Source organism: Quercus suber, unplaced genomic scaffold (genome assembly GCF_002906115.3).
Source record: "Quercus suber isolate HL8 unplaced genomic scaffold, Cork oak 2.0 scaffold_1143, whole genome shotgun sequence".
In the NCBI taxonomy this organism is placed as follows: domain Eukaryota; kingdom Viridiplantae; phylum Streptophyta; class Magnoliopsida; order Fagales; family Fagaceae; genus Quercus; species Quercus suber.
In genome coordinates, this window is record NW_027070545.1 from 1 (window position 1) to 67,425 (window position 67,425).

General features: G+C 36.0%; 2 protein-coding genes across 4 annotated transcripts; one reads left to right on the forward strand and one right to left on the reverse strand.

Annotated features, from left to right (window-relative positions):
- The first annotated feature begins 27,295 nt into the window (after positions 1-27,295).
- LOC112034880 (patatin-like protein 1) lies at positions 27,296-36,235 on the forward strand. The gene is given in 9 exon segments (XM_065769402.1): positions 27,296-27,492; positions 27,615-27,682; positions 31,552-31,665; positions 31,795-31,981; positions 32,720-32,777; positions 32,780-32,880; positions 32,972-33,274; positions 35,581-35,756; positions 36,005-36,235. Coding segments are annotated over 9 exon segments (1,263 nt in total). The 5' UTR covers positions 27,296-27,309; the 3' UTR covers positions 36,078-36,235.
- Positions 36,236-36,648: 413 nt separating this feature from the next.
- On the reverse strand, positions 36,649-50,602 carry LOC112034879 (uncharacterized). Of its 3 annotated transcripts, none has more exons than XR_010627374.1 (13): positions 50,169-50,602; positions 49,879-49,980; positions 43,575-43,655; positions 42,338-42,447; positions 42,059-42,194; positions 41,757-41,855; positions 40,762-40,867; positions 40,222-40,673; positions 39,978-40,154; positions 38,378-38,575; positions 37,923-38,249; positions 37,199-37,431; positions 36,649-36,990 (listed from the first exon to the last, which is right to left on the reverse strand). XR_010627374.1 is itself a non-coding variant. In XM_024067692.2 (13 exons), exons 1-12 carry the CDS (start codon positions 50,439-50,441, stop codon positions 37,339-37,341), a joined length of 2,154 nt encoding a protein of 717 aa, XP_023923460.1. In that variant the 5' UTR covers positions 50,442-50,602; the 3' UTR covers positions 36,649-36,990; positions 37,323-37,338. The 3 variants fall into 3 exon arrangements, 2 of the variants coding, with proteins under 2 accessions (XP_023923460.1, XP_023923458.1); XM_024067692.2 differs by having other exon boundaries at positions 37,323-37,431; XM_024067690.2 differs by lacking the exon at positions 36,649-36,990 and having other exon boundaries at positions 37,072-37,431.
- Between the last annotated feature and the right edge of the window lie 16,823 nt (positions 50,603-67,425).

The following is a 67,425-nucleotide window of genomic DNA, read 5'->3' on the forward strand; positions in this document are numbered from 1 at the left end:
TTACCCTAACTTCCTATCTCTGGTGCGCACACACAGAAGAAGTTATTTTGCTATCTCCCTAGCTCACCCTTGCATGCTTTCATTTGCTCCACACATATTGTATTTATAGCCAAGGTTCAGCCGAAATCTCCACCTTTAGAGCACACTAGAAACTTCTTTTTAATAAGGAATTCAACAATAGTGGCTAAGCATTTATTGCCAAGAATTTTGAGATTTCGGCTATGCATGAATGTAGTTCAAGTTGGTTTTGGTCTTGCCGTTTCTTGATGATTCATGAATGCAAGAAGTCAAATGTTTTGGCCAAAAAGTTGAAGTTTGTATGCATGTCAATAATGCAAGACTTTATCAACAAAGAAGTCAATAATATCGGCCATGAGTCCATGCAACACTTCTTGAAACTTCTTTGCATTTCTTTATGTACAACAATCATGCAATTTTTTGCAACTTCCAGATGGTTTGTTGTTTAATTGTCAAGCCACCAATTTTGACAATTCAAGCCATTCTAACATATATGCCTCTCCCATGCCTCCTCACAGGGTGCCTCCAAAGAGAGCCACAAGTACAAACATTGGGAGTCAACAACCTCTTAGTGAAATCAGTTAGCCATTCTATTGAGGGTAATATAGATAATGTCAAATTGAATGACCCTCTCCCCCAAAGTGTATATATATAATAATATAATGTCAGAGTTTTGTAGACTTCAAGCACATGTTGCTTTCACTATCTCTCTCTCTCACTCTAACACAACTTTAAAAAAAAAATATATATATATATATATATTCTTAATCAGAATCCAGACCCTCACTGATGTCAAAGTTAAAAGACGCAACACAATTGCTCCAGTTTGATCTGAAAATGGCAGAATTACTGGGGATCAAATACTATTTATAGTTAGCATATAAATATTATATACAAATAATTCAACCACCCAAGGGTAGCTAAATTTCCAGCCTCTGAAATAGTACCAAGGTAAAGAACTGGCCTCCCAAAGACATTATTAAGCCTCAGGATTAGGGTAGTAAAAGATAGATGAAATTCAGGATATTATGAAATAAAGTCTAGATAGACCAATATTAGATAACCTGAAATGCAAAAACTCAATACTGTTCTCAATGTGTTAGCCCATTAAGACGCTAACATTTACCTCCGTCTAACATCTATGGACAAATAGCTGTGATTTGGAACCAAGGACAATTAGCTGTAATTTCGAAACCTCACCTCATCAAAAGGAGGTGCTTCATACAGACTCTCATGTGGGGTTGCAGGGGGGTCACGTTCTTCAAGGAGCAACCTCTGAGTAAGATCTGAAATGGGTGATACAATTCCTTGACGAAAGCAATAAACTTTGTATATGCTGCATAACACACAGAAAATTGAAAAATAGAGAGTCAATCTACCACATGCATCACAAGAACACATGCATCTGAAGAAATAATAGTAATAAAGTGAAAGTGAAAGTGAAAGTGATTTAAGAATAAAAGCTCAATGATAACCTTATCAAATATCTCAATGTCATGGAAAAGTCTGGATCATATGCATGTAAATCATGAGCTCCTAAGACAGATGACATCAATCCCGCAATGTCAAATCTCTTCCTCTCTGACCACTGAAAAAATAAAGGATGAAAGTTTATACATCTAACACATATACTGTCTATTAAAAGCTTAATATATGAATATAATGTACATTTTTAATGGCAATACCAAACTTCATCTCTCAACTAAAACATCATATGATTATAAACGTCGTCTAGAAATTAATTGGAAGAGAAAGAACAGTATTGAGTATTTAGTAATGTTGAAGCAAAAGCAATCATGCCTAAAATTAAATAACTTACGGGACATGTACACAAAGATACAAATACAAGCCACAAATTGACACAGCAAATGTATGGAAAAAAGTTGTGCCTTCCACATCGCACGTAAGTTTGGTTATAAAGTATTTGCTTCAGAACGTCATAAAGAACCACATTAACCAAATTCAAGGAATCCAAGGAGTTGCTAAGGAAAAAGAACATCATATGCTCACTTAACATTCATTATTATTATCTAAGATCCCTATCATTTTTGCGGAAGAGAAAAGACCAGCAAACACAGAATCACTTTAACAACCACCTACACTAAATTGTGGAACCATAAAGCAAAAAATATATTTCCAAAGGAAACAAAAAGGGAAATATCACTTTGGATCCTATTTTAAAATATTTTAATTTTTTAAAATGAAAAACTCACTTTAATAGACTCAGTTGAGTGGAATTCCATTGCTCTGCCCAAATAATAAAAATCTACAATTCAAAAATTAAATTCTTCTGCAAGCCTAGGTAGACTTAGCAGCAAAAATAAAGAACAATTGAAACCAAAGAACCAACTGCACAAAAGTACCTTTTTCTTCACTTATTACCATGATATTCTAAACAATCTCTCATCTTGGTACTTGAAAAGTTGGTGAGAAAAACAAATATGCAATCACTATTTATAACCATTTTACATGCAACAAATTCTAGAACACCATTATTATTGCATCACAAGTCACACTGTATCCACATTTTCGGTGGATATTTATATTTGGAAGAGGGAAGAAAAAACAAAATTGATATGAATTACAATATCGTGTGATTAATAGGTGACTCAACCAATTGATCTTTGATAAATAAGAGCTAACACAAATATAAACTGAACAGTTTTAGACCCCTTAACCCAACCAGATTAACTTAGTTAATTAGCCAAGTGATTAACTTAGTCAAATTATGTAGTTCTAGGTTATCACAAACATACAATCATATCCAGAATATAAAACAGCGGAAATATAAAAGACACAATGATATGATCACCCAGAAAACCACACGGTAAAAACCTGTGGAGGATTTGACCTAGCTATCCTCAAGGTAAACCTAAATCCACTATGCGAAAGAATCGAAGTTCATACAAAAGGACTTACAAGCTCCTCGCTTGACTTCCTAATGCTACCCACCAATAGAACTTACTGACACGACTACGTGCAAGTTCCGAATCCACGGACTCCTTCTTTCTTGGATTCTTTAATTAGCTACAAACATCCACGATTGTTATTCTTTAAGCTCCAATGGCAGCAATCGAGTTGATCATCAAGATATTAATATTATCTCTACCTTGAAAACCCTAAACTTTGTGTAAAGAAAAGTTCTTCTAGATCTCACAAGAGATTTACACAAAACAGAAAAGTATGAGCAACAATACAATAGGAGCAACTCTAAAAACGTGACTAGGGTTTTGCCTTTTATACCTAGGGTAAAAACAGAAAACCCAAAACGTTTAATGAGTTAGGGCTGAGTTGAAAAATTCTGCAGAAAAACATTCTGCCCGAGATTCGATCGATAGAGTCTAACTTTCGATCGATCGAGCCAGGCCAAAATGCACCAATGCATCTGCAGCCTCTCGATTCCAACTTTACATAAAAAATATAACTTTGAGCAAGCCTAAACAAGACTTACCATATTGTTTTGATCATGGTTTGCCAACATTAAACATTAGAGTTCTAAATACATAAATTCTTAAATCTTTAAAACCTAACATAAACAAATAACAGATAAATCAAAGAGTTACAACTATCTACAAAAACAACAAAAAGTAAAAGAAATCCATAAAAATATCAAATACATCGCACGTCATTTGCGACTGGAGAAGTTTGATCAGCTTTGTCATATATAAAGGCCAGAAGACCATGTTTGAACTCCTCATATGCTTCCTTAAATACAAATACAGACCTATCAGAATTCACTACTAAACAAGAGAACAATTAAATTCAACTTGATAGGTTCCAAAAAATTTGTTATAAAAAAATAAATCCAAACCACAGCAAACAACAACCCAGGCTTAGTCTCAAAATATTTGGTCAGCTTTAGATCCTCAATAGATTAATCTATTCTATGGAAAGTCAAAATCTTTGTTACCTCCTAAATTGACAAGTCCTTTTTTCTTACTACTCCTAATGTTATTGTAGGCCTTCCTTTACCGTTTTTCATTCCCTCAACTTGATTCAACTCACTCTTCCTCACTAGCGCATTAATTTCTCACTTTCACATGAAACAAACCATCTTAAGCAACTCTCCCTTATCCATTCATAAATAGGGGACATTCCCAACTTTAAGCAAATTTCATCATTTCAAACCTTATATTTCCTTGTATTTCCACTTATTTATATTAGCATTCTGATTTCAGCTACACTTAATTTATATAAATGTTTCTCCTTAACAGCCCAACATTAAATACGATACAGAATAGCTGATCTTTACAGATGTTTTATCAATAAAAAATATTTTAAAAAAAATTGATAGGTGACCCGAGTACATTGGGGAAGATGTTTTATAAAATTTTCCCTTTAACTAAATAGATATTCTACTATCACGCAATTCTTGTAATGCACTTCTCTACACCATCCACCTGATTTTAACCTATGATTCATATCCTCATCAGTCTCTCCATCTTTATGAATTATTGATCCAAGATATTGAGAACTCTTGCTTTTTGGTATCTTTTCCAAAAAACAACAAACAAGGCTAAAAAATTATTCAACTCCAAAAGGGTGCTTCAATGTAGGCATATTGGCTAAAGAAGTTGTATATTTTTAGACCCCTTAAAAGACAACCGAATTAACCTAGTAAATTAGCCAAGTAATTACTTAGTCCAAATTTCAAATTTAGGTTATCACAATCAAACAATCATATCATGTATAGCAACGGAAAAATAAATAACACAAAGATATGATCACCTAGGAAAACCAAACCGGTAAAAAACCTGGGGAGGATTTAACCTAGCTATCCTCAAGGTAAACTTGAATCTACTATAGAAAGAATTGAAGTTTTACAATAAGACTTAGACCACTAACATCTTATTGCTACCCACCAGTAGAAACTGAACAGTTTTATACCTTTTAACCCAACCAGATTAACCTAGTTAATTAGCCAAGTGATTAACTTAGTCAAATTATGCAGTTCTAGGTTATCACAAATATACAATCATATCAAGAATGTAAAGCAGCGGAAAATAAAAAACATAATGATATGATCACCCAGGAAACCACACAGTAAAAACCTGGGGAGGATTTGACCTAGCTATCCTCAAGGTAAACCTGAATCTACTATGCGAAAGAATCAAAGTTCATACAAAAGGACTTACAAACTCTCCGCTTGACTTCATAATGCTACCCACTAGTAGAACTTACTGACATGATCACGTGCAAGCTCCGAATCTACGGACTCCTTCTTTCTTGGATTCTCCAATTAGCTACAAGCACCCACGCTTGTTATTCTTTAAGCTCTAATGGCATCAACCGAGTTGATCATCAAGATGTTGATACTATCTCTACCTTGAAAACCCTAAGTTTTGTGTAAAGGAAAGCTCATCTAGATCTCACAAGAGATTTACACAAAACAGAAAAGTATGAGCAATAATACAACTGGAGCAACTCTAAAAACGTGGTTAGGGTTTTGCCTTTTATACCTAGGGTAAAAACAGAAAACCCAAAATGTTTAATGAGTTAGGGCTGAGTTGAAAAATTCTACAGAAAAACATTTTGCCCGAGATTCGATTGATCGAGTCTAACTTTCGATCGATCGAGCCAGGCCGAAATGCACCAATGCATCTGCAGCCTCTCGATTCCAACTTTACATAAAAAATATAATTTTGAGCAAGCCTAAACAAGACTTAACCATATTGTTTTGATCATGGATTGCTAATATTACACATTAGAGTTCTAAATACATAAATTCCTAAATTTGTAGAACCTAACAGAAACTTACTAACATGACCACATGCAAGCTCCGAGACCACAGACTCCTTCTTTCTTGGATTGTCCAGCAAATACAAGCACCCTCGCTTATGTATCTTTAAGCTCCTTAGTGCAGCAACTGAATGATCATCAAGTTCTTGAAGAAATCTTCTCTTAATAATCCTAAGCTTGTGTGAAGGAAAGCTCCTCTTTGATCTCACAAGAGATTCACACAAACAACAATATGAGCAACCTCTAAAACGTGGCTAGAGTTTGCCTTATATACCTAGGGCAAAAACATAAAACTCTAAACGTTTTAGGAGTTAAGGCTGAGTTGGAATTTTGTAGCAAAAACACATTATGTCCAAGATTCGATTGATTGAGCCTAAGCTTTGATCAACCGAGCCAGGCCGAGATGCACAATAACTACTGCATCAGCTCGATTCCAACTTTACATAAAAGAACCAACTTTGAGCAAGTCTATACAAGACTAACCAACTTGTTTTGATCATGGTTTGCCAACAATACACATTAGAGTTCTAAATATATGAAATCCTAAGTCTTTAGAACCTAACAGAAGCAAAGTTGGAAACAAGGGGCAAAGCCAATATAAAAACCGGGTAAAGTTCTAAAATAGCTCCTCAACCTATGAGGTTAAATAATTATTCTAATTTGGTAGATTAGTGTACACTAAAAACATGAGCCAACTTCTTAGTCATAATAACATACTTATAACACATAATAAACTACAATCCAATTTCATATGTTAGAGCTACTAACAACACGAAGTTCATAAAGTTTTTGTGGTCAAAACAACATTTTAAAATCAATCTTCAACAAGAAGGAAAATCCTAAAACCAAATAGTTTGAGCTTTTAGGATTTTTCAAGGAAAGAGTTAGGCGCTAGTCATATATACGCTTATACCCAAAAAGATTAGTCAATTTACAATTAGAACACCTAATAATAATCATTTATATGGGACTTAGACCTAGAAATGAAGTGACTATTCTTTTATAATTATTATTCAATCGTGTTTTCATTGTAGAGTTATTATTTGAGGAATAACTATTCTTTACTAATTTCATAATAGATATTTCTTAAATCATGTAATAGCTATAAATAATTCTCAAAAACCATCATTGACCCTCTCTCTCTCTCTCTCTCTCTCTCTCTCTCTCATTTCATAATATATTTAAAAATTATTTTTTTCAATAAAAGGTAACATTTATAATTATTGATTGTGACCTTTTTTTTTTTTTTAGAATCTCTTGATTGTAATAATCATCAATCAGTCAATATTAATTAATCAATATATATATATATATATATAAGTAGAGACCTCATGCAGAAAAGTATGAGGTTCTGCCATGTGACACACTCTATGAAGATAATTGAAATACTCTTAAATCATATCAAAGATAGGAACAAATTTAAAATAGAGACTCTTTATTTCCTTTGGTTCAATGTTTCAAGACTACTTTTTGTTACATTTTTTATTCAATGTTTTAAGACTACTATTTGTTTCATTTAGTTCAATATTTCAAGACTTTTTTCTTTCTCACACACAAAACTCTTTGCATTTCCACTCACCATTTCCACTTCTACTCATTTATATACATATGTCTATAACCCCTTCATACTATCTCATCTCAAATACACTTAGACAAAAAACGATGCCATTTACTTTCAACATTTCAATGACACCTACGTAACTTCGACATTGTGGTACCATATAATTCTAACCCGTATGAGCAAGCTATGACAAAGGAAGGGAGCTTGTGTTTTTTATTCAGTGATTGTAGCTTACGATTTCATATTGAAGTCAGACATTTTGGATTTTGTTAAGGTTGTAATTCGTTTTGAGTCTTTTGGTGTTTGGGATTTTGATTTGGGAAAGTCATAAATGTATTTTGTTTTAGAACTAAAGAAAAAGAAATATTCTAATTGATTATTTAAAAGTTAGTTTTTTTTTTTTTTTTTTTTGTGTTAGAACTCATAATTTGTAGGTTTCTTTGTAGGTTTTTTTTACTACCATTTTATGCAGTAAGAGCCATAGTGATAAAAAATAAAAAAATGATGATGATTTCAAATTATTTTCAGATTTTTTTTAAAGGGTACGAAAGCTCAAATAAAAACTATTAAATTTTGATAAATGGATGTATTTTTAGCTAATTTCACTTTGTTTAATCTCGTTCTCTTTATGTTAATACTTATAAATAATTTCCTTAATTTCATTGAGACAATGAGTTGGGTGTTTGTGATTGACGTCTCCATATTTGGTTGTGAGAATAGAGTGGGTGAGAAAATATTTGGGAGGTTGTTTAAATTTATGCAATTTTAGAATTTAAAAGTCTTTTATGCTTTAAATTATTATTTATAGATTTCAAAATCATTTAATCAGTTTAAAAAAATAAAATATACTTTTAACAATAAATATTATAATATGTTATAGTCTTATATAATTTTTTAAAATAAAATATGAATTAAGAAAATAAATTTTCAAAGTATTCAAAAATATTAGGGGCAAATGTAAATATTATACAACAAAATAAGTATTATATGATGGTTTTAATATACATAAAAATGATTTCAAGTGAAATTGTAAAGTAATCCGCGCATCATGCGGAACATCATCTAGTTTAATTAAAAACCTGTTGATAGGTATAAGCCTAGTTAAATTATATATGGTTTGAACTTTAATATATAAAAAACTAACAAATTACAAACTTATTTTAATGAAAAATATATATATTTTTAAACAAACAAATATGGATTATTTTTTAATAAAAAAATATTTAAAAAAAATTCAAACCTATTTTATTTATCATTTATTAGAATTTAATATTTAAGAGACATATATGGAGATATAGCAATTTTGAACAAAAGACTATGACATTGCATTATGCATGCATGATAGAATGTTATACGAGACCTACAAAAAGTATGAATATAATTATATATATTTTAGGAAATTAGATTGCTATTTGACTCTTATTCAATCATAAAAATAATACTCTACCAAACTAGCTAATGAGATTCATTCAGAATTTTATTTCATTGTTACACTAAACAAATGTTTAGGAATATTTATTTCATTACAAAATCTAATATTCTTTATATTACTTATTTTTATTCTCAAACAATCATCATTTCAATATAAAAACTTGTAAGGGCAAGTTTTGGTTCCTAAGCCCAAAAGATGAATGGATTAAGGCTCAAAGAGCCAAATACAATAAATTTGTAGAGAGTCGGCTTAAAAGCTAGGCTTTAATGGATCAAACAATATGCACAGTGAATCAAAGATAGTAAGAAAGTAAAGAAAAACAAGCTTTGTACAAAGAAAACCTTCCTCGGCAAAATCCGAGGAGAGTGGTCCTTATGTATATTTCTTTTAAATTGGGATGCAATTTCAGTTCTTGTTGCTACAGTGTTTTCTTTACAAATTTTTCGATCCCACTCCCTGAAGGGTCTCTTACATTATATAGCTCCCTTTAGATGATCTTGGCCCTCCATTTATTAATCGTCCAGGTCACTACTTGAGTGCTTGTCTCATCAGACACCTTTCCAAACCCCTTGTGAGTTGCGGCAGCTAAGACATCATTGTTCAGAAGTTTTTTTCACATAAATACAGTCAAGAGGTTTGGTGGGATGCATTAACTGTGGTGGCAGCTACCATCCCTTCAGTCATGTCAAGGCTAACCCCTTCTCCGAAGCTCTTTTTCTACAATGACTTCATTTGGTATCATGCCACTGATGTGGCCTTATTATCCAAGGGTGTGACCTCCTCGGCATGATAATGGCCCCCTCGGCCATAGGTATGACACGTGGCGCAATTACCATATTTAAATTCCTGTACGCCACAAAACCTATCCTAATTATTCAATAACTTGAACTAGTAAAGTCGGCAACTCATGCCTGTCATATTCTCAGTGTGGAATGATGAATGGTGTGAACGGTCATAGGGTACTGGAATTTTCAACGTTTTTTATAATCTCATTTCAGACTATTCCTAATCCTAACGTAACATTTCTTGTAGAACTGGAAAAGATATATAAAAATACAATCTACTTAAAGTTAGGTGGCTGCGGCCATCCCTGAAAGACTAACAACAACTACAATAATATTATACCATTTTTGGGAAATTCTACCACTCAATTAAGGATATTAATTTAATTTATGTTGAGTTAAATAAGTAATCCCAGAAGAATGTGATAGCTTTATGTTTTTTTGTTGTTGTTTTGAGAAGATAATGGCTTTATGTTGATTAAACCGAACAAGAAGTCTTTATATTCCACTTTACACTCAACAAATTACAAATATATGTTATGTGTTATTATGAACTTTAAGTATTTTATAAGGAAATTGATGGAATATAAAGTAGAACAATAAGAATGAAGATGTGAGGATTTTTATTAGATTAAAGACACATATAAATTCGCAATTCAATTCTTCTGTCATTAATAATTTATTAGCCTGACCGTTCTGTTCATGCCTAAGATACACAAGACAGCGAGAAGAAGAAAAGCCTATTTTCATAGGGTCTTACCACTTGAGCAACTATATAATGAAGAAGGGTTGTTTCTTCAAATTGTTGTTTATTTTTGTCAAATACACTGGATTATTGCCGCTGCAGCAAAGTTAATTAGGTCAGTGTGAGAGTAAGGAATGTAGTGAAATGCTAAGCCACTATTTGAAACTAAATATATATCCTAAAACATGCATGACCATGCATTTCAAAGGACCGATGACAGGCTATTGCAAGCATGAAGGAACAGTGATTTCAAACATGACGTAGCTCACAATTGATATCAAATATATATTATGGATAATGTTACAAACATAATAATTTTTACAACAAATTTCTCAGCTGTTAAGTTGACAGATTATTATTAATTTTATATGAGTTCATCATTAACACAATTTTATCATCCACCATTAACATCATATCACCTCAAATAGTTGTGAATTATGTTGTCATTAGACTTACAGAACAAAATGTCAAAGAAGAAAATAACTTAGAGCCAGTAAAGACTCCTCAATTTGACTTTGCCTCTAAAATTTACAAAGATGTGGTCAGTGATTATAAGGCCTAGGTGCGACGTAGGCCTAGCTATAAGACTACATGAGAAGATTATTAAGAAAACGACATTCACATGAGATAATTTTCCTAATTACCATGTGAAGAGGATAAAATTAAGGATGACGGATCCATGAAATGAGACTCGACGGTGCTGGACTAATCTACTCATATTGAACAGGTTCTGTGGTGATGGATATAGGATGGACGGATCAAAGGTCCACGTGGCGCTTCGTTGGTCATTATGTGGTCTCCAAGAAACTGTAAATGGAAATGACTTGCGTCTCACGATTAACCCTAGTCCATCAAGTCCCAATATGAATAGAATTCTAACACAAGAAGGATTCTAGAATATGCACGCATTAATGAAGATCTTCCCTATAAGGAAAAGACTTGTTATGCAAGTCTGAGAGTTCAATTCTACGCTACTATAAAAACCCAAAGACCCTCAGAAAACAGGTACGCATAATTCACTCCAACTTTGGCACTCTAGAGTTGTAGAAAAGTTTTCTGACTTAACCTTTGGAGGGTCTTTGGTCGGTACCACACTGGTACTCTCCTGAGGTCTTCTCTTTTTGATTGTGTAGGGATTGTCTCGAGCATGCGAGGGCCGCGTAACTCACTGGTAATTTTCTTGGCATCATCAGTTGGCACCGTCTGTGGGAAACACAATTGCGACTTGTAAAGCCATACAAACGCTTCCCAAACAAAGAGTTGCATGGTACTTACTCGCTCGATGGCAACCACCAACAACGTCCAAGGAGACGAGCCGCAACCCAGTGACCTGGAAAGGCAGGTCCAAACCCTTACCGCAACAGTGGAACGTCTCACCAGACAAAATCGAGACCTAGAAGAGCAGCAACATCAAAAGAACACAAGACACAACACCCAAGAGAAGGACCAAGAAGGTACCAATGCTGAACGAAGAGACCGAGAGGGGCTGGAAGGAAGTAATGCCCCAAGCAGACCAGAAAGGCAGGACATGAGCCGTCCATCAATCACTGATACAGCTCTACCCCACATTATGACAGAGATGCAGATGATGAGAGAACATATGGATTTTATGATGAACACCCTCAAAGGGCAAGTATCAAGCAACCTTGATGACTTGGTCCACTGAACGGATTCGCCATTCACAGCACCCGTCACTTCTTTCCCCCTTCCACCGAAGTTTCTTATGCCGCAGGTGGAAAACTACGAGGGGAACAAGGATCCGCTTGATCACTTGGAATCTTTTAAGACCCTGATGCATCTTCAGGGGATACCAGATGAGATCATGTGCAGAGCTTTCCCTACCACACTGAAGGGCCCCGCAAGGGTCTGGTTTAGTCGACTAATGCCCAACTCAATCGGCACCTTTAAGGAGTTAAGCGCCCAGTTTGCCTCACACTTCATCGATGGACACAGGTACAAGAAGTCCACTGCGTGCCTAATGAACATCAAGCAACGGGAAGATAAGATGCTGAGGTTTTACATAACCCGTTTTAACAAGAAGGCTTTTTTGATTGACAAAGCGGATGATATGATACTTGTGGCTGCCTTCACAAACGGGCTGCGAAAGGGTAAAATCCTGTTTTCCTTGTACAAGAACGACCCCAAAACTATGTCGGATGTGCTGTACAGGGCAACCAAGTACATGAACGCGGAAGATGCGTTGCTGGCCTGAGAAGAGAGCCCCACAAAGAGGGAAAGACAGGAGGACACACGACAGGACAGAGGACCAAAGAAGGTAAGGACCGAAGAACAACGGGAGGATAGGCGCTTAAAACCCCCCACGGGGAAATTCACAAGTTTCACTCTGCTGACTGCTCCGATCAACCAAGTCTTAATGCAGATCAAGGATGAAGGAGCCTTAACCTTTCTCGGTAAGCTGAAGGGAGACCCTAATAAGAGGCCTAGGGATAAGTATTGTCGATTCCACTACCGCGATCATGGCCACGACACATCTGACTGTTATGACCTAAAGCAATAAATCGAAGCCCTTATATGACAAGGAAAGTTGCAGAGATTTTTCAACAAGGAGAGGATGAACCAGCCACAAGAATAGGCCCCTTGGCAGGAGAATGAATGCCTCAGGCCACCCATAGGGGACATAAGAATGATAGTAAGGGGCACAACGGCCATTGGGTCATCCAAAAAGGCCAAGAAAACGTACTTACGGATGGTTTAGAATGTCTAGCTAACAGGCTCCATACTAAAAATACCGCGGATGGATAATCCCGTCATTGGGTTCTCAAAAAAGGATGCCCGACATCTTCACCACCCACATGACGATGCACTCGTAGTCAGCGTACGAGTAAGAGATTACAATATGCACCGAATTTTGGTTGATAACGGCAGCCCGGCTGACATCCTCTACTACCCAGCATTTCAACAAATGAGGATTGATAGAGAACGATTGATTCCGACGGGTGCTCCGCTAGTTGGATTCGGAGGAACAAAAGTATTTCCCCTTGGTGCAGTCACATTATCCGTGACGGTGGGTGACTACCCCCAATAGATCATTAAGGACGTAACCTTCCTTGTGGTCGATTGCTCATCCGCTTACAATGCTATCATAGGACGACCCACCCTCAACTCATGGAAGGCAGTAACCTCGACCTACTACTTGATGATCAAATTCCCTACGAATTACGGAGTAGGAGAGCTATGCAAAAATCAGGTGGCAGTGCGCGAATGCTACATAGCAATGACGGAGATGGATGACCACCTCCAAGCCATGAACATAGAAGAGCATCAGACGATAACAAAACTCGTTGAGGAGCTCAAAGAGATACCCCTCGGCAACTCTAGAAACAATTGAACAATGAGGATCGGTACCCTCGCCAACTCGACAGTTCGCCAAGTGTTGACAACCTTCCTTAGGAATAACTGGGACTTATTTAACTGGAGCCATGAGGATATGCCAGGGATAGATCCTTTTCTTATGGTACACAATTTGAATGTGTTGCCCGCCTTCACACTTGTCCAACAGAAGAAGAGAGTATTCGCCCCTGAACGGGACCAAGCTATAGCGAAGGAAGTCTGCAAGCTACAAGAGGCGAACTTCATTAGGGAAGTCTACTACCTCGACTAGCTAGCAAATATGGTAATGGTCAAAAAAGCCAGTGGCAAGTAGAGGATGTGCGTAGACTTTACCGACCTAAACAAAGCATGTCCAAAAGATAGTTATCCCCTCCCACAGGTTAACATCCTTGTAGACTCCATGACACAATACCAGTTGCTAAGCTTCATAGACGCCTTTTCAGGCTACAACCAAATCATGATGGATGAAGCTGATCAAGAGAAAACTTTGTTCGTCACCAGCCAGGGCCTCTTCTGCTATAAAGTAATGTCATTCGACCTCAAAAACGCAGGCGCAACGTATCAGAGGCTCATGAACAAGATGTTCGCACCGCAAATTGGGAGAAATGTTCAAGTCTATGTTGACGACATGCTGGTAAAAAGCCGAAGGGAGGAAGATCACTTAACGAACCTCAAGGAAACATTGGACACCCTTCGCTCCTACAACATGAAACTCAACCCAGGCAAGTGTGCTTTTGGAGTGACGGTAGGAAAGTTCCTAGGGTTCATGGTGTCTTAAAGGGGTATAGAGGCCAACCCAGACAAGATCTGGGCCATAATCGAGATGGCACCTTCGAAGAATGTCAAAGAAGTCCAGAGCCTCAACTGCAAGATAGCGGCGCTAAACAGATTCGTGTCAAGGGCTATGGACAAGTGTCTACCATTCTTCCACACGCTAAAGAAGTCTTTTGAATGGACAACCGAGTGTCAGCAGGCATTCGAGGATCTGAAGGCATACCTCTCATCCCCTCCATTACTCAGTCCTTCCCAGCTCGAGGAAAAGTTGTTCCTCTACCTAGCAGTATCCGCAACGGCCGTCAGCGCAGCATTAGTCAGGGAAGAAGAGAGGGTACAGAAGCCCGTGTACTACATAAGTCGCATGCTCCGAGGCGCAGAAGAGAGAAACCCATCGATGGAGAAGCTTGCCTTTGCCATAGTGACCGCAGCTCGCAAACTCAAGCCCTACTTCCAAGCTCACATAGTAATCGCCATAATGGACAAACCCCTAAGGAGAGCAATGAGTAATCCAAAAGTTGCTGGATGGGTGGCGTTATGGGCAATCGAATTGAGTGAATTCGACACACAATATCGCCCTTGCACTTCCATCGAGGGACAGGTGGTCGTCGACTTTATAGCAGAATTCACCAGCGTAGAAGGACAGGGGGCAGAAGAGATCCCACTATGAAGCATCCACACTAATGGGTCCTCCAATAGGCAAGTAGGTGGAGCCGGCGTGATACTTCATAGCCTGGAAGGGGATAAAATCGAATGCATGGTTCATCTAGACTTCCCTAAGACAAACAATGAAGCGGAGTATGAAGCCTTAGTCGCAAGACTCGACCTCGCCATGGCCACAGGAGCTAAAAAATTGGTCCTCTACTGCGATTCCTAAGTAATGGTGAATCAAGTTAACGAAGAATACGATTGTAGGAGTGAACGGATGAAAAAGTATCTAGAGTAGGTGAAGGATCGAGTCAACAATCTCCAAGCTAAGTTCATTCAAATCCCAAGGAAGGAGAACAAACACACCGACCGACTCGATAAAGCAGTGTTAGCAGAACTTATGGTCGTCCCCAGCCAGGTATTGTCTTTCGTCCAAGTTTCACCACTAATAGACTGTGTCAGCATACAGGAGGTTGAACTGGAGAAATGTTGGACAACACCAATAGTGTCTTACCTGAAGGAGGGCACGCTGCCAGAAGAAAAGGAGGCCGCCAGAAAATTAAAGATCCAAGCTGCCCGCTTCGTCATGATCAAAGACGTTCTCTATAAAAGAGGATTCTTTCGACCCTACCTAAGGTGTCTCGGCCCCAAAGAAGCAAATTATGTTATGAGAGAAGTTCACAAAGGAATTTGTAGGAATCACTCAGGATTGCATTCATTAGTGTAGAAGCTGATCAGGGTAGGATATTATTGGCCAACCATGCAGAAGGATGCCCATGCATATGTGAAGGCTTGCGATAAATGTCAAAGATTTGGCAACCTTATTAGACAACCAACAGAGGAACTTACCCCTATGACGGCCCCATGGTCGTTCGCTCAATGGGGGTTAGATATCATAGGTTCATTCCCAACAGCAGCAAGACAGCTAAAGTTCCTAGTGGTCGGCATTGACTACTTCACCAAATGGGTGGAAGCGGAATCCTTGGACACTATTACAGAGACGAAAATACGAGGTTTTGTATGGAGGAACATCATATGCAGGTATGGTATACCTAGAGTGCTCGTCTCAAATAATGGGAAGAAATTCGACAACAACGCGTTCAGAGACTTCTACTCGAAGCTAGGTATCAGGAATCATTACTCGTCACCCGCCCACCCATAGGCCAACGAGCAAGTTGAGGTGACGAACCGATTCTTGCTCAAAATCATCAAGACTCGGCTCGAGGGGGCAAAGGGTATATGGCTCGAGGAGTTGCTAAGTGTTTTGTGGGCATACAGGACAACGATGTGGACCCCTACAGGAGAAACCCCGTTTCGACTGGCATACAGGAGTGACGCAGTCATCTCGGTAGAAATAGGACTTACGAGCTACAGAGTAGGGAACCACAACGATAGCAAGCACGATGAAACCATGTGCCTATAGCTTGACCTGGTGGACGAAGTGAGGGCAACGGCCGAGCAAAGATTAGCACAGTATCAGAATCTCATGGCCAAGCACTACAACACCAAGGTCAGACACAGGGACTTCTAGGTAGGAGATCTGGTCCTAAGAAAGGTAATGGGCGCTACAAGAGATGCCTCTCAGGGAAAGCTTGGACCTAACTGGGAAGGACCATATAGAGTGGCATCGTGGCATAGGAAAGGAACCTACCACCTAGAGACGCTGGACGGGCAGAAGTTGCACCGCCCATGGAATATGGAACATCTGAAGAAGTACTACCAGTAGGCCATTGGCAATAAACAAACAACGACACTCCTCATTACCAATTTATTCTCTTTCTAGCTTAGTTTTTATTATCTACCTTTTAAGCCCTAGGACAAGTTTTTATTTGCTTATTTTACTTTTCAAGAACAATTTCTACGCATGAGTTACCGTTATAATAAGAGGAGTTATTCAGAATTGCCAAGGTATATTTTCTACAACATTAAGTCCACAAAGTGGATGGGTTTTATCATTAAATACACAAAGTCATTAAGTCCACAAAGTGGACGAAGTCTATCATTAAATAGACAAAGTCATTAAGTCCACAAAATGGATGAATCCTATCATTGAATAGACAAACTCATTAGACAGGTTCTATTATTAATAGACAAATTCATGTAGTTCGCAATGTGGACAGAGTCTATTAACTCATTCAATCCATAAAATGAACGGGTCCATTATTAGATAAATAGATTCGTCAAGTTAGTAATATGAACGAATCTCTTCAAAACCATCATTCCATAATATGGACGGATCTTTAGTCCATTAAGTGAACGGTTATGTTGCTAAATAGACAAGTTCTTAATCGGTTCACTAAGTAGACGGGTCAACAAGTGGATAGGCCCATCCTGAAAAATATTAATTGTTCACATAGTGGACGGATCCAAAAATTCATTGAATTAACATACAATGGCAACCAAAACCAGATAAAGGGCGGAGTCAACATTATAAATCCACAATGTGGACGGAGTCATTCACATCTATAAATTATACAGAGCCATTCACAAAAATAAAATGGACAACAAGGTAATTAAGCCGAAACCCATGAATGGGAGAAGTTTAAGATGACAGATGATTTAAATATTTAATGTTCTCCAAAACCATTAAAAAAAAAACTTATGGAAGGGGGGTGCGTTCAACATTCTCTTGGACAACATTCTCAGGCTGATTAGCATCACCATCGACAGACTGAGCTTGGACCTGAGGAGGGGCTGACTCTCCATCACCAAGAGCTGCACCATCAGCAAAGGGACCCTTCGTACTCTTAGAGGCAACGGGCTGAGCAGTGGTTTGGTTTTGGTCGTCAATGTTGAGCATGGAGAAGTCAAGGTCTGGGTATGCTTTCTTGGTCTAACAAATGGCATCATCAAATCTGTCCGTGTAGGAACCAGCGAGCTCCGCTATGAGGGCGTCGGAGTCATGGTACTCTCGCATAGCAACCTCCTTCGCTAGACAAAGCTGGTCCTTGGCATCACAGATCTCTTTCTCCTTATCATCTAGGACCTGCTTCAGCTCCTCCGTCCGCTTATAAAACTCATCCTTAGCCTCCTCCGCCATGACGAGCTTCTTTTCCTAAACCACCTTCCAGGCCTTCAGCTCGTTTAGCTCGTCCTCCGTCGACGTTGCCTTCTTACGAATGCGATCCAACGCCGTCTCATGATTTAGACACTGTCCCATTAGTCCCTTCATCATAACCATGGCCTGAAAAAATGAAAAGGTATTAGTTTCAAACCAGCAAAAAGGTAGGACGAATGGAAGAGGATGGGCAAAGATTACCTGAGTAATACTAAAAAGCCCCGTCTCCCCCATCGCCTCCGTCGAATGGTTGCTTAAGTCCTCATAATCTTCAATGGATATGATGGACGAAAGCCTCTCCAAGGCATGTTTTGAGTCCTCTCGGAGGAGGACGAGTGGCTTCTCCAGTGAGGTGGACAGACCCTTCATGAGGCCTTAATTTTCCTGCTCCATGTTTCGTAGGGGTAACCGTTTTTGCACCCTTAACCTGTAGCCCCACGACGGGCTCCAATATAGTCTTTGGTTTTTTTGGTGCACGGTCTTGCTTCATTGGCACCTTCCTTTTGGTAGATGGATTATTTTGACCCATCCCCTTAGAGGTCTGACCTCCTTCTTCCTTATTCTTGGCCGTCTGTGACCTAATCATGGCCCTTCTCTTAGCAGCATCCATTTCTACATAAAAGAAGACAGAATGTTAGAATGAAATAGTGAAAACCAAGAAACCTAAAAGTAGGCTGATGGACTTACGTAGCTGGACTTGAGCGTCGTAATGACGGGTTGCTTGAGTTGATTCTGGCCCGTCACAGTACCAGTAGATAGTGTCTAAAGTAACCAACTTTGCCTACATCCTCTCCTCTAGCTTTGTTTTGGCAAAAATTCTTTCCAAAAAGCTCCACTGCTCAAGTGTAACTTGAGGACGCTCCCAAATTGCAAAAAGATGACGATTAAAGAAATTTGGAGAATTAAAGAGACAACGATTACTTACAAGACTTGTGCGCTACAGGACGGGTGCATACCAGACGGAGGCAATATGCCCCAGGTAATATCAACGGGCATGTGCTCTGTGTCCCCTAGACGACACATCCATTCATTCCCCTCAAGGAAGAAGTACCGGTTCTCCCAGTTCCTATTTAAGTCCGGGGTCTCGTATACAAGCCTCAACAATGAGCTCCTAGGTACAAAACTATACATGCCATTTGATTTAAGTATTTCATCTGGACGGTAGCAATGAAGGAATTCTCGCACCGTTAACCTCCTAGCACCATCAGTTATTGCCCCGTACAAGACCTCCACTCCTAGGAAGACCCTTCAAGCATTAGGGGATATTTGATTGACGAATAGACCTAGGTGTTTGAGTAGCTCACGGTGAAGGGAACTTAGGGGAAACCTGAGCCTAGCCTTTAGCATTTGCTCATACACCTTGAGACCCTTCACTCCTTCATAGTAACACTTCTCCGAGTCATATGGTAGGCGGATGGGGATATTATCTAGTATTTGGAATTTGGCCCTAAGTGTTTTGAAATGTGGCTCTTTGATTGTGCAATTAAAATCATTCACCGTCCACAGGGGTAGCATGATGAACTCCCTAAGTCCATCAGGACCCACGACGAACTGAATTAGGGTCTCAGCGTCGATTAGACCATCACTTGAATCCTCAGGTCCATCCATCTCCAAACCCTCATCTCTTAAGGACGAAGAAGAAGATACGGACTTCTTTCTTCACTTAGACCATCCTGATCTTCGTGACCTAATGGGTACACTTCCTCGTAGCCCGTCCTGTCACGAACGAATGACTGGTTACTTGACACACTAGACATAACCTACATACGACAGTAAAACCTAAGACTGATGGGTTTACAATTGACAGTGGTAGCACAAAATCTGAGAAAACGAAGTACAGCAAAAAGAAAATTTTCTTCTAAGTGAAAGGAGGAGAATACTCACCGAAATTGGAAGATGAACGATAAAAGAGCGTTGGTGATGGATGCAAAGCTGGACGACTTCATTTGTCTGGAAAAGATGACGAAGGCACTCTGATTACTAATTTCAACAGAAAAGTAAAGAAATGAGAGGAGGAGAGGTTGGCTTATATAGTGAGATAGCACGGAAGACGAAGGGACGTTTCGATCCAAAAGAATAGCCACTCGTTGAACGCCACGTGTCCTGTGTCATAAATAATTTCAACCCAGCTTGTCAGGATCAGGAGTGTTCCCTAAAGGACCAAGATTAAATCGTCACCCCACAGGTCCTTCCACTAAGAGATCACAAACTCATGGGGTGAATGGGGCAACTGAAGAGGATAAAAGTAAGGATGACTGTTGGGAAATTTAGACCCCGGTTGATAGAATTAACAAGTTTTAAACCCAAGTTGTTAATTAGATTAATTATGAATAAAACTTGTTAAAAAAAAAACAAACATCAATATCATGTCAAAATCATGCAGCGAAAAAAATAAATAAGACAAGATATGATGACCTAGGAAAACCAATGAAACCAACCAGTTTCACAATAAAAAACCTGGGGGGAAACCTTCCCCAAAAGCAATCTACTATAGTAAAGAGAAGTTTTAGATCTAGTACAAAACCTTTGTCCCTAGACTCTACAATCCCCATAGATGAACTTACAGCAGAAACCTTTTACCACTTCAGAACCTCTAAACTCTTCAATATATGAACGTCACCCTTTGATGATGCACGAACCCCAATACGTGACTAACTCCTTGGCACGAATCCCAATACGTGACTCACTCACTAACTTAAGAAAGAAAAATATTGGCTACAAAGTTCTTCACTTCATCAACAATGAAGATCAAGAAGCACTTGGTTACAAAATCCTAAGGCGCAAAGACGCATTAGCTTCTTTCAAAGAGAATAAGGCATCAGTCACCTTTTGAATATGTTCTCCTTGTATTCTCCAATGTGACGGCCTCTAAAATAAGCCTTATATAGGTCTAGGGTTGTGAAAAAAGAAACCCTACACAAATACATAAACTTGGCCCAAAAATCAGATGTAAAAATTTTGATTTTCCGTAACCTCGATAAATAGCAGGTGTCGACGTTTAATGAGGCTCGACAGATACAGCTATCGAGAAGGTGTCGAGGAGACAGAAACTTTCTCGATCGATCCACCAGGTGTCAAGGAGGTGTTGAGATTATGATAAGGAAAAAGCTTAAGTAGCTCAATAGATAGCTAGCTGTCGAGAGGTGTCGAGCAGCTGTCGAGCTATCTGTCTACAGGTGTCGAGCTATTTGTCCAGCTTTATTGAACACCTTTTCTTCACTTGTTTCTTAGTCCAATCTTCATGGTTTTAATACTAGACTTGAACAACATGTTTCTTCAAGTATTAAACACATACTAGATCTACCCAAATATAAGTAAAGTGCGTTTTGTCAAAGGATTAGCTAACTACATAAAATAGTGACATATGTTCCTAACAAGTGAAACACATATGTCCTAACAATCTCCCCCTTTGGCAATCCATGACAAAACCACAACAAACAAATGAACATATAAGAGAAGTCATAAATCACTCAACTCATATTCACTTGTTGAATACAATAAAATCTATCCTAACACAAACTCTTGAAAAACTTTGCAAGAAGAGAGTTTATGGTAGGTAGACTTTGACAACCTGTATTTCTGAAACACTTAAACAAAACTCATCAAGGCATCTTAGTGTGAAACAGAAATAATAGATTACATACAAGTATAAGAAACATGTGTATAAAAAAAGAAAAGAAACAACACATGTAAAGGTAGGTGAAAGAAACATACATCAGTAAAGAAGATAAGCACAATGTATGTAAACAATGGTCACAAGACCCAAGGTATAAGAACAAGGAAGTAAGCACTCCCCCTAACAAGATGAAACACATCTCCCCCTTACAGAGGCATGTATTTCTCCCCCTGACATGTAGAATCTTAAAAAGAAACCACATATTCTCCACAATTTCTTCCCCTTTTTGTCATGATTGACAAAGGGTACAAGAAACTAGAAAGCTTCACCCGAGAAATATAAATATGATCAAGGATGATCAATGGGGCACAGAGAATCCATAAAAATGCATGAATGTAATGAAACAAGATGCTATGGATGCAAAACATGTGAAAAATAAATCTCTCAAAAAAAATGTTAAGCACATAAATCCCAAAACACACACACACACTAAACAAGTCTAACCAATTTTTATATTTCAAAAAACAAGTCAAGACAGTTTAGTGAGCATACATTAACACATGTAAAACCTTTGTGATGGCCAAATTACATTGTACCTGCACATGTATCAAGAGTAACAAAGAATATTGCGTGTTATGTGTAAAAAACATTGCAAGATTGCATATGTGTATACATGTTATGACGATTTGAGATATGAGAAAATCACTTTAACTCACACACAATCATAACTATTTGATGGGGACTATCACCTTCGAGGTACATCCTATAACTCCCACATCTCCTAGAAAACACGCTTGCAATCATATTTAAAGTATTTTTTATCTTTCTACTTTTTATTTTCTTTCATATTTTTTCTTTTATTTAGCATATCATGCATAGGCATATAAAAGAGAAAAAAGAAATACTCAAGATGTTAAACATTTGATACTACACTTTTGTTATGCCGAAGCATATGGGTGTCTTTGATACTGCACTTTTGCTATGCCGAAGCATACAGGTGTCATATTATGATTGGTGGATAACAGTGGTGAGATGGTTATTTATGCCTTTCTCTTAGGATTTTCTAATCCTACCCGTAAAAAAAAAAGTGATATGAGTGTTAAGTCCAAGAGATAACTTAATCTTACTCATCACAAACAAGAGCCACAAAACTCACTTGCTTAGTTGTGCATAGAGATGCTCATCTAAGTTACAAATGATACAAAGTTTAGAAGACTTTGTTTCAATGGCCACCCAAGGTACACAAGTACCAAAGTACACAAAACACACACTGTTTTTGTATTTTTTCTGATTTTTCAATTTTTTTATTTATTTTTATATCAAAAACAAAATAAACAAAACTGAAAGTAAACACACAAAAACATGTTAAACAAACATGAAAGCATGAAAGAAATATGCTTATGCATGAAAACATGATAGAAATATGCAGATGCATGAAAGCATGATTCCAAAAACAGATAAGAAATCAAGTAAAGAAAGTCCTACTTTAGATAGAAAGAAATAAAGCAGAGGACAAACAGAAAAGATAATTAAGTCTTAGGCTCCTTTCTCACCCCCACAGCACGAGTCTTTGACCGTGAAGATGAAAAGGCATGTGTCCTAGTATGTCTACTAAAGGACATAGAAGAATTAGAATTCTCCTGAAATTGAGTTAAAAAGCTCAAGACTTTTAATAACTCTCCAAACAAAGGTGTAGGTTCTTGAGAGGAACCCTGTGATCGTTTGGACAATTGCTTATGAGGATACAACTTAAAGCAATTAGGACGAATGTGTCCAGAAATACCACAATGGTGACAAACATGAGGTCTAACAAAGGATTTAGAATTAGCTAAAACAGTTTTGGATTTCATACCTTTATTATCTTTCTCAGATTGTGGCACAAAGACAGTCCTTAATCTAGAAGTCGTGGAAGAGGAGGGGCTGGAGGAAACAGCATATCCTAAGCCAGTCTTGTCAGAACTAGGTTTTTGAGTACTTAATACCTCATCAAGCTTTGCACTAGACATCCTTTCTATTTCAGTTCTAGCTTGACTAAGCTCAACCTCAAGATTCTTAACCTTCTCTTCTAATGAGGCGTTCTCCACAACAACAGTCTCAACTAACCTTGTAATCTCATCCAGTTTGACTAACAGATCAGTTTTTTCAGTTTTTACCTCATTCAGCTCTTTTCTACAAAGATGAGAAGTTTTTTCAGATTTTATGAATTCAGTGCAATACTTATCATAGGCTTCTTGAAGGGTCATCTTCTTAGGTACTTCATTAGTAGAAGAATCCGCACTATCACTAGCACTCTCCACAATCACCTTATCGATTGTGGCAACAAAGACCATAATGTGACGACATTCATCCACAAACTCATCAGAAGAGTCATCCTCAGTATCACTCTAAGTAGCAACCAACCCTTTATCTTCTGACTTCTTGGTTTTTTCCTTCATGAGGTAGTTTAGACACTCTATCCTCATATGACTAAAACCTTTGCACTTATGACATTTGATGAGGGGTTTCTCATTCTTGCCCTTCCTAGAAGATTTAGATTTCCTAGGAGGTTTACCCTTATCCAATTTCCTAAACTGAAGAAGCTTGATAATTTCATCAGTTATGAAAGATAGATCCTCATCCTCATCTTCACTTTTATCTTCATCTTCAGAGTCCTCAATCTCTTCCTCTATACCCTTGAGAGCCAAGTTTTTATTCTTTCCACCTTTTCCCATTGAGCCTAATCCCATCTCATAAGCTTGAAGGTTTCCTACAAGCTCAGTCAAAGGAATTTGATCAATGTCCTTTACTTCTTCAATGACAGTGATCTTGGCATGGAATCTTTCAGGTAAGGACCTAAGGATTTTCCTAACAATTTTGAATTCTACAATACATTCTCCAAGGTTGAAGGCAGAATTCACAATATCCTTGATTTTAGCATAGAACTCATCAAAGGTCTCATCCTCCTCCATCCTTATTTCTTCAAAACTACTAGTGAGTTGTTGAAGCTTCACAGTCTTTACTGCCTTGGTACCTTCATAGGTGGTCTCAAGAATGATCCATGCTTCTTTGGCAACGTCCGTGAATGATATTTTCTTGAATTCCTCATTGGTCACCCCACAAAACAAAGCATTCAAGGCCCTACTGTTGAAATTTGCCTCAATGATTGTTGCATCATCCCAATCCATTGGCGATTCATTTGGCTTAATCCAGCCAACTTCAACAGCTTGCATACCTGTTCACCTAGAGCCTGCAAAAACACTTTCATACGAACTTTCCAGTACGCATAATTAGTTCCATCAAATAAAGGAGGAATCAAAAGAGATTGTCCACGATCCATGACAACGAGGGTCAAGGATCACACTCAAGAAATTAATCCAATCAAATTGAGCCCGCTTTGATAGCACTTGTTGGGAAATTTAGACCCCGGTTGATAGAATTAACAAGTTTTAAACCCAAGTTGTTAATTAGATTAATTATGAATAAAACTTGTTAAAAACAAACAAACATTAATATCATGTCAAAATCATGCAGCGGAAAAAATAAATAAGACAAGATATGATGACCTAGGAAAACCAATGAAACCAACCAGTTTCACAGTAAAAAGCTGAGGGAAAACCTTTCCGAAAAGCAATTCACTATAGTAAAGAGAAGTTTTAGATCTAGTACAAAACCTTTGTCTCTAGACTATACAATCCTCGTAGATGAACTCACAGCAGAAACTTTCTACCGTTTCAGAACCTCTGAACTCTTCAATATATGAACGCCACCCTTTGATGATGCACAGACCCCAATATGTGACTAACTCCTTTGTACGTGACTCACTCATCAACTTAAGAAAGAAGAATGTTGGCTACAAAGTTTTTCACTTCATCAACAATGAAGATCAAGAAGCACTTGGTTACAAAACCCTAAGGCGCAAAGACACAGTAGCTTCTTTCAAAGAGAATAAGGCATCGGTCACCTTTTGAATATTTTCTCCTTATATTCTCCTATGTGACGGCCTCTAAAATAAGCCTTATATAGGTCTAGGTTTGTGAAAAAAGAAACCCTACACAAATACATAAGTCTGGCCTAAAAATCAGATCTAAAAATTCTGATTTCCCGTAACCTCGTTAGATAGCAGGTGTCGAGATTTAATGAGGCCCGACAGATACAGTTGTTGAGGAGGTGTCGAAAAGGTGTCGAGGAGACAGAAACTTTCTCGATCGATCCACCAGGTGTCTAGGAGGTGTCGAGATTGCGATAAGGAAAAAGCTTAAGAAGCTCGATAGATAGCTAGCTGTCGAGAGGTGTTGAACAGCTGTCGAGCTATCTGTCCACAGGTGTCGAGCTATCTGTCCAGCTTTATTGAACATCTTTTCTTCACTTTTTTCTTGGTCTAATCTTCATGACTTTAATACTAGACTTGAACAACATGTTTCTTCAAGTATTAAACACATCCTAGATCTACCCAAATACAAGTAAAGTGCGTTTTGTCAAAAGATTAGCCAACTACATAAAATAGTGACATATGTTTCTAACAAGTGAAACACATATGTCCTAACAATGACGGATCCATGAAATGAGACTCGACGGTGCTGGACTGATCTACTCATATTGAACGGGTGCTGTGGTGACGGATATAGGATGGACGAATCAAGAGTCCACGTGGCGCTTCGTTGGTCATTATGTGGTCTCCAAGAAACTCTAAATGGAAATGAATTGCGTCTCACGATTAACCCTAGTCCATCGAGTCCCAATATGAATAGAATTCTAACACAAGAAGGATTTTAGAATATGCGCGCATTAATGAAGATATTCCCTATAAGGAAAAGAATTGTTATGCAAGTATGAGGTTCGATTCTACGCTACTATAAAAACCCAAGGACCCTCAGAAAACAGGTACGCATAAGTCACCCTAACTTTGGCACTCTAGAGTTGTAGAAAGGTTTTTTGACTTAAACTTTGGAGGATCTTTGGCTAGTACCACACCGGTACTCTTTGAGGTCTTCTCTTTTTTATTGTGTAGGGATTGTCTCGAGTGTGTGAGGGCCGCGTAACTCACTGGTGATTTTCTCGGCATCATCAGCAAGAATTTCAAAACCCAAAATCAAACCAGATCAAAGCTTCAGCATTTAGCAACCTCTCCTCGATCTCTAAGAGACTGGGACAAAGTCAACTAGATTTTCCTTTTTGTTTTGACTAAACAAACTACATACTAATAATGGTAATAAGAAATTGAATCACAGCAGCCTCAGGCTCTCATTAGCATAGTTGCATTCAGGTTAATAGTCGTAAACCAATTAAACAGACTAAACTTCTAAAATGCTGTGGGAAAAAAAGAAGTTCAGGAAGCTTCCTGCTGTGTTGACCTTGGGAGTAGTTTGACTCCGAGGAAAAAAACTTGTTGACAAAATTAGAACTAGATTTAGATTTGTACATTATGGCCATCGAAATTGTCAATGTGCTCACAAGCAATCCGTGAAAGATCCCAATCTGAATTAGGCTATCCATGTGTTTGTAACTCGTGAATTTGTATATTAAACAATAACTGTGACTGCCAACTGGCCAAAAAATAAAAATAGTATGTGTACGGTGGGAGGTAGCCTTAGACATACTCCTTTTCTATGAATATTTTGTCTCCAAACTTCAACAAATTAGTAATGGACAAAACTGCATCATCATCATCATCCTTCAAAATTCAACCTCCATCACATGGAAATCTTGTTACAATTCTTAGTATTGATGGAGGAGGTGTTAGAGGGATCATTCCTGGAGTCATTCTTGCTTACCTCGAGTCTCAACTTCAGGTAATATTGCTTAAGATTTCATGGAATTTCCTAAGTTAGTACATTTGAGAAATTCTAAGACCATTAAGGCTTATTTTATATTTGGTTCTAATCAAGTAACTCTATGGGTTTTGTGGTCGTAGGAGCTAGATGGCGAGGAAGTAAGGCTTGCCGATGTCTTCGATGTAGTTGCTGGGACAAGTACAGGTGGTCTCATTCAGGGACGGACGCAGGATTTTAAGTTGGGGGGGTCGGAGATAAGCAAAAAAATAATTTTCAAATACACATCCATATAGTATTAATAAACTAACAACCAAGACAAATACCCAAAATCATTGTTTCTTAATATATTAAGATACAATCATCTACTAACAAAAACAAAATACACAAAACACTATTGTTTCTTTATACAATCATCTATGAAAAGGGAACTCGACGCTCTTTCAAATCTTCAAAATCATTTAAGATTGAATCCAAACTAAATGTTGAAGCTATATCCTTTTCAATGTATAACATCAAAGAGTCCGTCAAAAAATCATTTTCCATTTTGTTTCGAAGGTTAGTTTTGACAACTTTCATAGCTGAAAATGCTCGTTCTGTAGTAGCAGTAGAAACTGGAAGAGTAAGCACAAGTCTCATCATTCTATAAACAAGTTTGTAATATTCTGAATTTCCAGTTCTCACTAACCATTGAGGCAACTCAGATAAACTTTTCAATTTTTTGAACTCCGAATCTTGGACTACATTATGCTCAAAATGATAAAGCTCCTTCTCCAACACTTGTTTGTCATAATCTGTGAAATCTTGTAGATATAAATTCTTTACCAACAAACAAAGATCACTACTTCTGAAAGATTTTAATGCCTCTCGAGGTTCTAAAGCTGAGCTAAGCCTAAGTAACTCCATTGCATCTTCATTAAACCGATAATTTAGTTCCTGTAGTTGAGAATCTATTGTAGCATAAAAAATATTTACTCGATAATGATGCTCATTTGTAACGTTATCTTGTTGATTACGAGCTCGACCTCGCCTCGCAATATAACGAGCATTCATATCCAGGACATCAATGCAATGCTTCTCACAAAATGAGATCACAGTGGTGAGTAAGCCATCCCATCCATCATCTCTATTAAGTCCACTTCCAGTCTCAAGCTCTTCAAGATCAATCAAATGTGCTATCTCATTAGCATTGGCAACTTTCAATTGCTCATTGCGCTTGCATGAAGCATTAACAATTCTGATCAGAAAAAGCAATGCAAGAAAAAAATGACTAATGGGAACAACTTGTTTGGATGCTTTTACTAATGCCAATTGTAAGCGATGTGCAAAACAATGGATGTAGTAAGCATATGGGCAGTCATTCAAAATCAAAGCTTGTAATCCACTCCACATACCTCGCATGTTGCTTGCTCCATCATATCCTTGCCCACGAATATTTTGTATATCGAAGCAATGTTGAGATAACAATGAATATATCCCCTTCTTTAGAGTCAAAGCCGCAGTGTCAACAACATGAATAAGCCCAAAAAAACGTTCTTTCACAAAGCCTTCTACATCAACATATCTAAAGACCATAGCCATTTGCTCTTTCATAGACTCATCACGAGCTTCATCAACCATTATGCAAAACTTTGCATCACCAATTTCTTCCCGAATAGCCTTCTTCACTTTGGCTGAGAAAACATGTAAAATTTCCTTTTGAATCCTAGGTGATGTGTAGGTTGCATTTTTGGGAGCTTTTTCTATTATTTCAGCAATCTTCTCATTAAAAAAAATCACAATACCCAATGATTCAAAAAAGTTCCCACGGTTTAATGAACTAAAACTTTCATCATTACCTCTAAAAGCTATAGCTTGAAAGGCAAGATACCGGACAATAAAAATTGAGGCCTTCAGTTGCAACCGATTATTTGCAATTTGTTCAGTAGTGAAATGATCAACTACCCTTTGCAAATGCTGCGATTGGTTCATCAAATCCTTACACATTTGCTCGGCAACTCTATGAGCTAAGTTAGGATCTTTTCCTATATGACCTTGAAAATAACAATCTTTGCCCCCAACCTTTTTCCAAGATCTAAATCCACCAACAATGAATGCATTTTGTTGTCCCACAACCCCATTTGGATTATGAAAGACAAAGCAAGGTAGACAATAAGCTGCATCTGTTGTAGGAGAATATTCAAGCCATTTTGAATTATTTTTAAACCAAGAAGCTTGAAAGCTACGATTGAGCTTTCCACTTTTCTTGAATGTCCCTAGAGGAGGTTGGTGCGGACCCTTTTTAATGTAAGCCCATCGAATTTCATCACGTTGATTAACATGATATTCCCATATTTGTTTGTGTGTTCCGGGATCATAATCCAAAGAATCAAGGTCAATTCTTTGAAATTGTGTTTGAGAGATTGGAACATCAATATTTTCCAGAATTGGAACATCCACATTTTCCGGAATTGGAATAACAACATTAGTTGTTGGCAATTCCACGTTGACTTAGACAGAATTTGAAGTTGAACCTTTTCTTTTGAAAAAATCAAGCATTGTAGTTGATTTTTTCATGATCTACAAATAAAATAAGAATCACCATTATTTTCTTAAATTTGTGTGAAAATTTTCTATAATATATAATTTGTTTTTTTCTTTTTGTCTTTGGTCTACCTTTATTTATGTTTTTGTGTTTGTCTGCCTTTATTTATATATTTGTGTTGTCTTTGTGTTGTCTGATTGTCTCCCTCTTTCTAACACAGTAACACTGACCCACTAACCCAGACACTAATTGGCCTTACAGGGAAAAAAAAAAGAGGTAAAGTTGTCTTTAACTTTACCTTTTGTTTTGTCCGTTGCCCAACCCCAACTCCACTTGTCTGGCTGTCCCTATTATGCCCAACTACCAGTCAACAAAGAAAAAATTAATTCCTACAACTACAAACTCTACTCTCTCTCTCTCTCTCTCTATCTCTCTTATCTATATAAAGAGTCACAAACACAGTTACACAGAGACAGAGTCACAAAGTCACAGCCAAAAGCCAAAAAAAAAAAAAAAAAAAAAAAAAAAAAACACCACAGGTAGCAGCCGCAGCCACATCAGTTCAGTTCATCAGCAAAAACACAAACAAGCACAGTTTGAATCTCAGATTCTCAGATCATATCACAAAGAGACAAACATTTTATATTTATTAAGTTTTGAAGGCTTAAATACCTGTGAGCGGCGGCGGCAAGTGGGTCTTGAGCAACCAGCGACGGCGGCAATCGTCACAGACTCACAGCGACACGGCGTCTCGGGCGACTCACAGCGTCACAGACTCACAGCGACACGGCGTCACAGATCAAGACGGGTCTCGGGCCTCTCGGCGTCTCGCTCTCGCAATCGTCACAGACTCACAGTGACACGTTGTGCATTGGCAGCGGCGGCGGCGGCGTCACGGGATCGGGGTGGGTCTCTCACTCTCTCTCTCTCTCCTGGCTCTCACTTTCCTTTCCTTTCTTTTTGTTCTATTTTTTCCTTCGTTTTTTTGCTTCTCCAGTTCTCCGTTTGGGTTGGTTTTGGTCCTCTTACTGAGTTTGTTTTGTTTTTTTTTTTTTTTTACATGGGCCATGGGCTGGCTGGAATCTGATGGGCTCTCAAGTTCCATTTCCTTCCTTTTCTTTTTTGTTCTTTTTTTTTCTTTCATTTTTTTTGCTTCTCTGTTTGGTTTGGTTTAGGACGGCTGAGTTTGTTTGTTTGTTTTTTTTTTTTTTTTTACATGGGTCATGGGCTGGCCGGNTTTTTTTTTTTTTTTTTTTTACATGGGCCATGGGCTGGCTGGAATCTGATGGGCTCTCAAGTTCCATTTCCTTCCTTTTCTTTTTTGTTCTTTTTTTTTCTTTCATTTTTTTTGCTTCTCTGTTTGGTTTGGTTTAGGACGGCTGAGTTTGTTTGTTTGTTTTTTTTTTTTTTTTTACATGGGTCATGGGCTGGCCGGAATCTGATGGGCAGCCAGGCAGGGGTTCATAATTTTGGGAGGGGGGCCCGAGCTAAAATTTAGGGGGGGCCCAAACTCTTTTCTTTTTTTTTTTTATAGAAAATTTTAGCTGGTAAAATTTTCTCATTGCAGGCATGTTAGTAGCACCAAATGAAAATAATCGACCTTTATTTGCTGCCAAAGATATAGTACCATTTTACCTTGAGAACTGTCCCAATATCTTCCCGCAGGCATGGTAAATTTTGAAATGGGTTATTCATTCATATTGTGCTAATTAGTATATAGGTCAAAGATTTGTACCATGCAAATCATATTTATATATACTGACTAAGGATGTTTTGCTCTTGGGTTTTCATGAACACAGTGAAATATTTGCGTCAGCTGTGAATCTAGTGAAAATTTTAAAGGGACCCAAATATGATGGAAAGTATCTTCACAAGCTCATAAGAATGGAATTAGGGGACACAAAGTTACACCAAACCTTGACAAATTTAGTTGTTCCAACATTTGACATCAAGAAACTTCAGCCTACTATTTTTTCCTCATTTCAGGTTGTGGTGGTTTCTATGTTTTGTTTTGTTTTGTTTTTTTTTAATTGTTTCTTGTTATGTTTATTTTTTATTGCTTAGAATATTAAGAAAAGACTTCAACCATTATAGTTGGTTATTGCGTGGTAGTCCCTTCTACAACTTGCTTTAATAAAGTTTTAGCAAAAGGGCATAAGTTTTAGAAGTTATCCAGGCCTATTTAAAAATTAAAAAAAAAGTTAAAGGTAAATTTGAAATACTATTGCACCACGTTATACTTAATAGTTTTAAAAATAATTATAATCACATATTTCTTATTATGCACTCATCAATCAACATAAACACATTATCAGTTTATCATATGAATCGAAAACACAATTTCAATTAAAATTGGGAATTCATGTTTTAAAAACATAATTTTACTATTCAAACACGATTTCAAAAGAGTGTGTATGAAGTACATAAAATGAGCGTATAAAAAGATTTTCCATAATTTCAATTACACATATTTCAAAGGGATCATTTTGTTCATGATTTTATTTTCAACATTTTAATTGGAGAGGAAAGATTTGACCCTTATAAGTCTCTGTTGGATACACTAAAAATAAAGACCTAAAAGTCATTAGCAACTCCTTCATGAAATTAACATAAACAATATGCGCATATTTCAAACCTCTTCTAGCACTACTTTAAATTTAAATCTAAATTTCTTCCTTCAAATCCTTGTACGCAACCTGATAGAATTGCAAAATTTTCATGCAGTTGACAAACCATCCAATCTTAGACGCTGCATTATCAGACATATGTATAGGCACCTCAGCAGCCCAACTTTTTTTCCTGCCCACTATTTCAGTAACCAAGATGGACATGGAAGAGTGCGAGATTTCAACCTTGTTGATGGTGGTGTGGCTGCCAATAATCCGGTAAAATCTTTTTTTTTTTACAGGAATCAAATTCCTGCATAATTACTTATCAATCATGAAACTAATATTCTCGGTGTTGTGCTGAGTCAAGACACTGATCGCCATCAGTGAAGTGACCAAACAGATTATTAACAAGAACCCAGATTTGTTGCCAATTAAGCCCATGGCCTATGATCAATTGCTTGTGATCTCAATAGGGACGGGCTCAAACACGAGTGAACAAAAATACAATTCTAAAACTGCTTCAAAGTGGGGTGTGATATCTTGGTTATATGACGATGGGGATAGTCCATTGATTGATTGTTACAGTGATTCAAGCAAGGATATGGTTGACTACCACAATTGTGTGGTTTTTCAAGCTCTTCATTCTGAAAATAACTACCTTCGAATAGATGTAAGTCAGCATTTATACTCTTTTGCATGGATAATGTTAGATGGAGCCTTATCATTAAAAATTCACATTTCAATTATCACCAGACCATATGTTAACCAAATTAGTGGTACTCTAACTCCATTGGCTCATGCCTTATAAGGTAGAAAGAGAAAAGTAATTCTTCCAATGTGGGACTCTTAAGCCAAAAATGATTATAAAGTGCAACACTTGGTCTTGAGGCAAAAATTGTCCCCACAGACGGTGCCAAACTGATGATGCCAAAATCGTCAGTTAGATCACTCGTCCAATCCAGAGCTTTAGATGATCTTATAGGACCTGCAAGATAAAGAGAATTGATCGAAAAGACCACCAGGTTGTGCCTGGTGGAGGAGCCTCCGATGCTTAAGTTAGTATCAACCCATATTTTTCATATTTAGATGGTGTTTTATAGTAGTTTTTGACATACCTCCACAAGTGAGATGGATTGTCCCTTTTATAGGTGATTTGGATAACTGTTATACATAATTGGAGGTAATTATTACCCATGTATAACAGTCATCGTATTGATGGACGTTTAAGATCGATGAGTAACGGTCGCCATTAATGTGTTGAATGTGCTTGAACGGTTACATCATTTGGTCTACTAATGATGCAAGGTTGTCCATATTAATGGACGACATTAATGATTTTTAGGACTCATCAGTTGAATGCCATAATAAATTCTTTAATTGCATGTAAACAAATAATAATGCTATTGTTGCAAACTCTCGTTCACAAAAACCATTATTTTTAGTCTTGAAATTAAAATCAATGGTGAATATTATAGTTTGTGTGAATGTCTTGCGACAAGGATAGAATTATTCCTTTTGTATTTAGTTGAACAAGTGCATCTTGCTTTTTGGTGGCGATTATTAACAAAAAAAAAAATTCATATCATTTATTCAAAAGGGACAAAAATTCCAACAGAAAATTAAATCCTTGACAGGAAAAGGGTGTATAGGTGATAGCTAGACAGGCAATCAAGCCAAAATTTATAGCAAGTCTGTGAATTAATGTATACTCCAATAAGAAGATTATGAACATATAATAATAATTTAGTTAGTGGCCGAGCCACAATGACCCTCCTACCTACTTCTGAGAGTTTTGAAAAACTCCCTTGTAAATTTTATGGTTTTAAAATTCCCTGTAGCCAATACATAATGTGGCCTCCCCAAACTGTTCATTGATATATAAAATTGTCCCAATACCTCAAAATATGTTTATTGTATGTATAGTATTAAATTTACCTTTCGAATGGTTCAAATTTGTTTATTTGTTTTTGGGTGAATTAATTCCAAATAATTTTTTTTTACATATATTGACTATGATGAAGTCTTTTATTTATTTTTGAATTTGGCAAGGGATTGAATCTCACAATTGAATCGGTATTATATTTAGAGTACATTGTCATAAAGTCATAAACTTTTAATTATTTTCTTTATTCCTTTATATGCTCTTTAAAAAAAATTCTCTACATCAGCACTATTACTAAATAAATAAGCATATAATGTCAAAATGAGCACATACGAATGTCAACAAACAATTAGTCATACTTTGAAAACTTAACTTGTTACTTCTAAAAGAAACAAATTTTCAAGCACCATATTCGTTGGGTTTTTTTTTTTTTAATGCCTGGCATGAACAGTTTTATTTCTCAACCTCTTTTATAAGTAGTGTTAGGATCATAATTTTTGACACAACTTTATCTCAACTTGTTTATATGGTGAGTTATGAATGGTAGAATTGTAGACTCATATAGACCCACTACTTTTACTCCACACAATTTGCGTACGTGACAAATTGTCACAAAAGTTATAATCTTAGCATTTTTGTTTTTTGGATAGGTGAACTTCCCCTATGTCCCTAAAGAGTAGACCTCTCTCTTTCACTGACTTGAGATCAATGATAAAGTAATAATAATGATGACAATATGTCTGCCCTTGTTTGATCATAGATTGGAATAAAGATATTCACACAAATCGGTCAATACAGAGAGAGGGAGAAACTCTCAAAAAAAAATTTGTTTTCTTATTGAAGTACTATTTTTTCCAATTTCACGTACTATCATTGACTTGATATCAATGATAAAGTAATAATAACGATGACAATATGTGTGCCCTTGTTTGATCATAGATTGGAATAAAGATATTCACACAAATTTGTCAATACAGAGAGAGGGAGAAACTCTCAGAATTTTTTTTGTTTTTTTATTGAAGTACTACTTTTTCCAATTTCACGTACTATGCCATATGAGTAACTAGTAACTTTGTTCTTGAATGCTGGGCCAGATCAATACACTACACGGTAATTTGTCTTCTGTTGATGTATCTACGAAGGAGAACTTAGGAAATCTAGTGAAATTGGGCGAACAGTTGCTAGAGAATCCAGTTACTCGCCTAAATTTGGATACTGGTCTCTATGAACCAGTTGAAAATGGTGGAACCAATGAGGCAGCACTAAAAAGGTGGTAACACTTTCCTTCTGTTGACCTTTTATGTTTTTCTATAAATTAAGGATCCATATTCCATGATTCATGCTTGAAAGTAGACATCAATTAGCTGAAAAAGGGATATATAGAATTGACCGTAATTTAGTTGATACTATGGTTTTGGCTAGTTGAATTGATCATAAATGTTAAACAAGCAAACCAGCCAAGCATGTAGCATACATCTCTTATACTGATTTTCTAAGCATCGGGTCCAAGGCTTGCAGGTTTGCAAAATCACTTTCGGATGAGAAGAAACTCCGAGACTCAAAATCACGAAGCAAGAAAGGCACAAATTAGTGATCTCCGTTTCTTTTATGCTACAAATGGGACGAATAAAATTTATAAATTGATTTGTTGTTTACTTCAGTCATAAACTGATGGATCAGAATAATTTGTAATTTTTTAATTGCTAAGCAAGAATTACAGACAATAATAATACGAGGAATTTACAATAAGTAGCCCTTCTCTCCGGCCTTCTAGGGCTTAATGCCCAGGCTAAGAAAATCAATCTGTTGCACTAGTTTACTCCTAATATGCTTCCCCTTTCCCCACTCACGACATCAACACGCATGCTCGACAATTGACCTTCTCTTATTTTTCATTTTCTGGTATCTCAGAAAAAGACCAATGATTTAAAAGAAGCTATTTTTATTTATTCATTTAGAAAGAGAGCCTATTTCTTGAGATATATGAGTGTAAAATATTTGACAATTTCCTTTTCCCTTTAACTGTGCCGTGACATTAGGGAGCTTTTAGTTCCTTAAACAGAATAGTGAGGCCTGAGAATGGAATCCCTAGTGTTAGATATTTTTCAATCTTCCATTGCAACCCATAAAATATGTGCAGAAGGTTTCATGTAAAGATCAAATTCCATGCAATATGAACATGTATATATATAGTTGGGGGAAGAGGGCTTTGCACCGGGGACGTCTCAGTTGAAAACACTTGACATCTCCTTGGACGCAATACGAATAAATATTACAATTATTTAAGCCCAATGGTACATCTCCTACCATCTCTAAAGATGCAATCAGCCCCTACTGTCTCAGATGGTATTGGTTTATATATCCACTTCAGGAGCCTAGTTGAAATGAGAAGCAAATACTCTACAAAACACAATAGATAGAGCCATTCCCAAGGACTGTTGATCATCCGCCAATCTCTGGCCCTTTATCCGGGTGATAACATCAAGGGCAGTGGTTCCATGAATCTGCATAACAAATAATTATTATAATATGACTCAGATTAGACCAATTCTGCAAGTAGCTACACAAAAGGAATCACAATCCCATTAAACACTTGAATCAATCATCTATTCATTTCATCAGTGGCAGACTTTTCAAACAAGATCAACACCGTATGGTAGTGCACAAATATGAACATTAATGAAATTTGGAGAACCAAAAATGCAACTTAACCGAGGTTATATATAATGCGAGGCTTGCCCTTTCAACTACTTCCGCAAAATGGAAATGTATGGCTCAAATTGAATCAAATAATATTTACAAAATAATATTAACAAATATATTTCAGATATAGTACTCTTTTACACTCCAGACTATGCAAATATTTGCTGAATGACCATCTCAGCATTTCCATTGTACTGTGCAAGAAGATGAATAGCGTCTGCCCTTGGCAAAGCTAAAAACTCCTGCAACCAAAATATGAGAAAATCTTGTAAGAAACAAATTTCTGACAAAAGATACTAATATAAGTTTAGAAAAAGGAGGGGCAGGGGGTCAATTATTTGAATTAAAAAAGGTAAAAGCACTTAGAAAAACCTCAATGTAGTTAAAAATAGAGGTTAAAGACAAAGTGGTTCAGAACTAGAAACACCACAAAGATGTGAAAAAATTGAGTGCAGGCATAGGCCCTGATGCCAAGAACACACTAATGCTTTTGGGTGATGATAGTAATTGAATTATTCCTACAAATGTGCAGCATTAAAATTTCTTGTGTAGAAAAGAGAATCCTTTTTTACTGTGAAAAAGAAAACTCCATAACCTTTTGCCCTTGCACTACTAAGTTGTAGAATGGAAAGGACGTCATGATGAAATTTTCTAGTGTCATTAAATGAGCTTGCAGAAGAAAAAATTATTTAGACCTCACAGTATTACCCAGTAAGATATATCCACAACTCACCATTACTTTAAGAATGGCATTTTCATCACACACAACATCTCTAGATGATACTTGAGTTGGACTGCTACCATCTTCTGAAATCTTAGTGCTTGAAGATATTGTAACTTGAGAAGATCCAAGGGCAGAACTGTCAGCATTTGAATTCGACATAGCAGAAGCAGTGAGCAAGGGAGTGTTAACTTCTTTCAAGGAATCAATTTTCAAATGGCTTTCAAATCGATCTTTACACATTTGAAGTTTAAACCACTCATTATGAGTGAAAAGTGTTGCTTTCATTATTTTCATTAGCCGGGGTTCTTCAATACCAAGCCTTCTACCAATTGCAACCTATCCAAGATTTATAAGAAAGAAAAAAAAAAAGCATTTAAATTCGTACTTATGCTGAGGATAAATAAGTACATTCACAGCATCACTTGCTAAAGAGAAATGAATTAGTTCTGCAAATCAAACCATACCTGGAGTGAAGTTGAAAGGGCATGCAAAGGCAAGCCTTTCCCAAGTGCATCTTCGTTAGGTTGGAGCAATGCCAACAATGTCTCCTTCAAGGGCTTCAACAAGGCAGGGTCACGAGCAGCTAAAGGACCTAAATGGGAGCATGCAACCCTCAGAGCACTAGAATTGTCACCAGAGCTGACCAGCTTAAGGAATTCAACCTAAAGCAGCAAATAGAGCAAACAGTTACATTTTATTGGTAAGTAACACAACCTCACCCTCAACGAGAGGAGATGCCATTTTAGCTAGAACTCATAGAAATTTCATATAAACATAAGGACAAAGTTCATTTTACACCCTTTACATTTGGATCAATTGTCATTTGGACTTGAAGTTTAAATTTTATCAATTTGGTCCTCTTAAGTTTACAATCATTATCATTGTGGCCATTCCATCTATATTATGTGAGCTTTGTGCACTAGATTTTCTAAAAGCAATTAGGGGTAAAGCTGTCTACCAATCATCTCTAAGACCTTGCAAAAGTGTGAGTTTTGTGCATTAGATACAACTATTGATTGCACCCAAAAAAAAAAAAAAAAAAGCGCAAAAATCACCCCAACTAATTCCATGAACCACCCCAAAGCAACAGAAAACCACCCCCTTCCCTGTTAACCAACCCCATGCCAAAGCAACCCCTCTTCCCGTGACCAAACCCATCCCCCAAAGACCTGATACCTAAAACTCCAACACCACCAATAGTACCCAACATTAACACCCATGGTCAAAACTCCTAAGATCCACACACCAATCAAAGCCACAAGATCGACAAATGATATAACCATAACCCATTTTCTGCACCAATTGAAGCCACAACACATACATAAAGCCACTCACATACACCAATCTGCAGTGTGAGGTGGGTTCATGGAGTGGGGTCGGTTGTTTGGTTAGCGTGGTAGAGAAGGGACGGATCATGATGAAAAGGTAGTCACAAGGGGCAGTAGTGTTGGGAAAGTCAAAACCATTTGGGAGTCTAAGGGGAGGAGTGAAAAAATGGGTTGGTATTGCTTGGTCTGGCCTTGGGGTTGAGATGCGAAGGAAAGGACGGCTGGGACAAAGTGTTCGAGGAAAGCCCCAAATGGGTTTTGGCTTCAAGGATGATAAAAGAGGAGCCTTTGATCAAAGGATCCAATTGTTTCAGGGCAACGAGCTTGGGTGAAGGTGGAGCAGCATGTTGCTTTAGGTGGCAATAGGGAAGAGAAGAGCAGTAACGGCAGAGCAGCAAAGAAGAGAAGAGGGGCTAGGTTTGAATGCGCTAAAAAATTATTTTTTATTTCATTTCCTAAATATTAGAAATTTTGGAAAACATTTTTTAATGAATAGAAATCATAAAAAATTAAAACTACGTCCTTTTAACGTCACTATCGGAAAGTTTTCTAATTGCACTGGCCACATTGACAACAGTAGCAAACTTGGCCGAAGAAATTGAAAAAGTTGAAACTTCAGGGACTAAAATGATAATTACCACAAACTTGGAGGGTGTAAAATCAACTTTAGCCTAAACTTTATATTAATAGAAACTATTTCTTTCATAGAAGCCATAGGTCATATGGTATCCACTACCTGCTTAAGTTGGAACAACAGCATAGGATTTTGCACAAAAAAGTTTGGATCCATAGCATTAACTTCTTCCACAACCTCTGCAGCCATTCCCTTGCTAGCTAGTTCCTTCATCCATAGCACAATATCGTACTTATCCTCCCTGCTACTAATATCTAACATGGAGGGTCTCCCTGAACCCTACAGAACAGTATTCTGTCAATAATAAACTTAACACAAGGAATAACAAAAATTATCACGCAAGTACCTCTTGTTCATTTGAGATATATGGGCTGGAAAACAAGGTAGTCGTGCTAAGCTCTTGCTTGCTGCATAGGTCAAAAGGAACACCATATATTAAACCTTGGTCATCATGTCTTCCCCTCCAACGCTTGCGTTTACTCCTTTCTCCAGTTCCATGGGTTCTATGTCTCTGCAGAACTCTTGGATTTTCAGGCTGATGCAACCCACTGGTGCTACAGTCTTCATGGTTGCGCATTGGCTCACAAGCATACCGTAACTCAACATCCACTCCTTGCCTACTACTCACATCAGCATTATTTTCAGGAGAAGCATCCATGTGAGTATTATTAATGGAGGTCTCACCATCGGAATGTTTATTGGCACCAGAATCCGCTTCAAGAGAACAATTTCTTGATGAACAATACCCAGGCTCTGGTTGATTAACTTTAGGTTCGGAAACTGTTTGCATGTCTGATGCTGAAATCATGATGAATAGGTTGGTAGGAAATAATCAGAGTATTGGAAAAAGAATAAGAATAAAAAAGCAGCAAAATTTGATTTTTACCTGAAGTGGATGCCATGCTAGAATCCACAATTCCCCTATAAACACAATACTCACAAACAAGCTCATCAAGCATGGAAACATCCAAACTCATCGTACATAATTCATTCTGCAACAAACAGAGACAATAATAAAATCTTTCAGGCTCAACATAGACCAGCCTCCCAATCAAAAATAAGGTAGTCCCACCTCCCAACAAAACCTATAAGTCTACTAATTGATTTAAAGAGCATAAAGAAAGCATATTGTTTAAAATGATATAAAAACAAAAAATGTTTGTGTTAAAGATTTAAATGCAGAGGAACAGCAAACATACAACTCAAATAGATATGAGTAGATTAAATAAACATTTCCAGCTTGCCCTTTTTGTTTCTTCTTCTTTGGTTGCTCGGATGGTATATGTGTCCTTTTCCAGGTATTAAACAAATATATACAATTTTAGCATTCGTAGGTCATATCGTCATTTTTTAATAAAAAAAGACCTCCAGAAATGTTAAGATGCTCATCTTAAAATTACAGGTAAAACTAAGGGTAATGCTGGGATAGGATTGAATGTGTTCTCTAGGAAAGGAATTTTGAAAGAAGAAGCTTTACAGATATCTCCTAGGGAGCTTAACTACTAGGTTTCTATAGGCTAAACCTCTGAATAAAGGCTAGGCGAATTAGGAACACCTCTGTAGATGACTCAATTATTAGTAAAATAAGAAAGAGAGAGAGGAAACATGGTAAAAACTGATGATGGAAAAGTTTAATTTAATTCTCAAAATGCACAACCAGTATTAGATCATAATAATATGCCTCTCCCATGCCTCCTCACAGGGCGCCTCCAAAGAGAGCCACAGGTACAAACATTGGGAGTCAACAACCTCTTAGTGAAATCAATTAGCCATTCTATTGTGGGTAAAAGACATTATTAAGCCTCAGGATCAGGGTAGTAAAAGATAGATAAAATTCAGGATATGATGAAATAAAGTCTAGATAGACTAATATTAGATAACCTGAAATGCCAGAAATAAATCACCCTTCGAAAACCTCAAGCTATCAATTGCCCCTTGTCTTGTGAGCTCTACAGCATGTGCGAGAGCTTGAATGTCCACCTGGTTTTTAAAATCAAACACGCAAATTAACAAGCTTAATAATAATAAAATCAAACTTGCAAACTCAATACTGTTCTCAATGTGTCAGCCCATTAAGACGCTAACATTATAAGATAATCCACATTTTACCTCTGTCTAAAATCTATGGACAAATAGCTGTAATTTGGAACCAAGGACAATTAGCTGTAATTTCAAAACCTCACCTCATCAAAAGGAGGTGCTTCATAGAGACTCTCATGTGGGGTTGCAGGGGGGTCACGTTCCTCAAGAAGCAACCTCTGAGTAAGATCTGAAATGGGTGATACAATTCCTTGACGAAAGCAATATACTTTGTGTATGCTGCATAACACAGAGAAAATTGAAAAATAGAGTCAGTCTACCACATGCATCACAAAAACACATGCATCTGAAGAAATAATAGTAATAAAGTGAAAGTGAAAGTGAAAGTGAAAGTGAATTAAGAATAAAAGCTCAATGATAACCTTATCAAATATCTCAATGTCATGGAAAAGACTGGATCATATGCATGTAAATGAGCTCTTAAGACAGATGACATCAATCCTGCAATGTCAAATCTCTTCCTCTCTGACCACTGAAAAAATAAAGGATGAAAGTTTATACATCTAACACATATAATGTCTATTAAAAGCTTAATATATGAATATAATGTACATTTTTAATGGCAATACCAAACTTCATCTCTCAACTTAAACATCATATGATTATAAACGTCATCTAGAAATTAATTGGAAGAGAAAGAACAGTACTGAGTATTTAGTAATGTTGAAGCAAAAGCAATCATGCCTAAAATTAAATAACTTATGGGATATGTACACGAAAATACAAATACAAGCCACAAATTGACACAGCAAATGTATGGAAAAAAACTTGTGCCTTCCACATCGCACATAAGTTTGGTTATAAAGTATTTGCTTCAGAACGTCATAAAGAATCACATTAACCAAATTCAAGGAATCCAAGGAATTGTTAAGGAAAAAGAACATCATATGCTCACTTAACATTCATTATTATTATTATCTAAGATCCCTATCCTTTTTGCAGAAGAGAAAAGACCAGCAAACACAGAATCACTTTAACAACCACCCACACTATATTGTGGAACCATAAAGCAAAAGATATATTTCCAAAGGAAACAAAAAGGGAAATAATAGACTAAGTTGAGTGGAATTCCATTGCTCTGCCCCAAATAACAAAAATCTACAATTCAAAAATTAAATTCTTCTGCAAGCCTAGGTAGACTTAGCAGCAAAAATAAAGAACAATTGAAACCAAAGAACCAACTGCACAAAAGTACCTTTTTCTTCACTTATTACCATGATATTCTAAACAATCTCTCATCTTGGTACTTGACAAGTTGGTGAGAAAAACAAATATGCAGTCACTATTCATAAACATTTTACATGCAACAAATTCTAGAACACCATTATTATTGTAAAGCTTTCAAGATTGTTGAATGCATCACAAGTCACACTGTATCCACATTTTCAGTGGATATTTATATTTGGAAGAGGGAAGAAAAAACAGAATTGATATGAATTACAATATCATGTGATTAATAGGTGACTCAACCAATTGATATTTGATAAATAAGAGCTAACACAAATATAAAAAAAATAACAGATAAATCAAAGAGTTACAACTGTCTACAAAAACAACAAAAAGTAAAAGAAATCCATAAAAATATCAAATACATCGCACCTCATTTGCCACTGGAGAAGTTTGATCAGCTTTGTCATATATAAAGGCCAGAAGAACATGTTTGAACTCCTCATATGCTTCCTTAAATACAAATACAGACCTCTGTCAGAATTCACTACTAAACAAGAGAACAATTAAATTCAACTTAATAGGTTCCAAAAAATTTGTTATAAAAAAATAAATCCAAACCACAGCAAACAACAACCCAGGCTTAGTCTCAAAATATTTGGTCAGCTTTAGATCTTCAATAGACTAATCTATTCTATGGAAAGTCAAACTCTTTGTTACCTCCTAAATTGACATGTCCTTTTTTTCCTACTTCTACTAATGTTATTGTAGCTACTTACAACACGAAGTTCATAAAGTTTTTGTGGTCAAAACAACATTTTAAAATCAATCTTCAACAAGAAGGAAAATCCTAAAACCAAATAGTTTGAGCTTCCAGGATTTTTTTTGTAGGGTCTACAACATAAGTAACCACAGTGGGTTCAAGATATAATTCACTAATCTAAAATAGCCTTGAAGATGGAATCTACTCTGATTGCTTTTTCAATGCCATTATAGATATATTAGATGACAATGAATGAAAGCTAGCAATTTAGATATCCAGAAGGTCATATTGGATTCCTCATAAGACCCAGTGACAGGTTGAAGGAGTGATCTTCCAATCACATGATAAAAGGTAGCAATTCAACTAATCATCCTCTATGATGACAACCCTCTTATTTAAAGAATAGACAAATTAAATGTGGTAAAATTCAGTTGTAAATTCCAAATGATGCAACAAAAGAAAATGAATAGAGACAGAGACAGAGAGAGTAAGAAAGAAAAGACGCCTCAACCAAAGGGAGGAATTGAAAAAAACAATAAGCTTGCAACATTTCATATGATTTCAAGTTCCACTTCACATGATTTTTGTTTTTATAAGTAAAATTTCATTAAAAGAAAAGACCAAAAGGGCACCATCCATGTACATAGGGAGTGTAAATCAATACTCCAAAATTAAATGCTATAAGTACATTGATTTAGCAACTCAAGCAAAGCAGTAAAGGAAAACAGCCCAGAAGCATTTATCCACCCAAACAAAGTATTGAGGAATAAAAACTTTAGTCATAAATAGATCTTTCATGACCCTCAAAAGTCCGAGCATTCCTCTCCCGCCAAATAATTCCACTTTATGAATGTTTGCAAGCAATATGCCTACAAAATTTCAGACCAATGGGTGTTTATATATATATATATATATATAGGGTTGGATTCAAGTTACACCCGAGATAATTTTAAGCGATGTTAAACCACTCAATATTTTTTAATTGGATGCGAATTTTGACAAATCTACTGTTAAATTACATTATATTTGTATATTCTCTCCATGCTTGCAAAATTTCAAGATGATAAAAGATTAATAGTCATGCCATCAATCAATTGTTTATATTCAAGTTTTTGTAATTTAAAATAATGCATAAAAGATGAGTTTATATATCGAATGGTAAATAACATCCAATTGACATGAATGTTAAGAACATATAAAACATGTAATTCAATGGTAAAATTTTCAAAATATGAATTTCATAACAAGTTTTTTTTTTTTTTTTGATAAGTAAATAAAATTTTATTTAAAGACATAATAATGAGTCACCCAAGTATACAGGAAGTATACTGCAGAAGACCAAAATAATCAAATACATAAATTACAAGCATCCATCAAATGATAGAACGAAAAAATAAAATGAATTCATATTATAGACATCCAATTTGATAGAGTTTTATAGAAGAAAAATTTTAAAATCAGCTATAGTCCTTTCAAAATCTTCAAAACACCGGTCGTTTCTCTCCCGCCAAATGCACCACATTAAACAATAAGAGATAGCCATCCAAATAACACAATTACGATGACGACTAAAATTTCCTTGCCAACATGCAAGGAGCTCAACCACAGTATTTGGCATCACCCAATAGATACAAACAAGGTGAACACCATAGACCACAACTCATAAACAATAGGACAATGTTGTAAAAGATGGTCTACCGATTCTCCATTACTTTTGCACATATAACACCAATCTAGAATCAACACCTTCTTCTTACGTAAATTATCAATAGTCAAGACAGTTCCTAAAGCTGCAATCCAAACACAAAACGCGACTCTGGAAGAAAAACTCTGCTTCCAAATACTTCTCCAAGGGAAGGACTGAGTACATACCTCCAACAAAGCCTGATAATAATTGCTTACCTCAAAGCCCTTGCTCTTAGCAAGTGTCCAACACATCTTATCCTCACCAATACCTCTAAATGAGACTATATATAACATCCCAAAAAACAGACAAAGGTGTAACATTATTTAGAATTATACCAGGTGTAATTTGAACCCAACCCATATATATATATATATATATATTGGCATTAATGCTCCCAATAAAATTCTAAGAAATGAGTGCTGACTCCAAGCATGCTAACTTCCATTTCTTAATAATAAAGCCTACTGGCAGCATTTGAAACATCTATCTTCTTCCAAATTTTTCTAAGTGCATACATTCATGGGTTCAATTGGGGGATGTTTTAAAATGGCACTGCACTATTAGGAACTCAAGTAAGGCAAAGCCCTACCATAAGGTCCTTAAGGGGTAGAACATAAAGATTCCCTTGTAAGGGTAATAGAATAAATTTCTACCTCCTGAGGTCAATGTTTTCCTCAATACAGCCAGATAATAATTTGAGAGAGAGCTAATTTGGCCCAATTAGTGCCCCAAGTTTAGGGTAAATGGAAAACTCAATGGATTATCTTTTACTTCGATGCTTGGTAGAAAGAGAGTTGCAAGGATTACTAGTGTTGGTAAAAGTGTGCTGAAGCATGCTTAAAGTGCAAAACCCAAGTCAAATGCGCTTTTTGCACAAGCAAAGCATCTTCGGAAAAGGGCACTTTAGTGAGCTTTTCTAATAAGCCTAAAGCACAAAAAAGTTCTTTTTTAAATTTATTTATTAAAAATAAATCAATCTGTAAATTTAACTGTTAGATCCTAATGTATCTTAATGTTATTGATATAGGCCCTTGATTTGCTATAGAAAAACCAATCTTATGGTCTAATAGAATACACATAAGCCTACCTTTCAATCCCTAGTCACAAATTCAAGAAGACATTAAAAATATCTAGTGACCAAGCTATCTCACCACACAGAGTGGACTAGAGTGCTAGAGCTGCTGAAGTTGAAGAAGAAAGATTCAACATGAGATCAAGAGTGAGGTAACAATAGGGCAACAGGTTCATGTTCTTGTTCACAACATACTCCTAATGAGAGAGAGTGATGCAAAGAATGTGGAGACAATTTTATTTTATTTTAATTTAGTCTTTTTTAATTTTAAAAATCAATTGTATTTTTACAATTTTCCCATTGGATTTTATTTAGGTATTATTAAATAATTAGGTTATTCATATTTTATTTACTTTCTCAAAAGTCAAGTACTTTTGTAATTCAGTGATTGGGTTTTCCCAAATCAACAAAATAGAGTTAGGGTTCTATAATAAGCATGCAATTATGATCCAAGGAAGACTGTTTGCTTGATTAACAAATTTTTTCGTTGAAATTTTCACAATGGTCCGTTGCTAATACCAACCTAGGAAGCACAGATACAGAGATACTCCATTTTTGCTCAAGTACTGGTATCTAATATGTGTCCATACCAGATACCTCTGCACGTGTGTCCCAATCTTTCTTTTCTTTTTCTTTTTCTTTTTTTAAGTGTCAATACGTCCAGGATACACCCATGATAGTCCTTGATACGGCCCGGATATGGTCGTAACCCAACACCCTGATAGTGAGAGAGAGCCCAAATTTATGAGGATTTTAATCTATATTTTATATATACTGGTTCAATTTTGAATTCTAGTTGTATTTTATTTACTCTTTTGGATCTTGGTTTGTATTATAAACATCATTTAATAGTCATGGATTCAGTTTATTATCCATTATTGTGCTTAAATTGATATATGCTTAACAATATAACAAATATAAATAAAAAATATATTTTAATTTTAATTAAAACAAGTATCCCCACTGTATTGTATCCTATGTTTTCAGAAATTTTCATATCGCAGTATCCCATATTGTACCATAACTGAAAATGTACCCATGCTTCTTAGGTTCCAACTAACCAAAAGTGCTGATTCCTAAATTTTGTTTCTTCTTACTTAGTGCTGCTTCCAGGTTAGGCTAGGTGTTGATTCCTAGAATTTATTTTACTTTTGGTTGTCCTACACCAAAGTTTGGTACCAGAGCCAAATTTAATGTGTACCAGAATCAGTCACACAGTTTTTTTATTATCATGGAACAAAAACTAGCAACTTTAGTGAAAGAACAAATTGCACTAGCACACGATGACCATATTAAACCTCATAGCCTTCCATACATATTGTCAACAGATGTTTCTATATCACCAGTGCAGCAAGAAGAGCATACCACAAAGTCTAAACAGCAAGCTGAAATAACTAAACCATGGGTAAAAAAACTTGATAAAGCCTGTTGAAAAGTCAAGCATAATGCTTACCACTGCTAAGAAAGATTTCCCACTACTTGATAAAGGGAAAATTCAACAAGAGAACAAAGAATTAGAGGGTGCAAATGTGAAAAATAACTTTGATGCATCTGCTACTCATCAACCTTCCATAGTGCATGAAGTGGAAATGCTCAATACAATGGTGCTTCCTATAGATCAAGACAAAGCTATATTGTTTGCAACATTGATTCCACCCATTCATTTTATCAGTCCAAAAAAATTTAAAGATATGGTGAAACAGAAAGCTACTTTGTTCTTAGCATTGCTAAAGGTGCTTCAAGAGGTAGTACAAATACGACATGCGAGAGTTCTTATCATTCAACACTTCAAAACTCGAGGACAAGTTTTTTTTTTTTTTTCCCAACCAAAGGACAATGACGCAAGCAGCGCGAAGAAAAATTATTTTAATTAATTTTTGTTTAATTTTATAAGTAACTTGTATGTTTACTACTTGTACATTGGATTTTATTTTAAGTCGTATTAGTTCATCAGGTTATTAGTATTTTATTTAATTTACTAGGCTCAAGTATATTTTTCTAATTCAATAATTGGGCTTTCCTAAATCAACTAAAATTAGGGCTAACTTTGTACTCCAACGAAACCATCTGCTTGATCAATAAAATTTCCATTGAAATTCTCTCAATGGTCTGTTGTCAATTTCAGCCAATCCCAAGTGTTAATTCATGATTTTTTTTTCTTGTGTGGTGATGAATCCAAGCAAGCCTATGTTCTCATTCCTAGGATATTTTTATTTTTATTTTCTCAGTTCTTCAATTTCGGTATTGCTTCCGATTTGGATTTATCCTATATCAAAGAGACTTTTAATTTAGATGATGAAGTACATATGGGTAATCTGATGAAGGTGTGGTCTCAATGATGACAGTCCTATAATTAATGAGGATGATGAGGCTAGTGATTTAGGATTGCATTGCATTGGTTTTTTTTATTTAACCATGCACTTTATTTTGATCATGGTTATGTATATCTTGTAAAGCACAAGAAAACTATATATCATTAGTTGATCACTTAGTTGATCACTTAATACTCATATTGTCTATCAATAATTGTTTTCAAATTGAGTAATACTGCATCCACAACATTTTCACAACAAATCCTATTTGGCAAGTTATTATTAGTGAGTAAAAAAGTGATGCTAGTGGTGGACCCAGATTAGAATCAATAATAACTTACCACCTAGAATTCGTTGTGAAAATGTTAATGTGAATTTTACATCAATTAGGTGTGTACTTTACTTATAAAAAAATTATTAAAAAAAAAAAAAAATCAATTAGGTGTGTACTTGCACTTTGCATGTAGGCTCCAAAAATACCTTTGCACTTAAGTGTGCCTCATTGGGGAATACTACTCTTGCAGTTTGGAATTATTTGGATTTTTCCAAAATCTGAGTTTGAACTTAGGAAAGGCTAGCATCAGTGGCATGGGAAGTGCCAGTCTCAAAAATAGTGTTCTCACGTGTACTAATCATCCACAAAAGAAAAAAAGAACAACTAGTGTTCCACATAGTCCTTACTCTCCATTCCATTCTTTATGGAAGAGGGAAGTGCCATTTGAGGAAGCTCAATTTTGAATCAAGCCTAGTTTATTTACACATCCCTTTCCTATTCCCAAAGCAAGTTTGATATATGCATTCATAGCTAACACAATTCCTACACTAGGAAATAAGAATTGCCGTATATATAATGAAATTGAAAGAAAAATAGAGAACGCAAAAAACAATGGAATTGAAATTACCGGATAGGCATCAAGAGCACAAGGCGCGAGAGCTGTCCTCAGACAAGCAATTGCAGAGTCGCGACCTTCGACAGTCCCTTTCCTCAACAGCTCTATGAATTTCTTCACCAAAATTTTGACCAAACCAAACAAAATTCAGAAATTCAATCAAATATTTAAAACAGATAACAAAACGCAGCGTTTGGTTGCCCGGAAAAGTAAGGAAACAAGCAAGAATATTAAATAGAATTCAAATTGTACATATGCCTCCAGCATTTTCTCGGCAACCAAGCAAAGCATAAGACATTCACCTGTTTGTGTAAGCGGAATAGAAGGCGATGATCATCGAGAATGAAAGGCGCGTGGGAGCGTAGGAGATCCATGGCGATATCAATGTCACCGGCCTCCAACGACCGTCTGATCCTCCAGATGATCAATCTCGAATGGTAAGACGAAGAGGACATCGACGAAGAAGGAGGGGGAGGTGGAGAGGAAGAGAATGAATCTTCGATGAGCTTCTCTGATTTGGCGAAATCGATTACTAGAGCGTCCAGGGCTTCCCAATTCACCGGCGTCGAATCCATATCGCTCGCTTTTCTTTTATTTTTCTTCTGCAAATTTTCTCGGGAAAATTTGTGAGAATTGAGAGTATGCGAGAAAGTGAGGGAGAAAACTGAAAAATCTTACTGTTCGGTTCCGTGAGGATATAAAATTCTCGGGGAGAAAGAAGGCGGCTATTATATTATTTTTTTGTCATTTATGATTATATATGTGAAATGTGAGGTAAAAACATAAATATTAAAATAAAATAAAAATGAAAAGGAAATTGGACTTTATATAGGTGACAGGTGTTTTTATATTGGATGAGAAGATTTGGGTAAACTACCCGCTGTGTGAAATTTCTATTTCAATGACGGCAACGTGGAAGTGCAACTATCGAATAATAATTGATCATTGATTATCTTCTCTCTTCCTCTTCTCTTCTTTCTTTCTTTTTTTTTTTGGCCGGAAAGTTGATAATTGGTTTTTGTGTAAGCTCTTTCTAATGTGAGAGATGATTTTAATAATTTGATAATTGAGGAAGAGAGTATTTCAATATTTATATTGAAAACATCATGAGATGTTGATTGATTATAAAACTCTTATTGTATATATAATTGTTGTATCAGATTGTTACTTATTTTAAAAAGAATCACTATTCATTGTTTGGCACTAATTGAGACCATAATTAATTAATTTTTGTTTTAATAATAGCTTCTTTTTATAAAGCCTTTTCCTTTTTATAAATAGTTTCAAACGGAAGAATGGCATGTTTTGTATTACTGTTCGAGCTATTGATCATATATTTATTTATTGTGTAATGAAAGTTAGGTTTTAGAAATTGTGATTGTGATAAATTTTGGGAGAGTATATTATGTTATTGAACCAATGATCTTATATTTATTTATTATATAATAAAATTTAGGTTTTAAAAAGTGTGGGCTTGATTTATGGATAATCTTCCCTATATATTGTATGTTTTGTGTTATTGGTTGAGCCATTGATCATATATTTATTTATTATATAATAATAATAATAATAATAATTAAGGTTTTAAAAGTGCAGTTGTGATAATCTTCTCTAGTACCGTATATATAACAAAAGCGCTTCCTTATCAAAATTTTATAAAATTTAAATTATTTTTTTCAATTAAAATTTGGGAAGTTTTAAAAATAAATTAAATGTTATTAAAATTTTAAATTATTTTATTCTTCTATTATAAATTTTAATTCTTGATTTAAAAAAATAACACGATAGGCTCATGTCATATAACTTAAGATCATTTTTATTTTTATTTTATTAATTATTATATTTATTTTTCTTTAATATTTGTTATATTTTCTTTAAAGTTTCATATGAATTTTAATTAAACCATGCATAGAACACACACACACATATATATATATATATACCGCTAGTTTAATTAAAAATGAAATAAAAGGAAGAATGTTTATATAAAAAAGTTTCCAAATTGATAACTCATTGAAAAGAAAATTATTACATATTTACAATAAAATATATAAACATATAATAACATAATTTTTTTTTTATGGAACACGTAATAACATACTTGATACAAAGTGAGAGTGGCATCGATCTCCTCGGCCCATTCCCAAAGCGAATAATTCCTCGAGACTAGACCGTTGAGGCCAATGCCACCCGAGTGCACTACGTACAACATGCGCTAGCATTTTTTAAGACTTGCTTTAGGACACGTGTAGTAGCGGTACACTCATATATTAGGGTCAAGCTTATAAGACATGTGTGGGAGGCGTCTCTCCTCGATGTGGGATTGAACAAATTCGTGAGTGTGGCATTGGTCTCCTCGGCCCATTCCCAAAGCGAACAATTCCTTTGTTGGGGTCTGAGACAAATCTCCCTCCCACACTATCTTTGTGCAAAGTAAAATAGAAAGAGAGATCAACAATATTTTTTTTTACAAAGATTTGAATAATAAAATCCTTAAATCACAATGTATAAACAAAAACATACATGATTAGTCATAGAAAATAAAGGGTTAGCTTATTATTGAGGGAATTGTAAAAAAAAAAATTAAAAAAATAAAATAAATAAAAAAAGCACACACATCTATATTAAAAAAAATTAATAAAAATAAAAGTGTAACTGTATAAGTAATTCATTTAAGGACAAATATTAGGGGAAAAGAAAAGCTCAAAGAATTTGAAATGAAAATAATTTAAGTTTTTATAATTTTATGGATTATAATTCCATATATTTAAAAGATAAAATTATGGAAATAAGAACAAATAAATCATATATGATATTTTATTCCTTTATTTCTTTACTAATATGGTATTTTAAAGAAAAACAAAATGCCTTTATGTAAAATAAAATAAAAAAAAACAAAACAAAACAAAACAAAATCCCAAAAAGGTTTTAAACGATCAAACTTTATTGAGTGTTCAGAATGCATGGTTGTTAGCATGATGCATGAGTTTTTTAAGACGATTTAATTATTGTAACATGAGCCTCAAGTTAATTTGGGGGATAACATTTAAAATTTATGGTACGTAGGTTACATGATTTATACACTCTATTTGTTTTGATAAAAAAAAAACTTTATGTGAAGATAATTTGTGTTTTCTTAAGCTTGGTAATATCATTAAAAAAAGAAGATCGTAGAAAAACTATTTTTTGACTTCTTTTATTTAACTTGGCATGAGATAGAATTGTTTTCCACTAAAATTTTATAGAAACCAATTCTTTTTCATGTCAAGCTAAATAAAGGAGGTAAAATGATAGTTTAACTCATTTAAAGGTTGATATTAAATATAGAAAAATGAGATGGTTTTCCAAAAAATGCTTTTTGAAAAGTTATTTATTTTCTATAAAATGCTAATATTGAAAAATGGTTTACCAAATTTATATAGCTATTTATAGGTGAAAGAATGCATTGTGATCATTTTTTTTCCCATAGGACTTTTTTTTTTCTTCTTCCTTTCTGAAGAAGTACTACCCCTAACAAATTATAATTTCTTGATAGTAAGTAAGGTTGTTAATTTCCTTTTATAATGTCGTAACAAGTTTTGTTACAAAATACCTCTTTTGGTTTAACAATTGGAGACGTAAAAGTAATTGTTGTCGCCTTCACATATATCAACATGTGTGTGTATATATATATATATTCTTTTATTTTGTGAGAAAGGATGATTTTATTTATTTAACTTTTGGAGGACTCAAAATATAAAACTGAAAATAATGATTGACAAAAATATAAGAGGAGAAAATTATTGGAACAAGCATTAATCCATAATTTTGCACTTCATTAATTGTCCATTTGGAAGGATTCGTTTTTTCATATCATTCTACTTTTTGAGATCATGCATTGCCAAATGGCTTGCCCCCTTCTCTCCCTAATGCTAATCTTGTGATTCTATTAAGTCGATGTTTGAAGCTGAAGAGGCCTTTCTTTCACCTTTTCACCGTAATAGGTATGAAGACAAGAAAAATGCAAATAAAATTATTAATGATATGCTAAACTTCTAGGATAGTTATTTGGATAAACTTATTTTCACTTACTTGTTTTTGCTTAAAAATTAAACTGATTAAAAATAAAAATGTTTTAAAAGGTTGTATATAAATCAGAATAAGTTCGAAAATGTTTCATTTAAAAAACAAATGTTCCACACAAGGATGAAAGGAACTAAATACCTTAACAAAGACATGTCATAAATTTTAACTAAGAGAGTATTTGGTTCGCCGTGATGTTACATTACACCATAATATTACATTATTGTAATTTTACATTAATGCAATCTCAATACAATAATATAATATTACATTGTTTAAGAATATGATGAGATTAAGATAATGTGATATATTTTGTAATTTTAAATTATAGTAATATTAAAAAAGAAATTAAAATAAACAAAAAAAATTTAATGTCACATCATTGTAATGTGCATCATATTAAAGGCACGTCACAACAAATCAAACGCCTCCTAAGTATTCCTAAGTATTACTTTGTTTGGAAGTTTAGAGAGGGAGGAGAGTAGAGGGGAGTAGAGGGGAGGGGAGTAGTGGGGAGGAGAGTAGAGGAAAATGATTCCTCTCCACCTTGTTTGGATGTTTTTAAAATTAGTAAGGGGGAAAGGAGTAATTAGCCCTTCCCCTTGTGTAATTTTGTTAATATAATAAGGGTAAATTAGGTAATTTACTTAGTCAATAGTTTAGGTACTCTACTCTCCCTTCAAATCTCTCCAATTTGGGGGAATTAAAAATGGGGGGCTAGAGGGAGTTGAAATCCTTCTAAACCCCTCCAAACCCCTCCCCCTCCTTCCTTAAAAAACTTCCAAACAAGGTAATTAGATTACTCTCCCTCCCTCTACTCTACTCCCCCTCCTTTTTTAAACATCCAAACAAGCCATTAGTTCAATTAGCATATTTAGTGTTACAGTTGAGATGTTATGATTCAAATCCTCAAATCACTTCCTTAAACAATCAAATAAATAAATAAAAACCTATCTAACTCAACACGTGTGCAAAATCTGTTGTGGTTGCAGTCGGGTATGGTTGGGATTTGGAAAGTATACTCCTGGACATCAAGCAATGCCAAAGCACAGCAGGACCACTCTGGTTAAGACAGTGAAAGATGAAAAATAGAATCCTATTTGACTAAAGGAGCCTAGCTACATTGAGCCATCCAAACTTCCAAATCGTTCCTTTAATATCTCTGGAGATGGAGTAGCTTTTTTTTTTTTTAATTTTTATTTTGGGTTCTGGACTGACATCCTCAACTTCATGTTGATCAGTACTTGGTGGCTGGTGACTTGGTGTGATGTGTGTATTTTGATGGACAACTGAACATTACATACATACGATTTCAATTTTATGAATGATTAGTCGCAAACTCATGCAATCCATGAAAAAAATTTAATACAATGTAAAATTTGTATGTTAAATAGTGCATTTTTTATTTAAAATTAATTTATATTTTTATAAGTTTTATGTAATGGAATACATAAGGTATTTATATAAATGGAGAATATTAAAAAAAAATGTACACTCACATTTCATGGAACAAATGTAATATGTTACATTAAATTTAAATTATCATTTAAGTTTAGAATGGTAGCATTTTGTTTTTCTTTTCAAATATAAGTATAATGCCTATATTATTAAAATTTGAATATTAAGTTAACCTTTTGAATATTTTTATCATTTTTATTGTTTTTTTAATGTCCATATCTCTAATTTCTAATGGCAATTTTGTTTGAATTTTTTAGCCAAGACTAAAGAGTTGGCCTAAAAAAATAAAATATCATGCTTTTTAACCCAAAAATTAAGAAAAAAAAAAAAGAATTTTTAAGCAAAAAAAGAATCAATTTAAGGTCTAGTTGTCCAAAATGAACTGAAATAAGGCCATACTTTTGTTCCATATTGAACTGGTTAAAAGTGATCAATTATTTGGAGTAATTTTTTATTTGGATACTGGTATTAGACCATAATTTCGCACGTGCACGTGCTTGTGTTTGTATTTAGTGTCATGTATATTGTTTAGAACTAGTTTCAAGTCGGACAAAAAGAAAAGAGTTATGATAAGATTTTCTTAATTAGAACACACACGAAAATAGTAATACTAGTGTTTTAAATCGGGTTTATAAATTATAATACAGTATATAACTAGAGTACAACTACAAAACTACAAAATGACCTAATCTTTGTAGTTGTAAACTTATAAACAAGGGTTATGATAAGCTGATGGCCAACATAAAATTTAATTAATTTATTATGAATTCTAGTATTAGACCATGTGTTTAATGCAATTTTTTATGTGTGCTTTCCAACACTTGGCCTTTTATTTGAGTTCGTGTGCGTGAATTTAGTTAATTTTGCTTTGGCCTATTTATTTTTTCTCATTTTCCAAACTTGTTATTGGACTTGTGACTTGTCATTCTTGGGTATTTAAAGCTATTGTAATGGTTGGTTGGTTACCTTTCTTAGTAATCTAATAATCATATCAATTATATATATATATATATAATTAGAAGAAAAGAGAGTTTGAATAATTTTAATTTATGAATCATTTTTTTGTGTAACTAAAAATAATTTAAATTTATAAGTCCTTTTATGTAATATTATAAATATATACGGTATGGCACGTTACTAACTAGGTAATATGTGTGTGCGTGCTAACTGCGATTGTTTTTAATTGTATTGTTTTATTATTTTGATCACGTTAGTGGTTTACTTGCCATACTACCAAACCAATTATGCTTTTTAGCTTCCTCTCTACTCAAATACACAAATAGAACAATCCAGAGTTGGCTTCTTCTTAGCTCGTAGATTACATTTCTCAACCAAAAACTATTTTCCTCTCTCTCTCTCTCTCTCTCTCTCTCTCTGAGAGAGAGAGAGAGAGAGAGAGAGAGAGAGAGAGAGAGAGAGTGAGGAAAGACTCATATAAAATGTTGTTATTTAACCTTTGTATGTGAAAGTGTGTCCAACACGAAGGTAGACGTTATAGTTTAATATTGGAGTTGTTTGACCAAAGAATTGTTTCACACAAAGTTTTACTTTGATTGGTACGAATAAACATATTGAAGACAATGCACTTACTTAATTTACTGACTTTATTCCTAAACTTTGATTTAAGTTTATGTTATTCTTGAATAAGGACACATTGGTATGCAATTCCTTTTTCTCACATTGTCCATAACAAACCCAATTAACTTCCCATCTATTTTCTATACGCTATTTGTCAAGAATCTCCATTTGGTTGGGAGAATAGAAAATAGGGTGGGGTTGGAAAAGTTGGGGAATAGAAAAAATTTTAGTTTTCTCTCAGCGTACGTGTTTGGCTGAGGGAGTGGAAAAGTGGAAATTAAGATGAAAAACTTTTTTATCTAGTTGAGTAGAAAAGTAAGAGAATAGAAAATATAATTTGCATAAATTTATTATAATGCCTCTAATACATTAAAAAAAACTTTTTAAATAATTTATTAAAATTAAAAAATTTAATTACTACAAACTTACAAATTAACGCAACTAATAAAACATCTATCAAAAGAAAAACTAATAATAATAATAATAATAATAACAATAATAAATAAATAAATAAATAAATAAAAGTTGCCATTTGATATTAAAAAAAAGAGAGGAACCAAAACAACATCAGGTTCACTGTAGGATAGTAGGATGTAAGCAACAAAGACTAAGAGCACTTACAACAATGATGCTAAATAGTTATATAGCTATTTTAGCTTCACCAAAATACAAAAATAGCTCTACAACAGTGAAGGTATAGCTAAAAATTTTAGCTTCAGAGCTATAGCACGCAGCTATTTTTGGCTGCGTACTGTAGCTTGAAGCTAAAAAAAATAAAAAAATAAAAAATTACACTTCTCTTTCTTCTCTCATTAAACAAACATTTCCAATTCTCTCTCTCTCTCTCTCTCTCTCTCTCTCTCTCTCTCTCCGGCTTCTCTTCTTTCTTCTTAGAGGGTTTATGCCTAAGTGCATTAATGATCATGATCTTTATGATATTTCTAAGAAAGAATGTATCAGACCACTTGTTCTACAAAACTATGCAACTCCACCATCACTCTTCAAGTCATGAAGCTCATTGATGCCCATGTCTCATCCTAGAAGAACTCTGAAACAGCGACAAACTCAAAACTCCTTCTTTTAGCTTGTGTACAAGAGGGAAATAGTAGAAACAATTGCTCACAAACATTCTACCGTGAATATAGTTGCTTATCTTATTGCTCACAGAAAATTTTTACGTAGTTTTTATTGAAGGCGTTCTGCTACAAAGGGCATTCTGCCACAAGAATAAAGCAGCATGCTATCCCAGGAAGATGTTGGCACATCATGGGTAATTCTATATTAGAAGCCACTGACTTTTGGCTATTACTAGCCAACCATGAAGCAAGAGACGTAGCAAGCTTCATCTAAATATGCCTATACTCAAAGCAAGCAAAGAAGAAATCCATGAAATATGGGTCTTAGTAGCAAAACCTAGTAAAAGGTTGTGGTTATGAACTTTTGGCTAGAAGCCAGCAAAGGAACCATGGTTGTGAGTTCTTGGCAAAAGCCCATAATGGGGCTACACTCAATCAAACCGCAAAGGAGCCATGATCGCAAGTCTTTAGAAAAAATCTGCGAAAGAGCTATAGCCACAATCATATGTAGCAGAAAATACATGGGAAGCAATTGTACTTGCAGTGGAACGAAGCCAAAGCATACTTGGAAGTAACTCTTTCCCAAATTCTCTAACAACGAAGAATTTCTACAATATGACAACTTATAGATCCATGGCATCTAATTTTTTTTACTGAAGAATGCATGAACCACATGATAGAGCATCAACACCAAGAGAAGGTGACATCAAACTCATCCAGTTGTCTCACATGCTGGGGGCTAAAGCTTATTCTGTGGCAAACATGGGAAGCCTCCTGTTGAAAGCTAAGGGCTTATTCTTGTATACTGGGGGCTGTCTCATTCTGCAACAAAGTTTGGGAAGTCTTCTTAAAAAAGCTAAAGACTCATCCAGTTGTCTCACATGCTGGGGGGCTAAGGCCTATTCTGCAATAAATTTAGAAAGCTTGTCGCAAAGTGCTTAGAGTATCAATATGAAGCAGCAACATCATGTATCTTTTACAAAAGCTTGGTGTGTTGCGTGGTTCAAGAAAGCTTGGAGGAGGAGAGTAATGAAGTGAAAAACAAAAAAGTTGTGGCAAAAAAGGAGTATAGGTTGTGGTAGAAAAAATTGGAGGAAATTAACCTGGGGTCGGACCCACAGGAACTAAGACCCATCTCAATTAGCTCAAGACTTTCAGAAAATGAGAAATTAGAATTAATACTATTGCTGAAAGAATTCAAAAATGTCTTCGCATGGGGTTATAGTGAAAATGTCAGAATGGGATCCTAGGCTAATAGTGCATACATTGAATGTGGATCTCGAGGCCAAGCCAGTGGCCTAGCCTGCCAGGATGTTCCACACTGCCTGTCAGGGTATTCCACGCTGAGATAGAAGGGGCAAAGTTTTGAGGAAAAAAGTACAGCAGACAACCTTTAAAAGGCTACAGCAAATCATGATGAACCTTCCTACTGTGCAAGCCCCAATCCACAAAAAGCCATTGTTACTCTACCTAGCCACTAACGCGTATGCCATAGGTGCATTGATTGGCCCAGAAGATGAAGGAAAAGTTTTCAACTTTCGAAATAGAACATACTCCAAAGAACGAAAACCGGTTTGCAGATGCGTTGGCCGCATTAGGCTCACAAATAATTTTTGAAGGAGATATCACCAGGATAGAAGTCAGCAAGAGGAAAGAGTCCTCTATTGAGATGTTGAAAGAAAGGTTCTAGGAGGAACAATGTAAAGGAGATTGGTGGATTCTTATAAGAGAAGCCTTGACGGAGGAAGAAGACACCACAGAACTGAAGATGCTAAAGGACTATGCCCTGGTAAGAGGAGAATTGTACCGCAGGATGCCAGGTGGGGTCTTGTCTAGGTGCGTACGTCAGGAGGAAGCCCAGAGAAAGTTGAAAGAAGTACATGACAAGACTTGTGGATCCTGCGGGGAAGTCAGCCTTTACCTCAGACTCTAGAGGGCAGGCTTTTATTGGCCAAGTATGAGTAAAGATGCAGATTAAGTCTAGACCCAGTGTGGGACCTGCCAGCTTACGGTAAACAGAGATGAAAGTTACGCTATGTTCATCAGTGAAGACTGGAGAAGCCCATTCATACAGTGATTAACAAAACGCATCCTGCCACAAAAGCACGGTAAAAGATACAAACTTAAAAGGTTGGCAACACGCTACTTTTTGCATAACGCAGTCCTTTTTAAGAAAGGGTATGATGGAGACCCTTTAAGATGTTTGGGCCCTGAAGAAGTAAAAGAAATGATAAAAGAAGTACACTCAGGAGAGTGTGGGGAGCACCAGGAAAAAAAAAAAGCTTTACAGATTCCTGCTGCAAATGGGTTACTACTGGCCTACCATGAAGAAAGATACGGCAGAAACATATGTAAAGGTGAACCAACAAGCACTACAGTAGAAAATAAATGCTCTTCGTGAGACTTTAAAGCTTCAAGAGTGCTCCACAAAAAAACTGAGTGACAAAGGAACTCACAGCGGAAACAAAAGGTGGAAATCAATGATGAAATCCTGGGAGAAGTAGCCATGGCAAAAAAAGTTAGAGAGCAATGGGTAATGAAAATTGAGGGGTCTTCTACTACCCAATCAGGAGAAGATGCCGCAGAACTAAAGGTACTAAAAGACTACGTCCTGGTGAGAGGAGAATTGTACCGCAGGATGCCAGGTGGTGTCTTATCCAGATGCGTAGGGCAGGAGGAGGCTTAGAGAAAATTAAAAGAAGTTCATGACAAGACTTGCGGATCCTACAGAGAAGTTAGCCTTTACCGCAGACTTCAAAGGGCAAGTTTCTATTGGCCAAGCATGGGTAAAGACGCAGGCTGAGCCCAAACCGAATGCGGGACCTGCCAGCTTGGGCAGACAGAGAGGAAAGTTACGCTGTGTTCATCAGCGAAGACTGGAGAAGCTCATTCATGCAGTACCTGACAGAAGGCATCTTGCCACAAAAACACAACGAAAAGATACAAGCTTAAAAGGTTGGAAATACATTACTTTTTGCATAATATGGTCCTTTTCAAAAAAAGGTATGATGGGGATCCCTTAAGATTTATGGGTCCCGAGAAAGCAAAGAAGATGATGAAGGAAGTGCACTTAGGAGTGTGTGGGGAACACCAGGGAAAGAAAAAGTTGTATAAATGCTTGCTACAAATGGGCTACTACTGGCCTACCATGAAGAAAGATACAACAGAATTTGTGAAAAAAATGCACCTGCTGGACGCTTTTTGGGCTTATAGAAATTCACCAAAGTTAGCCACAGGGTTTTCACCTTTTTCCTTGGTCTGCGGGACAGAGGTAATGAGCCCGGCATAAGTAATGACTCTATCCCTGAGAGTTATGCAGATGCGGTAGAAAGAAAAAGAAAAGGAAGTCTTTGCGGTAAAAAGATGCGAAGACCTAGAGTAGGCTTGATGAAAGGAGGGAAGAGGCCTAAGAGCAGAGCCGCAGATATAGATAAAGGATGACTGAAGCATATGGCAGAATGACAAGAAGAATATGTTAAGAAAAAAAAAATCAAACACGAAGGAATCAATAGTTGCTGTGGCAAAATGACAAAGAAAGTGTTTAGAAAGTGAAGATTTCTCATAAAAGCATCCTCATTTCCCCTTGAAAATATCTATAGTGGCACCACTTGTAGGCGTCTTAAAATGAGTGGCAGACTCAGTCACTTCTGCGGGAAGATCACTTTTGTAGCAGAACCAGAATTTATGGTAGAATTAGAAACAGCCCGCAATGCAAACAGCAAAGGTATAAGAGTATTGATGATCTTGGGAGCTAAAAGGTCCTCTACTATTGCAACAATACATTTACCCATGTCATTAGCAGCTTCGAATAAGGAGGCCTTCCATAAATGCATCATCACTGAAAGAAACTTGCCTTTCCACAAGGCCCAGCATCTTTCTGCCATAGAATCTGTCATAACCTTCACTTCCTACAATATAAATGATGCTCTAACAGAAGCAGAATAAGAGGTGCATTAACACAGAGAAATAAGTGCATGTATTGCAGTAGAAAGTGTCTACATATTCTACGGAAGCAGAAAAATGAGTATTTATCCCTACAAAAGCAAAGAAATGAGTACGTACTACTACAGAAACGTAAAGAAATAAGCATACAAATTGCCGCAGGCATAAAGAACTAAGTACCATTGTAGAAGTCCAAGATCATAAGAAATTTTCAAGAAGCAAACCAAGAAACAAGCAAAGGAATAATGAAGACGAGAAGGATGCATACATCATCATCATCGACAATCCCTTTGAATGAGGGTAATGTTAATGCCCACTTTGGCAAGGGGACCCAACAACAGGAAGAATCCCAACAATATGGGAAAAAAAGAGTTAGTAAAGTGAGAAGAAAACCATTAAGCCCGAATGGCAGGAATAATGGATCACAGGCTCATGAAATAAACAAATGGACTTTGAGGAAGCAAATGGGCCTAAAAGAGCCCGGAAAGAGAGAAGTAGCAAACCCATGGGCTAGATATGATGTAGAAAAGTGAGAATGGACCACAGTAGGTCCAAAGTAATGCAAACAAAGAAGTAAGGGGTTGATGGCAAGCTCATGAGCCCAAGGATGAGTATACAGTAATTGGGCTGGGGAAGCCCAATGAAGTTAGTAAAAGCCCATGGGAGTAAAGAATTGAAACGGGCCGAGGATGCCCAAAAGAATAAAATGGGACAAAGGAGCCCAAATGGGACAAAGGAGCACGAAAGTGATGAAATGGGTCGAGGATGCCCAAAAGAATAAAATGAGACAAAGGAGTTCGAAAGTAATGAAATGAGCCAAGGAAGCTCGAAACTGCATAGTAAAAGCCCAATGATAGTACTGGGCTAATGGAATTTAGCAAAAGAAAAGCATACAGTAGACCCAGCACCACGCTCATGAAGAACAACTTTTTTGGCTACCCTTTAAGGGTCATGAATGTGCTGAAAGAAAGAGAATGATTTGCCTAAGAAGAGTAAAGATTGAAACAACAAGCCCACGAAGAAAATAAGAGAGGCATTTACATGTGAGTTGTGAAACAACCCGCAAAAGAGAACTACATGAGTTTTCGCATACGAATTGCAGGAGCAATCCATATACTCAGGGGGCAAAATGTTGATGCCCATTTTTGCAAATCTGTACCCAAAGGCCCATAAGGGAGAAAGCCCAGCGAGAATCAGGGCCCAAAGACCCACCAAGAATACCGAAGAGCAAAGAAAGAAGTGCAAGTGAAAGCCATCTGCTGCAAAATGCAAATCTGTAGCAAAATACAAATCTGCCGCAGAATATAGCTTTACCGCAGAATACAGTTCTCTGGCAGAATGGCTTTGGCAGATGAAGACACACGTCCTTGTTCTTCGGCAGAAGGCTTTACTGCCGCAGAATACAGATCTACTGCAGAATACGGTTCTTCAGCAGAATACAGATCTGCTGCAGAATACAGTTCTCTGGCAAGATGGCTTCGGCAGATGAAGATAAATTGGGCCCAAGACCCTTTTGATCTAGTCAACATTATTTGGCCCACAAAGGCCCAAATCCTTTTGTATAAAAAAGATAGGCGTGAAAACTGATATGAAAAAGAACGATGAAAGGAAACAAGGAGCAGCAGGAAGAGTCAACAGTAGGAATCACATGAAGGAAAGAAAAGCTCAAACTAAAGAAAATGACAAACACAGCAGGAAACGTGTGAAAGACTTGCAGCAGGACAAAACAGAGCTGATCTGCTACGGCAGGAACAGCGTGGGAATGAAAGAAGAAAAAAACAGAAGGGTCGGGGCACCACCAACCTGTACCTAACCAATACAAGGGAGGTGGGCCCACGGTCAAAGAGATTCAGAGGGCGTGGTTTGGTGGTGGAGGAAAAAGGGGTCTATATTTGGTTTCCCGCCATAACTTTTTTTAGGAATATATCCTGCTGGGATGGTATCTTACCTAAAAGAAGTAATAAATGGTTGGGACCATCTGATGCATGCCATAGAGCTAGGTAGTGAGGTAGTTCATTCCTGGTCTTTGAACCTAGAGGTAGAGGTATACGACAGGAACAAACAAAAGAGAATTTTGTCGTGCAGCAAACATGTTCTGAGCAGATGGCAGTGGTCGGGGCAACTAATGGGTGAGTGTGTAATCTTAAAAGGATGCCCACTACAAACCAGAAACAGTTGGTGAAGCCCTAGGGGTAAAAGGGAGAAATCTCATTGAATCAGTTTGCTATAAAAGGAAGATAACCACGACAGAAAAGGGGGGACCGAGGTAGAGGAAAAAACAGAGGTAGAGGAAATAACAGGGGATCAAAAATAGGGAAGCACCCAAGGAGAGAGACTCAGGAAAAAGAAAGACCCAAGTGAGAAAAACAACTTATGGCAAGATAGTAGTTAGAAACTAAGAGTAAAAAAAGAACGGAAAGAAAGAAAGAAAGAAAGAAAGAAAATGAAGAGAGAAAACGTGGCAAGAATAGGGGCATGCATCAATAAACCATCTTTTCTCTCTCTCTTAGCAAACCCACTCTTTGAAGTCTCCAAAAGTAATAGATAGTAGTCATTTAAGTCTATTCTCCAAAATGTACAACTTTTATGGCAGGAGCCTATGACAAGGTTGTTCAAGTTGGAGTTTGGGTTCTTTCTCGGTTTACTTATTCTATGGGCAGATTCAATACTTGATTTTGATTGCAAATATATTTGATTTCTCTCATTATAACTTATATCTGCCATATTTAGTCATCCTATTGTAACACGTTTTTATCACGTCTGCCGCATCAGTTGTCCTGCTGTGGTGTCTTTACTTGCTGTAGTACCTTTTTATTATATTCACCGTGTTAACTATTATACAAGCTAAACCTTTCCTGTCGAAACTTTCCTTTTTATTTGTTATTACGTATTTTACTGTTGACACAAACTAATCATTATCTTGCCATAAGTACATATATACATATATCTTTATTTACAAATATGTGTACATATTTGAGAATAAACTAACCCATTTAAACTAACATTTGTTTGATGGGTATTTTCTTTGGGTTTTAGATTTGTTTATGTGCAAGAAGTAGAAAAGTATTTCTGCAGTAAAAATGAAGATTAGTCATTCACACGGCAAAAGGTTTTAAAGCACAGCAGAAAGCTTTAATGCACAGCAGACAGCTCTATTGCACAGCAGAAGGCTTTACGGCAGGAAACTTTAAAGCACAGTAGAAAGCTTTAATGCATAGCAGGCTCTATTGCATAGCAGAAGGCTTTATGGCAGGAAGCTTTACTGCACAGTAGAAAGTTTTATTGCACGGCAGACAGCTTCACTGTATAGCAAAAAGTTTTACTACACGGCAGACGGTTCTACTACACGACAAAAAGTTTTGCTGCACAGCAAAAAAGTCAATCCTACGGTAGAAACTGGAAAAAAGTCTTTTGCGGCAGAAACAGAGGATAAGCCCACTTTACTGCGTCTTCTCTTGGACTTGGACTCAATGTTTGCGCACAAGCCAGACCAAATTGAGTTGCAGTTGGACCGGTCTCAACTACCTTACTCAGAATACTCGGGCCCACTACCGCAGGAGGCAGCCAAGCCCAACGCACAACACAAAAAAGGCCCTCTACAAATATTTATTGACAAATAATACAAAAATGTAACATAATTAATTAATTATTAAAAAATAAAATAATAGTTTGTATGTTCATCTTTATGTTGCTAGCATCTAATTTAACACATTTTTATTTTAGAATAGATCTATACCAAAAAATGAAAAACTTATCAATAGTTGAGGGAAGTCTAATTAAATTAAATCATTTATTCTTAATTATGTTGTAAATAATAATATATAAATAAAATGTTATAACATTGTTATTATTTTTGTAATGGTAATTTGATTGACTGTTTAATGTTTATACTTACCAATTTCTTATCCATTTAATATAAGGTATGAAAACTTATTAAATTTTTTTTATATTTATTTGAATATATTTTGTAAATAATATAATGATTTATTACATATTTCACTAATTTGGTTTTTAAAATCGTGTTATTTTTTCTCTGAGCCACTAAAAATCAATCCCCCAAATTATAGAGATTTATGGAGAGGAAATTGGAGAGGGAGAAGATAGATGGAAAATGACTCATCTACCCCAACTGTGCACATGTTGGTTGGCTACTTAAAAAAAAAAAAAATTGTCAAATTTTGTTTTTTGTTTTATTAGATCATCCACAACAGTGGAGCAAAAAATATAGTTATTTGGCACCTACAAAAGTCATTTTATCTATTTTACCTCTTCACACCCCACAGCAATGGAGCTATATTTTTAGCTATTTGATTAAAATAATACAAATAACTCATTAAAATAATAATAAAAACATCCACAAAAAAAAAAAAAAAGCACACCAGCACATCACAAACATCCACCACCACCAGTCCACAGCAGGAAAGAAAAAACCACCAACCCAAATCCTTAATCTTTTTCCTCAACCCAGACCAAACAAAATAAAAAATCACCAATCACAAACAAAATAAAAAATCAACACAATACACATTGGCGGAACAAATCAACAATGGGGTTTGGGGAGATCGACGATGGGGATTGCGGTGGGTCGGCGAGTTGGGTCGGCAAAACAGATCGACACTGGGGCTTGAGGAGATCGGAGATAGGGCTTGGGGTGGGTCGGCGAGCTAGGTTGGTGGAACAGATCAGCGATGAGGGAGCTGGTCGGCGAGCTGAGGGATGAGGGAGCTGGCCGGCGAGCTAGAGAGAAAAAAATTTGAGGAAGAAAGAAGAAAGAAGAGAAGCCGGAGAGAGAGAGAGAGAGAGAGAGAGAGAGAGAGAGAGAGAATTGGAAATGTTTGTTTAATGAGAGAAGAAAGAGAAGTGTAATTTTTTATTTTTTTATTTTTTTTAGCTTCAAGCTACAGTACGCAGCCAAAAATAGCTGCGTGCTATAGCTCTGAAGCTAAAATTTTTAGCTATACCTTCACTGTTGTAGAGCTATTTTTGTATTTTGGTGAAGCTAAAATAGCTATATAACTATTTAGCATCATTGTTGTAAGTGCTCTTAGTCTTTGTTGCTTACATCCTACTATCCTACAGTGAACCTGATGTTGTTTTGGTTCCTCTCTTTTTTTTAATATCAAATGGCAACTTTTATTTATTTATTTATTTATTTATTATTGTTATTATTATTATTATTATTATTAGTTTTTCTTTTGATAGATGTTTTATTAGTTGCGTTAATTTGTAAGTTTGTAGTAATTAAATTTTTTAATTTTAATAAATTATTTAAAAAGTTTTTTTTAATGTATTAGAGGCATTATAATAAATTTATGCAAATTATATTTTCTATTCTCTTACTTTTCTACTCAACTAGATAAAAAAGTTTTTCATCTTAATTTCCACTTTTCCACTCCCTCAGCCAAACACGTACGCTGAGAGAAAACTAAAATTTTTTCTATTC

Excerpts from the sequence above, each read along its gene's own strand:
- LOC112034879 (XM_024067692.2), bottom strand. The coding sequence starts at position 50,441 with ATGGATTCGACGCCGGTGAATTGGGAAGCCCTGGACGCTCTAGTAATC. Across the intron at positions 43,656-49,878 it reads GTGCTCTTGATGCCTATCCG|GAAGCATATGAGGAGTTCAA; the intron begins GTAATTTCAATT and ends TTTGTATTTAAG. Across the intron at positions 41,856-42,058 it reads AAGCACCTCCTTTTGATGAG|GTGGACATTCAAGCTCTCGC; the intron begins GTGAGGTTTTGA and ends TTTAAAAACCAG.